Source organism: Caloenas nicobarica, chromosome Z (assembly GCF_036013445.1).
Source record: "Caloenas nicobarica isolate bCalNic1 chromosome Z, bCalNic1.hap1, whole genome shotgun sequence".
Classification (NCBI taxonomy): Eukaryota; Metazoa; Chordata; class Aves; order Columbiformes; family Columbidae; genus Caloenas; species Caloenas nicobarica.
The window spans coordinates 43,880,880-43,952,288 of record NC_088284.1 but is presented as its reverse complement, the minus strand read 5'-3'; the positions used below and the strand labels follow the sequence as shown (position 1 = coordinate 43,952,288).

Below are 71,409 nucleotides of genomic sequence, written 5' to 3'. Positions count from 1 at the left end.
CGTTAAGTTTTCTGTTTGATTATGCTTCCCTGCTCTCTGTAAAACACACATTTTCTTTGTCATGTGTGAAATGGTTGCAAATTTTTTTTACAGTCTTAAAGTTGAGTGGGTGTTTAGGGTTATCTGCAAAAGTGTGATTTGGTGCAGCAGGATTAGTGATGAGCCACATTCTCCATTTCATTATCATGCCTGGATCTGCAAAAACACAAAAGAGTGCCTTTTAATTGTGGAGAAGGATTTAATGCTATTCCTGTTTGACTCACTGCACTTTTTCTTGAAGACATGTGGCAGTTCATTTAATAGCATAATAACAAAGAATAGTAGTGGTTGTTTTGGAATTGAATCCACACTGATTTTGAAATACAGATTTTTATCTTTTGGATTATGTACTCTGAAATACCTTCTTTTTCCTGTGAATTAGGAGAACCATTTATTGGCTGTAATAAGTAGTTAGAATTCACTTAAAGTGTGTCAGTGATACCAGAGATGGCATGTGCTGGATAAGCTGCAAATAGAAGTGTCTGCGTGAATTTAGCTGTCCGACAATGTTCCTCTTTTGGCTTGTGCTTCTGACAAGCGTGAATTTCTCTTTGCTCATTACATCTTTGCCTTGTAGTTTTTCTAGCAGTAAAGTTTGAAAGTGGTAGCTGATAGCATCAAACTCTTTAGAATACTTATGTGTGAGTTAGGTAGGCACACTGTTAGAAGCAATTTCTTATAAATGAGAAATAAGAGTGGTAGTTGGCTGGTTGTGTACTTTAAAGTATTCAGTAATATTTGAGCGCATATGAACCTTCCCTTCAACAGCAGACACAAAACTGCCTTCTCAGTTACTATCTGCCAAGTGTTATAGCTTCTACAAGAGGGATATCTAGACCCCCCAGTATCAAGTATTAGCTTGCTTGCATTTTAAGTCGAGGAAGTTAATGACAGATCTGATGAGCTTGATATTTAGATGATGAGGATTGTCAGCTGCTTTTATAGTCAACATTGTCCCTGTCCTCATGATTTTATGTGTAGTAATAATACAGGGTATTTCAAAAAGATGGACCCAATTTCAAAGCAGTATACACATATTATTGGGTCCATCTTTTTGAAACATGCTGTACTGGCAACAGGTGAGTAGTTAGAAAATTGATTCAGTGCCTCTTTCACTGAGAATGTCGTAGGCATTCTTTTTGACAGGCAATGTACATGCTCTTTTGTTTAAACGGTGCATTTTTAATCGTCATGTGGACAGAAGCATTTCTTAAATATACTACATTTGTTTGGGGCACAAAGAATCTGATTTGCTGCCCTGGCCCATACTCAAGTGGTGAGGGATCTGTGTTGTCCTGAACTGTACAAGTGAACCTATTGAGAGCAGTATGATAAAGACTGCAGTTTTGTGTGGAGTTGAGCCAGTCAATACTCTGCAGCTTCCAGAAGGGAGAATCACACTTCTCCCTTCTCCATCCCATCTGCCAGCCATGCAGTCCTGTTTCTCACTCCTTCCACATAGCAGCACAGGTGTAGATCATACCTTGTCTTGCATTGCTTCGACTTGTAATAAAGGGCAGAAGATTTCTGCAGTGATGGAAGGAGAATGAAGAGCTTTCTGTCATCTTAGCATCTTACTATGTTTGAGCAAAGAGTAAATACCAGAGCTGGGAGGACTGCTTTGCTGTTGAAGAGCTGTTTATTTTGGCTCATCATGCCTCTTGAAACCAAACTCTAATGCTGCGGCTCCAAACCAGTGACACAGTCCCTTGCAGTTGTTGAGAGGTGGGCCTTGCTGTGTCTGCTTCTCTGATCTGCCAGCTTGTCAGAACCCTCAGTAGGTGACCCTTATTTTACCTTAGCAGAAGATTATCCTCTTCTGCTATGTTTTTGATTAAGTTAGCTGACATGTTCTAAGTATATAAAGGTAAGATGCAGGAGAAAGAACGACAGACAAAGGGGAATGGGATGGCGGTGATGAGCTATTAGTCAGCTGAACTCCGTTTTATGGAACTGCAGCCTGTGGTCTTGCTTCTTAGCTAATCGTGGATATATATTGGACCTAAGTCTTCAAGTGAGAGTAATTTCTACATTCTTCAGTTTTTTTATTTATTTGAGACATCAAAGCCCTGAAAACGAAGCTGCTTAAAAATACCTCCAGTTGAGAAGCCAGACAAAACAGGCCCAGAATTGTCAATTTTGAAAAAGTAGGTTTTGAAATTTATATTATTAATTTTAGTGCTGGTTGTTTATGTTATTCTGGGGCTGTAGTAAGGAGATTGTGTTGTAAACAATGTTAAAAATGTAGTTTTTTCTTGTTTCTAGTCTGAAGAATTTGCAGAACAGCCAGAAGATCCACTACCACCCCCTCCTCCACCGCCACCGCCGCCACCACCACCACCACCAGCAGCTCCAGTACTACCACCATCTCCATCAACTCCTTCTTTTCATTTGTCTCAAATAGATACCAGATTTGTAGATCCAAGTATTGGATTATTGATGCCTCCTCTCCAGACCCCTAGCAATCTTGCTGTATTTTGTGATCACAACTATACTGTAGAGGATACAGTTCATCAGCGAAAAAGAATTCAACAACTGGAAGAACAAGTTGAAAAACTACGGAAGAAGCTCAAGACAGCGCAGCAGCGATGCCGACGTCAGGAAAGACAAATTGAAAAACTGAGGGAGATCGTTCAGTTTCAGAAAGAAAAGGACATATTGGCAGGAAAAGGCTATGTGATTCTGCCCAATGACTATTTCGAAGTTGTAGAAGTACCTGCCTAGAAGTCATGAACATCCATTTTCACTTTGCTAGGCCAAGAAATTTAGTTTAAAAAACTAAATGCTCTCTAGTTCTGTGTGTAAGACTCTCCAGAATTCTAAACCAGTAAATATGCACTCATACAAATGAGATCACATATTTTCTTCATTGTAATTTCAGTTTGATACACTTCTACTATATTGAAAATGCAAGCATCTCGGAATTAGAATATGCATTTAGTTTATAAAATCTGAATTGCTTTACAGAAGGAAAGGATGCAAGGTTGAATACATTTTAAATCTGTTTGTTTGGAGTTTTTGTTTGGGTTTTTTTTTGTTTGTTTTGGGGTTTTGTTTTTGTTGTTGTTTTGCAAAGACTGTCTTATGCTTACAGGGGATGGGGAATTGAATCTGGCTGAGAGTGAAGTTGAGGTTGTTGTAGACTTAGTGTGAAGCTTTGTCAAGGCACTTAATATTGCCTTTGGTGATCCCTAGGAAGTAGTTTTCACTGATTTCAGAAAGAGCAGAATTAGGCCAGCTGAGTACACCTGAAGTACTGCAGAAAGAGAGAAAGATAAGGTAAACATTTCAGCCTGTGAAAACTTCCAACCATAGTTTGCTGTGCCTTCAAAGCACTGAAAAAAGTCTAATTCCTGGATCTCTTTGAAGTATCTAAACAAACCTGTTCTTTTGGAGTAACCTTTTACCACGTGTGTGTTGTGAGGGAGAGGAGGAGAATTCATCAGCATAGTTGGTGAGAGCTTTTGTTTTGAGGGCAATTAAAAATTCTCCTGAAGTGCTAGTACTGCACTGAACATATATGTTATTGGACTGTTGGTAGAATCAAGAAAGCAGTGTACTGTTTAGGGTGGCTGCTTTTCAAAAGTACCCTGATAATATACAGTCTCCAATATGCTGGAATGTGATATTCTCATAAACACTGTAATGGGTAGAATATTGTCCTTATCTTTGAAATTGTTGGTCTTAACGCACATCTCAACCATGTGTAGGTTCAGGACCTGAAGTTTTTTTACTTTTCCAGAGTATCAGGCATTTGCAGTATACTGTGATTTTTTTTTTATTTTTATTTTTTTTTTCAATCTGCTCCCTAAAAGGCATCTGCCAAAGGGCAGTTACAGAATTAAACTTTGGGAGTTGTTTGGTGCTAGACTGGTTTTTAATATCTCAAATGCTACTGCCTCTCCTTCACCCTTATTAAGACTCTCTCTAAAAATTAATTTAGAATGGCAAAATAGTGTAGCATTTTGCACTTACTTTCAGATAATTCAAAATCAGAGAAAATAGCATCATGCAAATCCTACTGTAGCCTTCACAGCTGAAATTCCTGGATATATTAGACGTGAGGAAAATTACTTTTCTCAGTCCATGTCAAACTTGTGTGTAGCGTGGATTCTAGCTCTGATACTAATCCAGCCCTGTTGGTGATGGCTTTAAAAGCTTCTCTTAATATCCTGTTAGCATGACATTTTGGAGTGCTTCGAACCCGTCTTGGTACTTCTGACCTCACTCATGCCATGAATCTATTTTCCCTACCATTTCGTATACTTAAGGTGAACAAAAATGTTGATGCATCCTTTTGTGTACATTTAGTATACCTGGTTAAAAATAAAAAGCAAATGGTGTGAGATTTTTAACTGCTCTCTCTCTTTTCACAGGACTTTGCCAAAACCAGCTTGACATTTTGTATCTTTTTCTAAAGTAGTTCCCTGGTTTAGATGCTGGATTTTTCTGGCGGTGTTCCTGATTGTTGTTGCTGTTACACTTTGTACTTAAAATGAATTTGCAAAAGCTCGAATTCAAAAAGTGACAAGGAAAAGACATTTAAACAACAGTTCTTATGCTGCTGGCATGTGTGGCCAGATAGCAGATTGTTTCTGTTTTCTCTGCTAAACACCCTCTCTTCTTACTCTCCAGGAATTTAAAGTGTGACTTCAGAGGCATGGTGGGTTGCTGCAATAGCATGCTCCTGTTGCTGGGGTGCTCCTGCATCCCCATCTTTGCCCCACTATTTGGCTGTGTACTCCCATTACCACCCTTCTTATCTGCAGCAGTTCTGGTGCTGGTTGCACCATTCTGTGAGGCAATTCAGCTCACTAAACCAGCAGATTTGGGTCATAGCAGAGAGGCAGAGGAAGACCAACAGTATTAGATCTGAGATGAAAAACAGGCAGGGCCAGGAGCTGGGGTTGGGGAGAAATAAGTCATAGAATCATAGAATGTCTAGAGTTGGAAGAGACCCACAAGGATCATCGAGTCCAACTCCTGTCCCTGCATATGACAACCCCACAGTTTGCACCGTGTGTCCAAGGGTGTTGTGTGGTCTCTTCTTGAATATTGACAGACTCGGAGCTATGACTACCTCCCTGGGGAGTCCTCTCCTCTGGCTGCAATGAGGTGTTGCATTACATCAGCTGCTTCTGAAAATATAAAGGTAACTTCATACTCTGAAGGTTCAGCACTGTTTCCTTCCACCCTGGCCAGCGATTCCTGTCTCCTCCAACCTTATACTCTGGCTGCTGTGCTTGTCAGGCCCTCCCTTGGGGTATATTAGCTTCTTAAAAATCCAGAAAAGCATCCCAGCAAAAGTGAGTCAGCCAGATATCTTTAGGGCACACTGAAAGATGGCTGGTGTGTAGAGTTCTTGTGTGTTTAAGCTTCTCATGTCGGTGAAGTTGGTTTAATGACTGACTCAAGTAAATGTTCTTTCCATTGAGAGGGGGGATTATTGCTCGTCTTGGGGGTTTCTGTAATACCAGGTAGAAAAGGGGACTGCTCCCCAATTGCTGATGCTTCCTTTCCTATCATTAAACATTTTTTCTAAGAGATGCAGTCCATTCTGGCAATGGGCTTGAATTTCTCCTGCAGCAACTCTTTAAAAAACTCCTTGCTATGTCTAGGGCTAGGTGTGGACTCTGGTAGGCCCATGAAGGCTGTCAATGTTGCAGAGGTCTGAAGTGGGGGAAAAAAGGCTGGCATGAAACAACTGGTTGTCTTTCAGCAGTTGACTTTTCCTGCACTGTGCCCTGCCCTACACTATACTGCAGTCTCTGGTTGATAGCAATATAGAAAGAGAAGATGAAGGCGGTCTTGCTACCGACCTGGCTAGGAAAGGAGTTCTAGATTTTCATGTAAAATTAATAAGCCAAATAAGTTCCCCAAGCATTTGTTCAAGTTCCTTCTTTTTGTAAAGTGGGATGGGTTACATTCACACAAGCAGCTGTAAAAAAAGAGCTGCATCACTTACTGTTTGTAATGGCTACAACTGGTACCTGGACATAGTGGCGATTTCATAAGCACCTCTGAAAAAAGTGTTTGGGAATTAAGAATGCAGAAGTGGAAATGCAGAATGGCATGTGTTTGTCTATGCATGAAGTAGCCGAGATTTGTTTAAATGCATGTAACTGCACTTCACTGAACCCTATTTTATAAAGCAAACAATTCAAAGAAGTTAGAAAGTAGCCAAACTGGCAAAAATGTTCCATCCTTAAAATCTGGACAGAGAGATTTGTTTTGAACTGGGCTGGTGCTTCAACAGGCAGAAAATAGAGCCAATTCTCAAAAGAGAAGTGTTGGCTTACTTCCCCCTGTTGCCCCAGTTTCCCTTTCACTGTGGTAGAGTACCCGGCCTGTGTGTAGTGTTTAGTTTTTTTGTCCATACACCTCTGCAAAGTATTAGATTTCCCATCTTGCTCAGATTTCATTTTCCTTCAGCTCTATATAGGGTTTAGGGTACAGGTGACCTGCGTGAATTTTGAAGGAGTTCTCTCACATCTGAAGAAAATGCAAAGCAAATCCCAGTTTGAAAGTAGGAAGAAGGAAAGCAAAGAAGTTGCTTGGGTAAAACTAAAGCCACGACAGTTTCTAAGTCCATTTCAAAAGACTTCTACTACATGCTTCTCTGGAACTAGGCAGTTATTCCTAGTTGCCCTGAGATCTGTTTTAGGTTTTAGTCTATAGGCTTATCTGTTTCCTGTTGGCTTACACCTTTACCAGATGGGTTTGGCAGGGTGGAAAGGGATGTTTTGAGCTGTTGTCTAATTTTAACAACTGAAACGCAACCTGCTGAAGTACATTGATGCTTACAGTCTGTCATGACTGCAAATTCAGGTCTGTAACTCCTGCTGGCTTAAGCATAGCAGGTTATTTGCCATACTTTACCCATGATAATGCTTTATTAATCAATGAGAGAGCAAAACAGGACACATGATTCAAAAATATGATGATGACAGTAATTGCTATTACAGATTTTTCTTTCTGCATGTTCAATGCTTTCAATGGAAATGTTATCTTCTTATAGAGACCTCTTGATGGAACTGCAGCATTTTATTGTGCTAATTGGGCAGAAGGCCTTATGGTCTTATGTAGACTGAAAGAGTTTAAAAGAGTGCAGAAAAAATGTGTTGAAAAGTTGTGGTTTAACCCACTATGAATAACTTGAAACAGTTTCCAAAGGAAAGTCAGCCTAAATACTCTTAAGTCAAAGAAAGCATAAATCAGTTACTCAGAAGGAAATTTTCAAGAACTTCTCTTGAGAGGAATTTACCTCTAAAGCTCCATGACCTTTATAGAAAGTGGTTATCTTCTCATCCTTCTCAAAGTTTTGATTGTGCCTTCTCAATCCAAGGATCAGCCTTGGCAGAGCCTGTCTCCAACTATAGTAAGACAGTGTCATTCGTTATTGCAAACTGATGACCTTCTGAATGTTGCATCAGAGAACTCAAAAGACACACGAATGAAGGACAACTAAATATGCCTTCTGCAGCATTCTTACTACACAAATGCCAGATATGACTGAATACACCCTCATGCTGCCTACATTGTGCCTACAAGTGTGCATAAATATACACACTGACTCCACAGTGTGAATGCTATTGATTATGGCCTTTACACAGAGAAGTCAAAAAATAAAGTCACACACAGAAGGAGCAGGGCAGTACAAATATTTCCAGCACCCACAAAACAGAACCTGACAGAGGCAAACTACACAGCCTGTGTGCTAGAAGCATAAAACTAAGGAAACTTGATCTTAGTCAGACACTTCCCAAAAGTTACATCAGTCCCAAGCATTATGTAAAGTGTTTAAGCTGCCAGTGGCACTGTATCTCTCCTGCTCCCTCTTTGCAGCTGCTCAGCCTGAACTGTGACCTGTAGGGATCAGAGAACAGAGTGCTACTGTGCAGCATCTATTGTAAGTTCTGTTTCTCAAGAGCTTGAACTCCTGAGGTAAAGCCTCTCTTCTCCACTGCTGGGCAGTGTTGCAGGCTCCCCTTCATCACCTGATGCCATTCAGACATGCATACCACACTGCCTGAATGAATGGAGTCTCGCATGCTGGCGAGAGTGGGGAAGATGGGGAAGGGTGGCACCAATTAAATGTCTCCACAGTCCTGCTACTGCTAGTTCATTTAGCACTGAGTATCAAGCCTTTTATTCCCTGTCATGCAAAATGATCTAGTGATCCTATTGTATCTGGTTCCTCCCATTGTACAGGGAAAAGAGACTGTAAGGCCTAGAACCTCTCAAAAAGTGATTGTCTTTGCTTCTTAATTGGTTCTAGTGGTATATTAAAAGGTCTTTTAGTTAGGGAGGAGCGTGGAAAATACCATGAGGCTAGTCAGGCGTGGTTTTTTGTTTTGTTCGTGTTGTATTTTTTGTTTGTGTGTGGTGTTGGTTTGTTTGTTTTAAACTCAGGGAGGGCTTTTGTAAATCAAGCAGTCTTTTAATTTCCTTTCAGATTTCACTGGATGTGACTATTAAAGGTTCAGAGTCTGTGGCTGTATTAATCATCTACAGATGAACCAATCTTCAGTATTTGAGTCTGTGAAAGATGTGTTTTTCTACTGGGAGATCTTCAGTCGAGTGACCTGAGACCATCTGACCATCCAGAAAAAGGAGGAAGTCTTGCCTTCAGTAATGGTTTCTTCTTTCATCTTGGGGTCATTTACCAGCCCCCAGCCAGAGTCCAGTACTCCCTAGCCAGTTAGCTTCTCACAGATGTACCTAGGACTTTGATTTAGCAGGCTGATACAGCGATTTACTGAGATTGCAACACAAGCACAGTATAACAATTGCCATATTCAGGGGAATCACAATACAAACATGCCATGCAAGTTCCCATTACTGGTCTCTAAATGCTTACCATCGTGACACTGTGTCCCCCCAGTTGCGGGGAAGGAATATGTGGGTTAAACCCAGCTCAAGCCCATTTTTCTTTTCCAAGCTGATTTTATGAGTTGTTCATTTTTTATACTCTATGTTGGGCTGAGTCACATACAGACTCTCCTCTTACACTGGTCTGGCTAGCTCAGGAAAAGATTACTTTTGACTAATTATTTCGGGGAAAGCTGTTTGTGCTATCTGATGACTGAGCAACAGAGCTGTATACCTAAAACAAAGGTTACCATCTGGTCCCCCTTGTGTTGAGATAATTTTAGCTTTTTTATGACAATTTGTTGCTATTCCTTACATTCTTCCCTGAGCTCATCATTCTTGCTCATCTCTTCTGGGCCTTCTTCCATTGCAGAGGTCAGTCACACCCCAACACTGTCTCTTTTCACGAGTGTCCTCATGCATGTCTTTTGCAGGAAGAAGTGAACTTTTTTGGCCACAGGTGCTTTACAGTCTGGATCCGTGGCTCAGAAAGGATAGAATTTTCAGGACTAGTACTTTTTTGTGTTCAGAGGAAGGGATCTTGATCTGGGCTTAAGAAATCCCAAGACTTTCACCTGCACTGTGAGGTTTAGGATAACCACAGAAACCTCATCCCCACTTTCACAGCTCCATCCAGAGTTCTCTATTTTTTTGTGGGTTTCTTTTTCTTCTTTTCGCTTATATTGATAGGATAAGAGTCCTCATTTATCAGTTCACTGATGGTGACGCTGTTGGGTCCAGAGGAATGACAACTGCATGCAAAGAAACTCTAAATGGAGAGAGGTTGTCCCCAGGCTGGCTGTGAGACACCAAGGTGGAGTCTTCTGATCTTGCTAGAGCCTATGCCGCATGAGCTCAGGCCACAGAGGCTGGCCTTACTGATAAATTTTTCCATTTCTAATATTTTAAGCTTGAACTACACTTTCAGGCTCAGGTGTCCTGAGCTGATATGATGTCTTATCAAGTGATTTTGTGGTGCCGGTTTCTGAAGGACTCCAGGAGTAACTGCCAGATGAATAAATATTTGTGGTGTTATGTCCAAGAACTCAAAAAGAATCTATTTATCGATAACCTCAAATTCTGTAGTCTATATGTACATTCAGTTCTTATCTTCATTTCTCTCTTTCTGAGTCCAGACAGGAAAATCTTTTTATTAGCTTAATTTTCTTTGACTGACAGGGGACTGAAATTGCTCAGTTCATTTATATGTCCAGCATGGTGAGGAACTGGGCAAGTTCTGCACTGCAGGTACTACAGCATGGAAATCTCCTGGTCATGCATAATAGGAAACGTGTCTGTCCTCTCAGGTAAATGTGCACGTGGCTATTTCAGCTTGAGGAACTCTAGTTATTTTGAAGTAAACTATTAAAAATACACACACACATAAACCATAGTTGTAGTATCAGTGGAGTTATCTTTCTTTGATACTGCCGTCAGCTGACAAAATTGGATTTCCTGATGCTAACTTTTCATATAACTAAAAACATATATATATACAATATCTTTTACACTCAAATGTTCAAGCAAGCTTAAGATGACATAATTAACCTAATAGTATCACTCTGCTGATAACCTTTCTTCCATCAATGTTGACATTTACCTCTTGGCCTCTCTACTAAGGTTGTTATGATTTACATTTTTTGCTCCATGATATACCAGCTTAGTAGCTGTCAAGTAATTGACATGTTGTCATGGTTTAACCCCAAATGGCAACTAATCACCAGACAGCCACTCACTCATTCCCCTCCCATCCCCTCCCTCCCCAGCCCCCATGGGACGGAGGAGAGAATCAGAAGAGTAAAAGTGAGAAAACTCATGGGTTGAGATAAAGACAGTTTAAGAAATAAAGCAAAAGCCGCACACACAAACAAAGCAAAATAAAGAATTCATTCAGTGCTTCCCACTACTTCCCCAGGCAGGTGTTCAGCCATCTCCAGGAAGGCAGTGTTCCATCACGTTTAACAGTTACTTGGGAAGACAAATGCCGTCACTATGAACATTCCCCCACTTCCTTCTTCTTCACTCAGTATTATATACTGTGCATGATGTCCTATGGTATGAAATATCCCTTTGGTCAGTCGGGGTCAGTTGTCTCAGCTGTGTCCCCTCCCAACTTTTTGTGCAACCCCCAGCCTACTTACTGGTGGGGTGGTGTGAGAAGCAGAAAGGGCCTTGACTCTGTGTAAGCACTGCTCAGCAATAACTAAAAGTGTGTTATCAACACTTGCCAGCACAAATCCAAAACATAGCCCCATACTAGCTACTATGAAGAAAATTATCTTTATCCCAGCTGAAACCAACTCTTAGGGAACGGACTGCCTTAGCTTATTGAATTATGTGATATACTGCTTCTTCTAGAACTTGTTTAGAAACTGGTTATATAGAATTCACTTAGCATGAGTAAATTTGCTTAGCATAACTTCTGCAAGCCATGAACCTTTGAACTTTCTGCTTCATTAAGTAAAAAAGGCCAGAGAGTCTTCAAGCTAGAAGATAAGGGGAGCGGCATCCTTGGAGATAAGGAACAGAATGGCATCTAACAGAAGAATGTTTTGACTGTTACCAAGAAATTATTTTCTCCAGCTGCGGGTGCAAAATAGCAACTTAACTTTAATTGACAGCCCACGTGATGAACTGAAGAGCTTCAATGAAGAATGGGGGGACTTCACACTCCAATTTTGCAATTGGCCTGGAGTGATGTGCCTGATAGACTGGAAACCTACACTATCCTACACCAAATAAAAACCTAGCACCCTTCAACACCTTTTATTTCTTCAGTCATAGAAGCTTACACATGCAGTAGATGATATTGGCTTTTCTTATTTTTTCACAATACAATCACCACAAATTCTTGTGAGCATGCTGTCTACTGAAGCCATAAACTCTGTGATGAGATATGACTGTAGAAGTAAGGTTTTACTCTCCACTAGAAATCTTTTCTAATCCTGAATGTTGTCTCATTTTCTCTGACTTTTTCTTGTGTGCCTTGCCTTGCTCATCTACAGCATTACTCTTCTCTTTTACCAGAGATTCATTTGATCTTTTCTATTAATACTTTCAAAATATAAACTTTTGTACTTCTCACCTCATTTGCCTTTTCTGATCTTTTATTTGCAGGAATGAGACATTGACCTGCTCAGTTACAGAGCTTGTCAGCAATTGAGCACTGAGGTATTTGGAATGTAGGGCAGTTACCTTTTATTATGGACTTGTAACTTTCTACTGTTTCATACTACTAAATGTGCCAAAGAGATAAAAATTCAAAACTCTGTTGGAAACTGAAGATTGCTTGGGGTTAAGGGCTGTGTTTGGCCTCAGGAAAGAGGAGGCTTGCTTATTATTTCAATGGGTTTTACTCTCTGTGCTTTCAAGCTGAGTTTTTATTTTCATTCTACTTGTCTCTTTATTCCTATGTGTGAGACAACATATAAGAGATATAAAAGTGAGCTCAGCAGTTCTCAGGGGAACCGAGAGCTTTCTGAGCAATGTCCTCACCACTGGCATAACTTTCTTTCTACAAAAATCAGCAGATTGTGCTGAAATGCTGAAAGCCTATCTCTGAACATTTTTAGCAAGGCCTTGCTGAGTCCCATGAGGCTGGGATTTCTTGTTTGTATTGCTGAAAATGGTATAGTTTTATTGTTGGAAAGTCCACTATGGGTTTTTCTCATGGTGCTGCGTCATTTTCTCAGACAAGACTAAGCAGCATCATTCTTTGTCAACAAAGTCATGAAGCCATATATGGTGTCAGCTGCAAAGTGTTTGCTCATGTCACAATGGGAGATGGGTTCCATGGCAGTGTGACCATCTGCTGTGCTGCTATGAGATCACGGTAAGGTAAAATACAGCTGCAATGATAAAAGGTTATTTACCTGAGTGAATAAGGTGTCTGATAGCGTTCCTAGCCAAATTGTCATCTTCAGTACCTGTAGAGGAATTAAACTCTGAAGTGCTCTTGAAAGTGCTCTGAAGTGCTCTGAAGATCAGAGTGAGGATGTTGATGAGGCCTTCTACAGGCAACTGAGCGTGGCCTCACAGTCACAGGCTCTGGTTGTTATGGGGGATTTTAACTACCCTGATGTTTGCTGGAAGGACTACTCAGCCAGCCAGCCTCAGTCTAGGAGGTTCCTCCAGTGCATTGACGATAACTTTCTGATGCAAATGGTGAAGGAGCCAACTAGGAGAGGTGCGCTGCTGGATCTCGTCCTCGCTAACAAGGAGGGTCTGGTTGAAGCAGTAAAGGTGGGGGGCTGCCTTGGTTGCAGTGACCATGAAATGGTGGAGTTCAGGATCTCATGTGACAGGAACAGAATACCAAGCAGAATTGCAACCCTGGACTTCAGCAGGGCCAACTTTGGCCTTTTCAAACAATTGCTGGAGGAAATCCCGTGGGCAAGGCTGCTTGAAGGTAAAGGGGCCCAAGATAGTTGGTTAACATTCAGGGACTGCTTCTACCAAGCTCAAGATCAGTGCATCCCGATGCGCAGGAAGTCAAGGAAGGGAGCCAGGAGACCTGCGTGGTTAAACAGGGAACTGCTGGGCAAACTCAAGTGGAAGAGGAGGGTTTACAAATCATGGAAGGAGGGGCTGGCCACTTGGGAAGAATATAATGCTGTTGTCAGAGGATGTAGGGAGGCAACTAGGAAAGCTAAGGCCTCCTTAGAGTCAAACCTGGCGAGAGGGGTCAAGGACAACAGGAAGAGGTTCTTCAAATACGTGGCAGAGAAAACTAACACCAGAGGCAATGTAGGCCCACTGATGAATGGGGTGGGTGCCCTGGTGACAGAAGATACAGAGAAGGCAGAATTACTGAATGCCTTCTTTGTCTCTGTCTACTCTGCCGAAGGCTGTCCTGAGGAGCCCCGTACCCCTGAGGCCCCAGAGGAAGGCAGGGCAATGGAGGAGTTTGCCTCAGTTGATGAGGACTGGGTTAGGGACCAGTTAAGCAATCTGGACATCCATAAATCCATGGGTCCAGATGGGATGCACCCGCGAGTGCTGAGGGAGCTGGCTGAAGTCATTGCTGGACCACTCTCCATCATCTTTGCCAAGTCTTGGGAAACGGGAGAGGTGCCTGAGGACTGGAGGAAAGCAAATGTCACTCCGGTCTTCAAAAAGGGCAAGAAGGAGGACCCGGGCAACTATAGACCGGTCAGCCTCACCTCCATCCCTGGGAAAGTGATGGAACACCTTATCCTTGGTGCCATCTTAAGACATATCAAGGATAAGAGGGTCATCAGGGACAGTCAACATGGCTTCACCAAGGGGAAGTCGTGTTTGACCAACCTCATAGCCTTTTATGAAGACGTAACAAGGTGGATTGATGATGGCAGAGCAGTGGATGTGGTCTACCTTGACTTCAGCAAAGCATTTGACACCGTCTCCCACAGCATCTTCACGGCAAAACTGAGGAAGTGTGGACTGGATGATTGGGTAGTGAGGTGGACTGCAAACTGGCTGAAGGAGAGAAGCCAGAGAGTCGTGGTCAATGGGGCAGAGTCTGGTTGGAGGCCTGTATCTAGTGGAGTGCCTCAAGGGTCAGTTCTGGGACCAATACTATTCAATATATTCATCAATGACTTGGATGAGGGAATTGAGTGTACTATCAGCAAGTTTGCTGATGACACCAAGCTGGGAGGAGTGGCTGCCACGCCAGAGGGCTGTGCTGCCATCCAGCGAGATCTGGACAGGCTAGAGAGTTGGGCGGGGAAAAATTTAATGAAATATAACAAGGGAAAATGTAGAGTCTTGCATCTGGGCAGGAACAACCCCAGGTTCCAGTATAGGTTGGGGAATGACCTATTAGAGAGCAGTGTAGGGGAAAGGGACCTGGGGGTCCTGGTGGACAGCAGGATGAGCATGAGCCAGCACTGTGCCCTTGTGGCCAAGAAGGCCAATGGCATCCTGGGGTGTATTAGAAGGGGGGTGGTTAGTAGGTCGAGAGAGGTTCTCCTTCCCCTCTACTCTGCCCTAGTGAGACCTCATCTGGAATATTGTGTCCAGTTCTGGGCCCCTCAGTTCAAGAAGGACAGGGAACTGCTGGAGAGAGTCCAGCGCAGGGCCACAAAGATGATGAAGGGAGTGGAGCATCTCCCTTATGAGGAAAGGCTGAGGGAGCTGGGTCTCTTTAGCTTGGAGAAGAGGAGACTGAGGGGTGACCTCATCAATGTTTATAAATATATAAAGGGTGGGTGTCACGAGGATGGAGCCAGGCTCTTCTCGGTGACAACCAACAGTAAGACAAGGGGTAATGGGTTCGAGCTGGAACACAAGAGGTTCCACTTAAATTTGAGAAGAAACTTCTTCTCAGTGAGGGTGATGGAGCACTGGAACAGGCTGCCCAGGGAGGTTGTGGATTCTCCTTCTCTAGAGACATTCAAAACCCGCCTGGACGCCTTCCTGTGTAACCTCACCTAGGTGTTCCTGCCCTGGCAGGGGGATTGGACTAGATGATCTTTCGAGGTCCCTTCCAATCCCTAACAATCCCTAACATTCTGTGCTCCTGCCGCCTTTTTTTTAAAACTCCTTTTGGTTTTTCTGATTATCTGATGCATCTGGAAGTTGACGTATCATATTCTCTGGGCTTGCTGAGAGCCTCAAAACATTGTAAACCTTATGAAGCCAGTCTGTCGGCTGTCTGAAATATCATTTGCAGCAGGCTTATTGCATAGGCAGTGAATGTGAGGAGTTGCCCCAGGACAGTGATAACATGGAGAACGCTGACAGCAGCCCAGTTTGTTTCATTATGGCCTGAGGCAGTTAAAGGGTCTTTTGGGTCTTTGTGAAGTTAAGTGGGGGTAGTGTTTCTTCTGCAGCCTCTACAAGAGGCATGGCAAGTTGTCTCCTGGCACTGTGCCTCATCATCCAACAACCTGCGGGGGTCTGGCCCTGCACTTATCAGTCTTTGGAGAGCTGGACCTCTTCCCAGCCCCAGTCCCCCTGCACCACAGGAGTAATTTCCAGAGCACTTTGGCTGTGGTCCCACATGTGCCTCCTCCTGTGAAAAACTCTTGGACTGTGCTCCTAGTTCAGGAGTTATTCCAACACAGGCTTTGTTTGCTATTAGATGAAGCTACTCAAATTGCCAGTCATGAGTGGTGTTTCCCAGGGCTCAGTATTGGGGCCAGTTCTGTTTAATATCTTTATCAACAATCTGGATGAGGGGCTCGAGTGCATCCTCAGTAAGTTTGCAGGCGACATCAAGCTGCATGGAAGTGTTGTACTATCCATTCATAAGCCAGTGAAAACTGAAGTCCACAATATGCCACAGACATTCAAAATGATGGTCCTACATATTCTCTCTCTTTGGTTCCTACCTGGGAACATTTCTATCTAATCTTAAGAAAGCTGTAGGAGGAATAAATATTATTCTTTACAGATTATTTGACATTAAGCCAAACCATACAGACGCAGCATAACAAGCAGGCATCTTCATCTAGAAGGCTCACATCCTAGATCAAACCATCAGGAGATAGTCTTCAGGAAAGCAGTGGACTGACTTGCGCCCTGCTGTGACATGGCTAGAGAAGGAGAGAAGTGACTTAGAGAAAGGTACTAAATGAAGAACCTCTTGCAGACTCCCCCAACACTGTTTTCCCATGGAGAAGTTTGCTTTATGGTCCTGGTTAAGATGACCACTGTGAAGAGGTGAGGCCTTGTCTGCTGGCTGGCTGCTGTCAGAGCAGTTTCTGCTTTTTAGCCAGGGATGATCCAAAGTAAAATGCACTCACTTCACAGGAGCTGCCCCATTCAACTGTATGTCCTGACTGCTATGTTAAAATTCTCACTCTGAAAAATTCTTGGCTGTAATGTAGCTGGATGGGGGGGCTTTGCTCTTGGTGTGCCACAGCCTCCAGAATAGGAGTCCGGGCTAGGTCCAGACCTTCTTCTTCAAGGGCAAGAGTTGCAGTCATTTGATATCATGCAAAAGATGAGTGCATCTCAAATGCCAGGGGTCTTGCTCACACAATGACTGAACAGCCTGGATCATGGGTGACTGAAGATGCTTGTCATTGCTGGTGGCTCTTAACTCAAGTAAACCCAGCCACCATTTAGAGGTGGAGCATTTTTAAGTGGAACAGGCTTGGTTTCCCTTTGCAGAACTTCAGCATCTTCTCACTTGGTGGACACCTAGAAAGTCAGGCACATAATATCTCAGCAAAGCACTGCTCAAATGAGATGGCTGTATCACACTCACATTTTTGCATTTCTGGCTCTGGTTTTGAGAGGGAGGTTATGTAAGGGGCGACAAAGCATGCTACTGATGAATGGTTGACAGAGGAGTTTCTGAAGACCCCTTAAGGTGAAGGCAAATGGTCAAAACAAGTCTGAATCAACATGAGAGTGGCAACCTCAGCACCCAAGCAAGGATTTAACACTTTTTTTTTTTCCTCTTGTCTTCTTCCAACTTACTTCTGAAAGCTAAAGATGAAGGCACAGACATCTGTCCTGTAGCTGAGTAGCCCATGTTGAGGAGCTGTATTTCTCAGCTCCTGAGTTTTGTCAGGCTGAATGCATCTGAGACAATTGGTATTGCTGCTCCTGCATTTTCTGTAAAATTAATAGCTTTCAAAAAAATGGTAGAACTCATGACATACAAAAGTTTAAGTATGAGGGTTGTGTTCAAGAAGCACAATCTGATAAGGTTATTGTGTACTTGTAGATTTGAGTATATAATATATAACACTTTTCCACAGAAATGCTACTCCTAATACACATGCTGAAAAAACACATAATGCAGAACTTGTAAACTGTGGAAATAATTGTCTTTCTCTAATCCAAGCAGGTAGCAAGAGGCATAGAGCAGCAGAGAAAAATGCACAACAGCAATTACACTTGATTTTATTGAAATACTACGAGAAAAGCCACAAGCACCGGAACAACTTCCAGTGGTGTAAGGAAGAAAGAGACAAAAGAATATGGACCTCCGGGCATTCCTAGCAAATGTGTTACATTTTCATCTTCTGGACAATAGGGAATTGTTATCTCTGTCAAGGTGCATTTGTAAAGCTAAAAAGAAAACTTCTGAATCACATGTGGATGATGTGAACCCACAAAGCAACCATCTCTGCTAACTCAGGAAAATATTTTGAAGAGAAAATGCCCTCAAACGCAGGCAGGAACAGAACTTGTAGACCTCGTCCAACTTCCAACAAAGCATTTGATTTTGCTGTGGTATCTCCAATGGAGTCCCCCAGCCTCCCACGCAAGATACAGCAGCTCCAAAAAGAAAGTCTGTCAGCTACCACCATTCAGGCTGTGTGGCGGGGCTATTGCATCCGAAGAGAAGTGGACAAAATGAACAAAGCTGCTGCTAGGATTCAGGCAGCTTATCGAGGCCATAGGGTGCGGCAGGAATTGCCCTTGGGGTTTTATGATTGTCTTAGATATAAAAAGGCTGTGCTAAATCAGAAGGAGAAAGCAGAAAAAAGGACAATGCCTCTCCGTCTTGTCATGGAGCGCTGTGTGTTTTGGGATAAGGGCTCTCAGACACCAAATGTTCCCACTGGAAATGAGAAGCTGAGAGGCCATTGCAGAGATAGGTATGAACCAGGCACTTCTGTTGTTCCCAGAGCAGCTGTCTTCAAAACAGAATTTTCTCTCACACCCTGCAAAATCTTGACCCTTACTAATAATTTGCTTACCCCTGAAGTCTTCCAAGCCTTCACATCTGAACAGCAAGTCCATGATGCTGCAGATAAAATTTGGGCTGCAAGGAGTGTTTACCAAAGCAGAGACAGACTTGATAAAATGAAAAGGCAAGCTGAGAAAGCAGCAGAGCTGAGCCAGATCTTTGTTTACAGGTATCAACTCAAACTAAACAGTTGTGAAAATTATCATATTTCAGAACTAGCTAGTGCCACCAAAATGCAGGGATTGACCACAGACCTCCAAGACACAGTGCCACAACCTAAACGAGACCTCATTGTGAAGTTAGAACTGAAAAAGGAAAACAAAGAGCCTAATGCAGAGGGTAATGCAACATCTGTTAGAAATATTAATGTGCATACAGTGGTCAGGAACCTGTGCACCTCAAAAAGGTCCATGTCCCTACTTGTCTCCAGTCCCAATGGAGCAGTGGAAGGTTTTTACAGGGATATGGGCAGTGGGCAGTTGCATGGACTCTATACTGTCAGAAAGCACAGGAACTCAAAGCTATCTCAAGTCTGCATTCATGTAAATGTGGTGGAAATGGGAAGGAGAGCAGGCAGGAATTCATCATGGTAGGAAGGCACTAAGGAAACCCAGGACTGGAACGACCTTTGTTCTGCAAAAATTTGTCCCTGTACTTGCAGAGCCTGATCATCACTGAAACAACTGTCTGAGTGCAGCTTGAACGTGAGTTCAGTTCTGGCAGCTTTTGTCAAGGGTTCCTGTCAGCCCTCTCCCAGCTTGGTGTGCTAAGTGGCTGCTTGTTCCCTAGCTGACACAAAGACTGCTCTTCCCTTACCTGTGGTGTGAAAGAGGTTAAACGTCTTGAGGAAAGATGCAATTGCTGCCACAAACAGGTCCAGGCACAAGTGTAAAATTCTTACATGTTATCTAGCCCCAATTAACATAATGCAGAGTTCCAGCTACAAATGTATCATTCAAAGCATGAATTTTCAAAACTACAGAGGTTATGCCGGACTCCCAAATAAAGCTCACACAGCCTGTAATCTGCAGTCATTGTAGCCCAAACGAGTCGGACGGACCAATAACATACACGGACCTTCACACAGCAGGTCCCTGGGCACTTCCGCGGTGCTGCCTGCATTGCCCGGGTGCTGCCAGAGGGCGGTGCTGAAACAGCACGGGAGAGCGGGGAGGAGCAGTCACAGTACAGACTGAAAAGGAAAAAGGCAAGAAGGTGAAAGGACATTCTCTCGGAAGTAAAAAAAAAAGGAGGAGGAAAGTGGTGGCTCTGCTGGGACATTGCGGGAGAGATAAAGGACAGTGGGATGCCGTGCAGCTGCCCGTGGGGAAAGGGTGCATGGAGGAGGAGGAATGGATGAAGGGCAAACAGAAGGGAGAGAGGGACTGAGTGTGGTTATGCTTGTTGGGGACTGAGCAAGCCAAGAGGAGTGACAGCAGGAAGGTGCCTGGGGGGTACAGGGAGCTGGAGGAGAGAGGAGAGGCTTCAGGGTTACGGGCAGGTGGAAGTGCCTGGTGCTGCAAAAGTTGCTGGCGAGCTGTGCTAAAAATATCACTGGCCCAGAGAAGAAGCATGTTTCAGGAAGCTGCTTTTGGGGGGAGTTGTCTGCTGACAGCAAGGATCGAGAGCAGAGAGGATCAAAGGGGAAGCATCAGGGCAAAGATGAGGCTCCAAGAGTGCTGCCTTTCTGCAGCGATGAGAACGGTTCATACAGATGCAGACAGAGACGCACAGGCACAGAGTTCTTATTAGCAACGAGAGCAGAGCCAGGCAGAGCTGAGCCAGGCTGAGCTTGCTTTTATTAACAGTTCTCAATTTATAGGTTTACAGATATGGGCCTGCACATTTTTTCAAAAAATGTTATCCCAAACACACCACACTCATGTTGTGACTGTTTTCAGTCACATTCCCATGCATATCTTGTGGCAGCATTCCGACCCACTCATTCGCATGCCCAGGCCCAACATTCACACATCATGCATATGGGGGTGGTTTTCTGACTCAAGATATCATTCTCACTGGCCTGGGCTATCACTCCTTACACTCACAAAAACATACTTCTGTATAACCTGTCCAAGGCCCTTTAGCTGGAACTGCACATCCTGCCGTTCCCACATCTCCCCCTTTTTTGTTTTTGAACATCTGCTTCACAGTGAACGCAGCAGGGACCCTGGCTTTATTCTTCTTTGCATTCCGTATCATTCTCCAGATGATTTGGAGGACTACAACAAAAAATTTTACACAAGCGCATCCAATTCCCACAAAAACCCATATATGCAGATTGAGGCCTGAAAACCATGTTTTGGGGTCTAATCACTCTACACTATCAGAAAATGTAATCCATTATGTCTTGCAGTGTTACTTCTTGTAAATCATGCAGTTGTTTTTGCAGGGCACTGGCTAAATCCAGAACCAGGCCTTGCACATTACCTGAGAATGCTCTCTATAAATGTTGTTTCACTTGAGTCCACTCATGCACACTACAATTCCATCACAATGGTGTTACACATAAATTCTTTTGAGTATATTCCCAATCACAACACAGTTTTATTCTGGTAGCCAAAGTGTTCTGTCCATCTCATATCCACAACAAGGCTGCTCCACATTTATTGCAGAGGTGTGAATAGCTGTCAAGTTTTATTCTTCCTCTTAGATGACTGCTCTCCAGTCTCAGCAGAAACTGTCTTTACAGAAAGAAGTTTGACTCCTTCTTTATCTGTGTCACAGAGGCACTCAAAAGTCAGTTTTAGGTGGGCAACAAGTTCCAAAACAGACTTAATTCTAGCTGGAAAAGTGTAGCCAGTAAACTGACTAGAAACAGTGTTTATACAATTATTTAGCACTCCAACAACAGAAGATACAGGTTTGGATATCAGTTGAGGAGATTATTGGGGTACAACAACATAAGAATAATGAGGATCCACAACATGCATGAAGTTCACAAGAAAAAAAGCTAGAGGCCTCTCACTTCAGGGTACTCACAATAAATAATCACTCGCCTAGATTAGGTGAGGGCTCATTCAAGGATATATCTAGTAAATAACCACTCACCCAAATCAGGAGGTGAGGCACTCTTAGTCCAAGGAAGTCTCCTTAGATGGTGTTCCTGTCTAAGGAAAGGGCTCCAGTTCATAGGCCTGCAGCTCTGGGAAGACCACTCAAAGGGTTTCTTTGGCAGGAACCCTGTTTTATAGTCTGGTCAGATGTGGCTGTGGGCATTACAACATAGTCCAGAAGCTTTGCAGCTACTCTGAGCACCTCCTTTGTTGAGGACCCTGTCAATTGACTGAGGGTCCCACCCCTCCTGCCCCACCAGCTGGTAGAGGTGAAGTCACTCTGCCAGAGGTAGGGGAGGATGTGATGACAGCACCTTGGTACCACCCTAGGTGTGTACCTGGGGACAGGTAATAAAGAGCCATCAACGGCCCCATTGAAGGCTCCAGATCTCAGGGGGGTGTGCAACTGCTACACAATCCACCCTGTGACCACAGAGTCATCTGACAGGCTACTTTGGGGTGGTGGTGGTGCAGTCACCTCTTGCCTCCAAAGTCAAAAGGAGGCATTCTGTTGGTGAGTTTGAATGCCCACTGTGGATCATCATACCTTATGTGTCATTTTCCTGTTATACATTATCATTACAAATCAACCTACCATAGAATAGAATAATGCAAATTACAACAATTACAGCTATTACCAAATATTGGAGAAGGCTGGTTAGTCATCCTGATAAGGAAAACAAATGCATTGGAAGTTTTTTCACCAGTTAGTCCCCAGTCCAAATAAGGTAAATCTGTACCCTTCTGATATGCTAGTGCCTCTAATTTACAGAGGCTCAGTAAAAACTCAGAACATCTTCTGTGGTTATTTTAGATACCTTGCACGTTAAGACCCAGAATGGAAACAAAATCCAAATTGCTCTGAACCACCCATTCCGTCCTCCATCACTGATAAAACAAGTGAAACTTCTCTGACAAACAATTGTTAATTGGTTTCTTAGAAATACATACAGGAGGGGTCTCAACAAAATACTGTTTCGTTTTATTAAATTTAATCCAATCCTTGTTTTCCAGCAATTGACCTTCTGGTGGTGTCCATGCACCACTTACCCAGTGTGTGTCATTGTTACTGCACTGTTGCAGGAGATGATAGCCGAATAGGCTAAGGAAGTGTTAATTGGAGGGAGGGGCCTGCTGCTGCCATCATAGTCTTGTGTTTTGTTGTAACTTCTTTAGCTGCCCCCAGGTAACATCACCGGCCTCTTCCTTTGGTCTCTTCTGTTTCTTTGTTGTCCTCAGCTGCAAGGACAGACATTGCATCTCTGGCATTGGATTCTGTGCCGTTTTTCCAACTCATAGTAAGGTTTAACATATTTCGCAGGAAGCCACTTGCGTCCTGTTGGAATAAGAACACACACATATCCCCCTCCCCAGGTGGTTAACTCTACACACCCTTGCTGTTGACTGTTATGCAGAGGATCCTGATACGAAACCTTTATCCTCTGAGACAGTGAATCTGGAGCACAGAAGTGTTTTTCCACTGCCGTGATAGAGGAGGGAGGCATAGCATGATTCAAAAAGTTTAAAGTATATATTGCATTGTCTAATTGTTCCTGAGGCATCGTATTCCTCCTTTTTTGTTTTAAAAACATTTGTTTCAGTATGGAACGCGCTCATTCAATAACAGCCTGTCCAGTGGGAGAATGTGGAATACCTGTGACATGGGAAACACCCTATTGCTGTAAAAAATATTGCGTGGATCTAGCAGTGCATCCAGGACCATTGTCAGTTTTAATCTGTTGTGGCACACCCAGCAGAGCAAAACAGTGGGTCCAGTGGCGCTGAACATCTCTGCTTTTCTCACTCGTATAAGCATATGTACAAAGCATACCTGAAAAAGTATCTATAGAAACATGTATATATTTCAAACGGCCAAAAGATGAGACATACGTAACATCAGACTGCCAAATGGCATTAGCTGAGAGCCCACAAGGGTTAACTCCAAGGGAGGGTGAGCTTGTAATCAGACCTTGACATTCTGGGCAAGAGCGCACTATGTCTCTCACTTGTTCGAGAGTGAGACCAAACATCTTTTTTAAAGCAGCAGCATTCTGATAGAAGAAAGTATGTGAAGCCCTGGCAGACTGGAAGCAGACTGTAGCTACAGTGTAACAGTCCACAATTGCATTGCCTTCTGTTATGGGACCTGGTAAAGTTGTATGAGAGCGTATATGAGTAAAAAACAGTGGGTGTTTGCGAAGCTGTAATGCAGTTTGCCTTGATGCAAACATTTCAAAGAGCTGCTGTTGCGAGATTTCTTTAAGAAAGGTGGAGGGGATGTTCTGTAGGACCTTGGCTACGTACTCAGAATCACAAATCAAATTTAGAGGTTCCTACTTAAAAGCTCTAAGTAATGTAAAGCTGCACCAAGTTCTACTAGTTGGGTTAAACCTTCAATAGTTTTTACGGAATGATGCCAATTGTTATCTTCACACCAGACCACTACAGCTTTATGAGACTTCCCTGAAACGTAAACAAAAACTGTGCGAGCATGTGGGATCAGACCAAATACAAGTATAGTCTGTGGCCTGATGTCAAAGACATGCAGATTCTGCAGCAATTTACATTTAGGCATGCCTAAAGCTATGCTGTTAGGAAAATTGGCTAGTGCAATTTACAAGGACACAGATTGCGAATAAAAAAAATCAAAATCAGGTTTCACAAATGATGCACATGTGACAGATGGGTCATGGCCTGTTAAGACATGAATCTGCTCTCTGCGTTTTTTGATCAGAATAACAATCAGTTCTAGAAGCTAAGTAATAGTTTTATGGAAAGCACTGGGCAAAAAAAATCAATTCCAAGTATATCACTCAGTTAGCTTTCTCATCATATTGTCCTACAATAGCCACAGGTTGTTTTTGTGTTGTAACTATAAACAGACAAATCTGCAAGTCCAATTGAATGCAGTCAGCCTGTAAGGTTGTCATAAATTTGTTAATCGAAGTCTCTAGCTCCATTTTGGCTTTCATGTTTATTGGATATTGATTTTCCTTACCAAATTGAAGTCCTGTTTCAGCTCTATCAGTGCAGTGTTGGCTTTGCTGATACTTTGGCTGCCAATACTAGCAAAAATACTGCATCCAAAATTTTCTTGGAGACTTCTTGCTTGCAGCAAGTAGGTATGCACCTTCCAAGCACCTTCTTGTGGGACATGCAACTAAACAGAATTCTCAGAAAACGTTATTCGAGCTTACAATTTGCTTAACAAATCTTGACCCAAGAGAGGTATAGGGCTTTCTGGAACTACAAGAATTCATCTGTTAAAACTTTGTTCCAAATTTGACATTCCATTGGTTTCAAAAAACAGCCTGTCTTTCTTTCTGTCCCATGACCTCAAAAACTAGCACGGTGAATTTACTAAGAAGTGTCTTACAACCCGGTACCACAGAATAAGTCTATTAAAAGATTTTTTGTTTAATTTCCCAGCTTCATTAGAACTACAGATCCGCTGGGATGCCTTTAATTTCACCCTCAGATTCCTTCATTCAGTATTACAGTTCTCTAGCAGCAACATTGCTGTGGTGGGAATAAAGCCCCCCTTTTGCTGCTTTAGCAGCAGACAGACGGATTTTTCTTTTTCTTTTTCTTTCTCTTCTTGTTGCAGTTTAGATACAGGCAAGGCCATGCAGGTGGCGTAATTGCTGGTACCAAGTGGGAGCTGCCAGGCTCTGGCAGACTCCTTGGTTACAATGAGCTGAGTCTCGCAGCTTGACACAGGTCTGAAATTTATGTTCAAGCTGTACAGCACAGGCCTGGTATATTTAGCTTTTTTATTTTTCCATTTCATTCCAGCCATAATACACTCTATATGCAATTCTATTTAGCTGAGCAATACTTACATTCCTCAGCCCCATTTACCTTTTGCAAATTCTTACAGATGACAATAAACAGCATATTAACCATCAATCCATTATTTTCATTTTCCTAGATCCAAAGCAGTTCACATTCTAGCAACTTTTAAATACAACCTCTTCCAAGTTCACATCCATCATAGCATTTAGTTTTCTTTCCCATACCTCCAATTAGCACATAAATTCAATGCGAATTTTAACAACTGAAATTCTTTCCTGGTCTCAAAATTATTAGATAACAATAAGAGCAAATTAACTTACAGTACTGTACTTCATCCCATTTTTTCCAAAGTTCTGCAGAACATTAATTGCAATACAGCACTATAAACCGGAATCCCACGTTCAAGCCACAATTGAGTACAATATCATTTCAAATTTTCTTTTATCGGAGGATTCCCCCACAAAGTTACTCTAATGTGTAAGGATGCATCCTAAGGGGGAGCAAGGTCGTATTTTAGTAGCGGAACCAGTCCTCATTTTGTAATTATTTCCCCAAACAAAATTCTTTTGGTACCAAATATAAATATGCAAACTAAAATACTGAGCTCAGATATGCAAACCAAACACCAAGTTCAAATATGCTAATGGATCACAATTACACTTAATCAAGACAATATCTTGATTTTAGCATTGCACCTTTGCGTCACTTACTGCTCAGCCAGGTAGAGGTACCACTGGGTCTCCCTGACAAAACAGGTCAGTGCGCACTGGAGCCCAATCGGCAGCTGCCCCCCCGCTGCCCTAGCAAGCTGGACTGGGCAAGGCTTTTATTAGTGTGTCATCTGGTGTGCTACAACTGTTATCCCAAAACCAGGATTCTTTACTTGGTGTGCATACAAAAGAGCCAAATTTAGTACACCGAGATGAGACACAGCCTATCACAGAGTTGCGCAAATCTGGATGCTGGAATAAATCTAGCATACTAGAAAGAAAAGCAACAGCTATTACACACACAATCTTATAATCGCATTCATGTAAGAAAGAGCTAAATTACTCATCTTCTGTATTATCACAAAATGGACATTTTGAGTCAATGGATTCTCATGATTTAGCAGTCTGTGAACTTACTCTACCATATAACAGGCAAAGTCTTATTAAAACTGTAATATGCTTAAACAGATACCTACAAAGAAAACGGGTTAATAAGGAAAGCATCTTGCAGACTTCTGCAACTTTTCTATGACTTGTGTGTTATCAGTTATTTATCTCTCAGCTTGCTGGTGTTCAAACCATTTCACCTGTAAAACTGTCTGAAATGATTTAATGATCTGTTGTAGAGATTTATTTTGTCCTGCTCTTCTCACTTTAAAAACAACATTAATTGCAACAAAGTGTTGTACTTCAAGGTTCTATTCTCGGGCCACTTTTCCCAATCATTTAACTTACACAGCAGCCACCATTGATTACAGTATTTCACAAGATCTTCCTTCCTCATATTTCCAAGTGCTTTCCTATGTTCTAAAACACCTCCCAATACTGATTTCTTAGGAACACAACTGAAAACAGTCGTTCCCGACCCCATCTTGTAAGTAAAAACCACGAGAAGAGGGAGGGAAGAGGGGGAAGCATGGAGTGTCTTGCAAAGCAAGTGGGAGAAAAAGGGAGAAGGCTTACAGTGCACTTACACAAACAATACCACAAAGAAACTGTAACAACAACTACTAAAACAAGTCACATTCCTGACAAGCTGCTTGATTTTCAGAAAGGCAATACACAAGCACGTAATATGTACTGTAAAACTCACAGATATAGCTTAGTATAGGGGAACCAGCTTGTTCTATTACTAATGCAATCCCGCAGATCTCTCATTCAACGAGGAGTGCTTGTCCCTGTTATACGCAGGGATTAGTGTGGCCACAAAAATTTACTCACCCGTCAGATTGCATGGTCGCCGCCACACACACAGCTCAATGAAGAGCCTCATAGGGGTCACACGCTCACATGGGGCACCATTTACAGCGATGAGAATGATTCATACAGATGCAGACAGAGACGCACAGGCACAGAATTCTTATTAGCAATGAGAGCAGAGCCAGGCAGAGCTGAGCCAGGCTGAGCTTGCTTTTATTAACTGTTCTCAATTTATAGGTTTACAGATATGGGCCTGCACATTTTTTCAAAAAATGTTATCCCAAACACACCACACTCATGTTGTGACTGCTTTCAAGCACATTCCCATGCATATCTTGTGGGTGGTGTTCCAACTCACTCATTCGCATGCCCAGGCCCAACATTCACACATCATGCATATGGGGGTGCTTTTCTGACTCAAGATATCATTCTCACCGGCCTGGGCTATCACTACTTGCACTCATAAAAACATATTTCTGTACAACCTGTCCAAGGCCCTTTAGCTGGAACTGCACATCCTGCCGTTCCCACACCTTTCCCCACCCCACTTTTCCTCCAGAAACTGTCCCTCACCCCATCGGGGCTGGTGTTTGCCTGCTGCCTCCCTGTGTGGTATTAGTCAGCACAAAGGTGATTCAGTCCTTCCTTGGGACCTCTGGGGATCCCGGCTCCATCCCAAATACTGGCACCCCAGGTGTGCCTCCCTCAGTTCCTGGCATACCAGCCTCAGAGACCAGGGAGGTTGAAGTGAGGTGAGTTGGGGAGGGAGAAGGTGCATTCACCTGAAAGTAGCCTCCTACCCCATAGATGATGCAACAGCCCCTCCTTTGCAGCCTCTCTTTTCACCTCCCTGCAGCTAACAACCCTGACAGTGCTGCAAACCCCTCTTCATCTCTTGGTTCTTGATACTGGGCCTCTCAATTCTGATTCACAGCATTTCCCACCCACGTCCTTCCACCTCACCACCCTTGTACCCTCAGTCCAAGTTCATGGCCACCAACTGGCACTGCCACCTCTCCCTGGAAAATGCGTTTTCCACACTTGGCTGTGTGATGCCTTTGGGTAACATGATTTGTCACTCTCCATCATAACCTCAAATTTTCAGTTGCTCCTAATATTAACCATGTGTGCTCAAACCAATGGATTTGTGCCTCTAGGTGGATTTCTCCCTCCCTTTTTTTTTTTTTTCCTTTTTTTCCCAAGGGAGTTTTAACTGCCCAGAGACTGAGGCCCAGTTCCAGTGTTGCTTGTGCTCAGGCAGCTTTCTGTGCTTTGCAGCCTGGAATTGCAGCCTCACATCAGTTACAAATCCCCATGAAACCTGTGGAAAAGAAAAGGCAGGCTCTCAAAAGACAAGATTCAAGTTTTATGCAGGAATTCATTTGCTATGTCAGGGTGGATGATTCCCATGTTTCATTGGCCGGCTGGTAAAATGGAGTACTCATGCGTACCTCCCTTCCCAAAATGCTGAAGAGCATGTCTGAATAAAGCCTTGTAAACAGAAAGCATCATCAGCAAGCAAACAGAATTTATTTCTCCAATACATTCAGGTAATGCTGGAACCCAGAGACCGGGCAAGCTAGATGTTATAGTTTAGCCCCAGCCCACCCCAGCCAGCAAATAAAGCCACCTGCTGTACGCTTACTTCTCCCCTACCCCAGGTGGGATGGGGAGGAAAATCAAGAAAGAAAAGGCAAAACTTGTGGTTTGGAATATGAACAGTTCAAGGAAAAAACAAACAAACAAACAATAGCAATAATAATGAAAGAATACACAAAGTGATGGATATACAGCACAATTTTACCATGCAGCAATCCTGATGCTGCAGCTCACTTCCTCTGAAGCAGCAAGTCGATCTGGACCACCTAAAACCTTAAGATCACAAGTTTCTCTCCAGTCTGTGATACAACATTGTCTAACAAAGCAGTGCCTGCATGCAATCTCAGGCAGTAATTACGATCAGAGGTGTCAATGGGCAAAGGCTGGGGCTTGCAGTCATGAGGCTGTGGTTCAGCAAAGATGATGGATGATGGGTGAGGGTGCTGAGCCCTGTACAGGACCAGAAACAGGCTGGAAGGCACAGGTGTCCTGGTTTCGTAAAAACGAAATTTTTATTTTAGTGAATTTCCCTATCGGCTAAAGCCTTCTAAATAACTGCAGTTTTCCTGAAAGCTAGGTACTTGTTTTGGTAGACATAGCAATGGAATGCAAGGTCATTGATAATGATGCATCTCGCGAGATGTGCAAGCAGGAGGTGAACTGAAAATTGACCAACTAAATATTCCATCCCATTCACGTCATACTTCATATAAAAGTGGGAGATCATGAGGATCTTGTGCTTTTTCCTTATGGCCGACATTGGGAGGGGACCTTGCGAGTTGTCCTTGCAAACCGAGGCCTAGTGACAGACTGAATCCTGTTCCGGTTGGCTGCAGAGTCCAGTCCAGGACTTCGGCTGCCAGGCCTACATCTGCCAGAGCAGTTGCTGGGGCTTTTTTAAGATTGGTTTTGTATATTTTGTATTATTTTCTCTATTTTTATTGGTAGCATTAGTAAAACATTTTTAATTTTTCCAACTCTCTTCTCTCTGTCCTTCTTTCCCTCCCAATCACCTGTCTTTAGTGGGAAGTGGGGAGAGGGAGGGGCTGAAGGGGGAAGGCGGGGAGAGGAGGTTAACAATACATCTGCCACGGTCTTATTGTCACCCTGCAATCAAACCACGACAACAGGTTAGTCTGCATAGAACATTTTTAGAGGGTAGCACTGTTGCATAAAAATTTACATCTTGTGTTTAGTCCACATTCACCTTTATGGCATGTTGTGCCACTGTCTGCACCACTCCAGCCAAATGTCTGCTGTTCTCTTGATGTCAGCATAAAACCCAGACTCTTAATTGTGTGCCTCCATAAGGCATGTGCTGATGCCTGGTCTGGATCTAATGGGTAAACTGAGCTGTCTGGTAGTGATAGCAGCTGGTGATAACAAGACACTTCATTCCAGACCATCTCTTTGATAGGGCTCTTGGTTTTGAGCTGCTTTCTGCAGCTGGGATGAGGAAAGGTGCAGAGGAAACCACCTGTTCCTCCAGCCCTGTCAGGTGAACCCTGGCAGAGCTGAGGAGCTGATGAGGGCCCTTGCAGATCTCCTGTGTGTGGTACAGTAGCATAAAAGGCAAATCCATGGAGCTGCTGCCAGTGGCCTAACGGAGAGCTACAGATGAGGCAGGCTGCAAGTCCATAGCAGCACAAATAAGGTGGTAGGACACTATAAGAATGTTATTTGTAGCAACAACCTGACTTTGAACATATTTTTCATTACAGGAAGCTGAACAATCTGATAAGGTTACAGCTGTCAGTTATAGATCTTCTTTGAGGACCTTTGATAAGGCAAATCTGAATCACATATCTTATGACTGTACCAAAATCTAGGCCACTGCAAGAATTGGGCCCAGCTGTTGCCGAAAGAAAAGGCTTCCTATAAAAGTCAGCAAGCACTTACAATCCTCTAGGATACAAATGTATATCAATGGATGAAGACAAACTCTGAGGATATGCAAATAGCCATGAATGGTTTTGTTTGCAACAAATGTGTGGGATTACTGGGCCAGTACAGAGGTAGAAAGAATAGCCAGAAAGAATAAATCAAAGCAGGAAGAGTTTCAGGTCTTGGTGCAAACTAAAATAATTTTGCACCATTCTTCACTGAACTTTAAAAGTTTGGGGAAAACCTCCTCTTTGGATAGAGATGGCAAAGTGACTTTCATTTGGGAAGAAAATTAAGAAGACCCTGAGATCTCATGGCAGAGGAGTGTCAGCGGGACAAGAAAAAATGAGCCCACGTCCCTTTTGATATCAACAAGCAAACAAGCCCGGTCAGCATGGGTTTATGAAAGGCAGGTCCTGCTTGACCAGCCTGATGTCTTTCTATGACAGTTTGACCCCTTTAGTGGATGAGGGAAATGCTGTGAATGTTGTGTACCTAGACCTCAGCAAAGCCTTTGACACTCTTTCCCACAGCATTCTCCTGGAGAAACTGGCAGCATATGGCTTGTGTGGGTGTACTCTTCACTGAGTAAAGAACTGGCTGGATGGCTGGGCCCAAAGTGTTGTGGCAAATGGAGTCAAATCTGTTGGGCCATGAGCGGTGTTCCCCAGGGTTCAGTATTGGGGCCAGTTCTGTTTAATATCTTTATCAATGATCTGGATGAAGGGATTGAGTGCACGCTCAGCCACTTTGCAGATTACACCCAGCTGGGTGGGAGTGTTGATCTGTTGGCGGGTGAGCAGGCTCTATAGATAGATCTGGACAGGCTGGATCAATGGGCTGATGCAAATTGTATGAGATTCAACAGGTCAAATGCCAGGTCCTGCACATGGATCACAACAACCCCAGGCAGTGCTACAGGCTCAGGGAAGAGTGGCTGGAAAGCTGCCTGGCAGAAAAGGACCCAGGGGTGTTGGTCAACAGCCAGCTGAATATGAGCCAGCAGTGTGCCCAGGTGATCAAGAAGGCCAAAAGAATCCTGACTTGTATCAGAAATAGTGTGGCCAGCAGGACTGGCGAAGTACTTGGCACTGGTGAGGCTGCACCTTGAACCCTGTGTTCAGTTTTGGGCCCCTCTCTAAAAGAAACCCATTGAGGTGCTGGAGAGAGTTCAGAGAAGGGCAACAAAGCTGGTGAAGGGTTTAGAGAAGAAGTCTTATGAGGATCAGCTGAGGGAACTGGGGCTGTTTAACCTGGAAAAAAGGAGGCTGGGGGGAGACCTTATTGATCCTTGCAACTAACTACCTGTAAGGAGGTTGTAGCAGAGAGAGTATTGGTCTCTTCTCCCAAGCAGCAAGTGATAGGATGAAAGGAAATGGCCTCAGGTTGTGCTAGGGGAGGTTTAGATGGGATATTAGGAAAAAGTTGTTCACAGAAAGGATTGTGAAGCATTGGAACAGTCTGCCCAGGGAAGTGGTGGAGTCACCATCCCTGGAGGTGTTTAGAAGATGTACAGATGAGGTTCTTAGGGACATGGTCTAGTGCCAGAGTTAGGTTAATGGTTGGACTCAGTGATCTTGTGGGTCTCTTCCAATCAAAATAATTCTATGACTCCATTTCTGGCAGCTTCTGAAAGGAGCCCTGCCCAAGGTGTCACTGTGGAGGAGTTATATCTACAGAGGAACTGTCTAAATAACCAAAGGCCCCATTGCTTTTGTTGTTAAACACAAGGCCCTGGGGCAACATGCTCTGTTAAGCTGTGCCAATAGTTAGTACTGTGCAAGCATTTCTGTGCTGTTGTCTGTGATGTTTTGAGTACGAATGATGAGATACAAATTTAGAAATCAGCCCTTTTTTCCCCGCTTACATCTTACTGTTTCATTCCTCCCAAAATCTACCGTATAGTGCTAAAACATCAAGTGTAGTGTGAAAACTCATTGAAATTGCCTAGATCTGTAGGGAGGCTGTCTCTTTTATTACAGCAGCAAATACAGCTGGAGCAAACAGATAACCTTTCAGGCATTTGATCTGTCTTTGGGTCTGATCTGCAGCCTGTTTTTTCCCTCCAGCTGTAAGTGTCAGCATAATAAAATACATTTCTCCTCCTTAAAAACCTTGCCTTACCTCTAATCATAGGCTGCAGTGGCTACAGCCACTCAAATACTGCCACAAACAAATCAGTCAGAGTTTAGGACCCAGAGCCGTGTTTCAGGCTTACGGGATGTGACAGCTGACTGAAAATCAATGGAGGGTGATTTGTGGAGCGTCATAATGAGTCAGGATAAGGCTCAAAAGCTGCTGGCTTGCCTTGCAGAATCAACTGCCTGCCTTGATTTTTAACTAGATTGTTTTCAGTCCCCTCCTAGGATAAGAATGATTTGCTTATGAAAACAAAAGATCAGATTTAAAGGAAAAGCCGCAGTGGTGCCCATGCTTTGCCTAGTGCTTTTTGCACTGTGTCTGAGCCACTCAGGTAAGTGTGATTTCTTCTTTTTCCAAGCTGAGCTGCAGATGTTCAAGAGTTTATTTCTGCTGGCCAGTTCACTGCTGCTTGCTTGGACGGGGTGGATGCTGGCTTCCCTTTGTCCTCTTAACACTGTCTGACTAGCAAAAGAGAGCTGGATCAGCTGCTGCCTTTGTATTGCAATCACGGCTAGTTTGGCAATAAGGTTTTAATAACTGGGGTGGGGGGTGGTCGCTGGATAGAAGTTAACTAAAAATCTAAGCTTTAGTCTCACTGCTAAAGGGAGTTACAGGAGAATCACCAGCACCAAGAGGAAAATTGAAATGCCTCAGGTGAGGTGATGAAAGGCTAAGTGTCCTGTATGTATTTCTCGGCATGTTTTGCATGTCTGTTTAGCAGACTCCCTGTTCCAGCAGTTCTGTGCTTGTGGAGAACTAGTCCTGGCACAGACCGCAGAGAGAAACAGGAATCTGGGAGAGAGGGGAGATGTCAAACAGTGCTCAGTTAATTGTATCCGCGGTAGCATGTCAGAGGGCTGCCCAGCTTTTGCCTTCTCTGTTGGCCATCTGGTAAATTCAGGGATACACCTGTCCTATGGCTGCTTCTCTGTTTTTTCAAAGGCAGTAGTACTTTGTTCAGTGTTTTCTCCACGTCTTTGTCTAACTTAATCCTCAGATGGGGCTTTATCAATGGAGCTGTTAAGCTATTTTTTCCACTTCCTTCTCATTAAAAACTTCTGCTTTTAAACTGTTCTGCAAGTACTGAAGCTGTCTTATAAGGGCATTGATCTTGTTCTTTTTGGTTTTCTTCTTTTTGGCACTTCTCAAGCCTTTTCCACTCTTTTCTGTGGCTTCCACAGCAACTGGGAATCAACACATCTAGCCCCAAATCCAGTTTTACCAAGTCTCTGGTATACTCTCTTAGATCATTAGGGCCCTTGGACTTCCTGTGAGGTACAGGCTGTGAAACGGCACTGTTTTCCTATGAGAGTTCGTACACAGCTACAGATGCTGTGCCCATGATGTGTGTGGTTGTGTGGCTGCATATGTGTGTCCAGGGATTTATACTCAAATAAATCCAGAGCAATGCATTCCAGCATTAAGACAAAGTTGGTTTGACCCTGCATGGTTTTGGGTTGTGGATTTTTTCTATTCAATGGCTTTCCCATTAAATTTCCTGTGTTTAACATATTTTCCATAATGGGTGCATGCCCAAACATGCACCCCTATGAACCTCCTAAAGGGAAAGCAAAAGGGTTGGGAGCTGGCATCTCTGCAGAGACTCTTATATGTTAGGGGATTGGACCACTGAGGTTGTGGTAGTGAGTGGGGAGAAATATGTTATTTCTCTTCTTTTATTTGTGGATGCAGTGGCTATCTGGTATGTTTGGGCAGGCAATCTGGTTTCCTAGGACAGACTCTGTCCCCCATTTGCTGTGCTGAAGCTAGGGTTAGCCTTGGCATGACAATAAACCCTGGAGCAAGCAGAAAGGGCATTTGTGATTTCTCAAACTGTTATAGCAGACCTTGCTTTTCACAAAGCAGCAAGAGACAGAGTGGCCACAGAGGCTCCTATAAACTGTATTGACAGCTGCATGAGCCCATTGCTGGCTGTGGTGCAAAGCAGGTAGAAAGGAGTATGAAAGTTCCCTCTAATCAGCTGGCCTCCACGTCCTCATGGTTTGGTAACCTCACCACAACTACATGTCCAACAAGAGAGGAGAAGCACAGCCTGTGCTAGAACATCTGACAGTAAAGTGATAGTTGTTGCCCTGTGAGTGGCAATCATTAGGCTTCAGAGTTTACAGCTTCTCAAAGAGGAATGGGCATTTGCTGTGGCTGGAAGTGGAGGATGACAGTTGCTGGAATATAATGGAAAATTGGTGAGGAGGATCGTAAACATGCTTAAGTGACTTGAGGCTGAGACAGAGAAAACACATATATCATACTAATTGTCATTTAGTCTTGTGTGCTTGACAAGTAGAATCTCTATGTTTAGATAACATAGGCTGGTGATAGACTCAGGGGCACCCTATGCTTGGCATTCCTGTCCTGCTGTGGGAAAGATCAAATGACAGTGAAAAAATACACCTGTGTGAATCCCTGATATACAGGTGAACGTAGCAGGTTTGGTAACTCTCTAGCAAGGACTGAGCTCTGTGGTGCCTGCGTTCCCACTGGCGTGCCTCTGCCCAGGTGTTGCTTCAGGGATCCCCTGGTTCATAAGGTAACAAAAATAAACTTTTTACATTTCATCCATGGTTTTGTGGTTGTTCCTGCATCCTGCCTTTGCTGGCTCACATGACAGTGCTACTTGCACCTTGTGCTACCCTGAGAGAATCCAGACTGGATAAGGGAACGACTTTGTCCAGTGGGAAGCTCTGATGTAGGAGCAGGTTTTTCGTTCTGGTGATCTGTGCCTCCTCCTATGAGGTCTCCCCCTGCCCATGGCCTCACACAGACCCCGTGGAGGGAGGCCTGTCTCCCTCAGGAGATGGGCAGCAGCTGCCAGGGGTGGAGGACATGGACAGGGACGGTGGTCTGCAGACCCCTCCTGCACCGAATGGCTGGCAATCCAGGTACGGGTGTCCTGCTCACACTGGGCTGGCAGAGCAGGGGCGGTAAGGGGACGAGGTGGGCCCCGGGCACAACCCTGTGATGTAGTCTTTGACTGCAATATTTGCTGTGACCCCCATGGCACAGGGCCCATCAGCATGAGCTCCTTTTCCTCCATGGTGCCTTTAAAAACTGGTGAAATCCTTCTCATTCTCGGGTGCTGTGTGTGTGCACAAGGTCATGTCAGGACCTCAGCATCATGGAGAGTGGGTCTGGCATTTGGGAAATGATGGAGAGTGTGAACTGCCTTTCCTCTTTCACGGTAGCAGAGGGAAGAGGGACCATGGTGGCAGGGACCAGAGGAGTCCCAAGCCTTGCAAGTTCACATCATGATGGCTCCATGCTTGATTGCGTGCAGACCTGGCCCTGACTGCATCATCCAGCTTCTCCTGCTGCCAGGCTCCTTTTGCTTTTTGCTCTGCTGATGCTGTTGCCCACTCAACCCATGTCTGGGAGGCAAGAGAATTCAGCTTTCTCAAAGATCCCCTGCTATCCCCAGAAGAAGGATTCATTTCTAAGTGCTGCATGAGGCTCCCTCAGAGCTGTCTCACAGGCTTTGTAGCTTCCAGCAAGGAAACCCCACCACTCCGATCTCTGTGCAGGCCAGCTTTCATCTCAGAAAGGCCATAAAAGCTCACCAAGTGCAAGTGAAATCCCTAGGCTCTGAAATGCCCACAGGGTATTGCTGCTGTTGCTTCTAGCTGCAAGATAGCCAGCAAGCCAGGGAATTCCCCACAGTGACCAGATTTCTCCTGCAGTCCCAGCTCTCTGTACTATGCCACAGGTATCTGGAAAAACAGAAGTCTTTCTTAGGCTGGCATTTATCAGGCTGGATATTCACTACTCAAGAGGGAAAGAGACCACCTGATGCTCTGAGTCCGCAGGTCTTCTAAAGAAAAATAAAGAGTGGGCAAGTATGTTGACTCAAGACAAGAAGGCCACAGAAAACAGAAATCTAGTACAAAGTAATCACTGCTCTGGCCTGATGATTTTTTTCACAAGTGATTTGGGTTTGGGCTGTCTTGTCTTCCCCTCCTCTTGCCATGGCTCTGATGAGAGTCTGTGCATCTGAATTCCTACAGATTTTTCTGATAAGAGTGCCCAGAGGTGAATTTGTCTCACATAATCACTCTGCCTCACTTCTGCAGGCTGTGCCACTCTCTGTGTCTGTTTTCTGGTATGTCCCCACTGTCTGTTGCTCTCTTCCAGATGTGGCTGCTTTCAGTTCAATCGCTGAAAGTGAGGACGTGCTCCTCAAGCACTTATTTCAAGGCTATCAGAAATGGGTCCGCCCAGTGCAAAACTCCAATGACACCATCAAAGTCCTTTTTGGATTAAAGATATCACAGCTTGTGGATGTGGTAAGTGTTGTGTTTGGCTTGGTAAAATATCCCTTCTTTTATAGACAGTCACGCCTCCACCTGGCAGGGCTGGTGATGCTGTTAGCTTTTGCCTCCTGACACATGAAATGCAAAACAGTTATCAGGCAACAAAGCACTGAGTGTGGTGTGGTGTGACCTCCTGCCTCACGCCCAGCATGGGCCATATAACTCATCTGTTTTGCAGCAAACCTGAAGGTCCTTTTCCCCCTGCTGTTCTCAGGGAATAAGGCCTCATTGCGTCAGGTGTTAATCCATCAGTCCATACCGGACAGTCCTTGGTGCCTACATCTGTAATTTAATGACAAGGCAGCTACAGGACAGGGATGAGGAAGGGTAGAGATGGTTGGATATCGTTCACTTTAAGCAAGCCTGTATCCAGGCCAGAGGCAGCTCGTATCTTGACCCAGCTGGCCACTCAGATAAGATACTAGAAGCAAACCAGATAATGCCATGTTTTTGCCCACATGAAAAGTCGCTTTTCCCTTTCCCCTCTGTCACTGCAATGCACAGTGGGATTTGCACAAGACCCAGAGATACCCATGCAACAGTGTGCTTTTGCATCCTCCAGCCCCTGGCAGCATCACCTTGTGCTGTGGAAGTCAGACTTTAGTTTTGTGCTTTATTTACATATTCAGGACAATGTTTCAGCTTGTATCTTCCCAAACTCACTCCAGGCTGAGCTGTGTGGGGAGATGAGACACCCAGTGAGCCCACAACCTTGTGTATCCTGACCCCTCTTGCTGACTTAGACCTGCTATTATTAATACCTCCCTGCTCTTTGCCATCTGATTCCTATGGGCTGCTGTGAAATGCCACACCTCAGTTTTCCAGCCTCGAAAGCTCCCAGTGAGAGCAGAGGCAGCACGTAGAAAGTCAGTTCACTTCCCCCAGCAGTCACTGAAGAGCCCAGGCCCATGGGGAAATAGGACCAAAGGGATCGCCTCTGCTTGGCACAGCGTTGGACTCAGCTGGCACAGGGTCTATTTCTGCTGGGTGTTTTGGTATTGCAATCCTCTGTATCTTGTGTCGTCCTAGGATGAGAAGAATCAGCTGATGACAACCAACGTGTGGCTGAAGCAGGTAAATTAGACCAAATGAGACCTCCCCTTCAGTGCGGGGCTGCTGAGCCAAGTGGCCACCACAGCCTGCAGCCCATCGCACCATCCGTCCCCTTTTGTGATGCCAGGAGGTCAGAAAAAAAGCAGCACCATCTTACCTTGCCTCAAGTTTTTACTTTACTCCTCTCACTTCAGCAAATGCATAAAGGGGCAGAAAGGCAGGCAGGTGGGCCTTTAGGAAACAGAATACCCTCTTCTCCTGGCCTGCAAGCCAGCTGTGCCCTCAAATCACCTGTATTTCAGGGAAGCAACATCTCCTGACACTGCAGTGGGTGTCCCTGAGATGCTGTGTGTGCCCTAAGGGACTATCATGTCTCAGACTTAGAGGTCATGCAAGTACTGTCTCTCTTGCCCAAGATAAGAGCGGTGTCTCAGATAGATTTCATCTTCAGCATAAGTAAAGAGAAAAAAAAGGTGAGCATATTACTCCACAAAAAAATTAAAATCTGTGGCAAATTAATTACATCTCTCTAACATAATTGCTTCTAGAAGTGACAATAATTTATACAAATGGGGGAAAGGTGCAAGTTGAACTGTTAGGTTTCCTTTCTTCTTCACTTCTGAAGAACACCACATTTGGTTTAGATTACACTACATCAGTTTATTGACCCTGTGACAATTATTTTCAGTCTCTCAGCCATGTGAGTATCTATAAATATATCAGCTGGCCCTAGGCAGAGGACATAAAACCCAAGCCATACTTGAAATTATTACCATGGGAAGTAGCTCCGAGGAGTCACTGGGCTGGTGGAGGAGAAACGTGGCTCAGTATTTGTTCTCAGTCTGATACCTGTAGTGCTGCAGTGAGTGTGAGCTTCTGGGTAGAGCAGAAACCCTAAAGACTGTATGAACATTATATGTAAAGCTGGTCTCTCCCTTGAAGATGAAGAAGCTCAGACCTGCCCTCACTGCAGGGAAGACATGAATTTCCCCTTTTGCTGGGGAAATTTGCCACTGATTTGAATCCAACTGCTGAGATATTGCCCTGAAAGAGCTCCGGTGTTATATTTTTTCCACCTTCAGCTGCAATTGCAGAGTCCCTTGTGTGCACAGGGCCAGATCTTGGCTTCCTTATTCTGTCTGAGTAGCCACTTGGGCAGACAGCAGAGCCTTCCTGCAAAGGTAACCCCTTGACCCCTGTCTGTCCTCTCCTTATTCCCACATTCTCTCCTTGGAGGCTGCAGCATCCACCTCGCCTGCAGGTCCTGCAGTCTGCAGGTGTGAAATCAACTCACTTTACCCTCCTCATTCTCTCTGTTCCTGCAAGTGTCCCCAGGAAGATTTTACAGGTCTTACAGCCTTTGACAGAGTATTCCCGTGTCTGACTGTCTCCTTCTTCTTAGGGAAGTCTTGGCTGCTTGCTCCATTAAGGACAGCGAAGTTTCCTATGCCCCCTGGCAGCCTTCATCCCACTGGCTGGGTCACAACTTCACCCAGGTGACAGTGACTGCAGAAAAGACAGATCTGACTCATCCTAGCAGGCTAAATCCAATCCTGGGCTGCCCAAGGACATTAGGCCTGAGATGCTAATGCAGACAGACATCTATCAATCCTCTTTCCATTGCTGCATGAACCTATGTGGGGACATTTTGGGTTAGCCCATCGATGCTGAGCATCCTGTTTGTGTTGCAGCATTGACCTCCGCAGAGTCATAGCCTGAAGCCTGTGTCACCACTCCTGCTGTGGGAAATGAGGTTCTGCTGCAGGTTACTCCAAACATGCTGTAGGAGGTAGGAACATGCCACCATCCACTTATCACATCTTGGGTGTGAGGGAAGATGAGGGGGAAACCACTTTATCTGAATCTTCTGCCTCATGCTGTGGCTAAAAGAAGGACCTACCCAAGAGTCTGTACTGTAGACATGCTGATTTTGCTGGAGGTGCAGGCTCTGATTTTCACACATGCAAATGCCCCAGGAGGTCAGGCTGAGCACCAAATACCTGTAGCCTGACCCACGTGTCCTGCTTGGGGCATCATGCATTCTAGTTGGCTTAGTGTGAACTGGTCCCACATGCAGTCCAGTGCTTGGGGGATTATTAGAGTGCATAAGCACAACACCTAGGAAAAGGTCCATAAAACTAAACATAATTAAAATAATTTTTAATTTTGGGTAGGGAAAAGTGAAAAACACTAAACCAAACCAGAACTTTCTAATGACACAGACCATATCCTTCTTCAGGAGGTAGGGAGGTCAGGGAAGTCTGATCCTCACCCTGGGTGTCTGAGGTTCGGTCATTGTTTCTCTGCAAGAGTCTGGCTTCTCTTAGGTGAGCACAGCTTAAACCCAGTGGGGTTTTTTTGGTTGGTTGGTTGGTTGGTTTGGTTTGGTTGGTTTGTTTCTTTTTGTGGTTTTTTTTGGTTTGGTTTGGGTTTTTTGGTGTGGTTTTTTTGTTGTTGTTTGCTTTGTTTTGTTTTGTTTGTTTGCTTGTTTTTTGTTCGGGTTGGTTGGGGTTTTTTTTACCTCAGATATTCAGATACTGAAGATAATGGGATTTGATGATTTGCATGCAGGCAGACACAACGTGCAAAGTAGCTTTTAATAGCTGATGAGAAAGTATCTGGGTTTGGGCAAGCTAGCAAGTCTGCTAGCAAGAGTTGAGAATCTGGCTTCAGTGTTTTTTGGTCCACTTGCTGTGGGTTAAGCACTTGAGTGACAGCCCAGAGATGGGAACTTGGCAGAACTAGAGGAAGAGGAGAGCAATTGGAGGGTCTGGAGCAGCTTGGAAGGGAGAAGAGAGGAAAGAGCCCTTCCCATTTGCTGCTACCGTTCATGTCAGCATAGCCCGTAGGGAGATTCCTGTTTTAAACTGCTCATCTTCAAAGTCTGCACACAATATATTTTCTGTTCTAGTAAGAAGACACACAAATGTTTGCCTTGCAGACACGAAAGAGCACTTTAGCTAGGAGAGATATTAATGCAGGGCAGGGTGGAGGGAGGAATATTGCAGATGCGGCAAATAACCTAGGCCAAGGGGCTGGTCTAACTCAACTCCAGAGTGATGATTATATTTCTAGGTGGTTCACAGGGTATTTGATTCTGCTGTGTTAGTGCAGGCTATGAGCTGACTATGTTGGCTGCTGCTGTCAGCCCTGACTATCCTCTTGTATAACACATATGTTTCCAGCCTAAGCCCCCTTTCACCTATTACAGGAGATGTCCAGGACATATGTGAGTCTGTGCCCACCTAACAGCTCAGGCTGGTAGAAACAAACCATTCACAGAGAAAAGTTCACACTAAAAGTGGTGTGCTCTGCCCCTGCTGCTGAGGCTAAGAGCAGCAATAACTCCTCTTTTTCCACACCTGAACAGCTCTCATCCCTCCTTTAGCAGCAGGAGCCAGGAGTGGAGGGCTGGGCCTGACAGCTGATGCCAGCCATTTCTGCAGTTCAGGGAGTGGGTTCTTATCTCTTCTGGTGCAGGTAGTGGGGCCATTAATCCTGCCATGGTACCACCCTGGGCAACTGTTTTCTCTGCTTGTGCCTTGGGACAGATTTTAGGAGGGGTCTACCAGCCATCTGCCCATGACCTTGGGCCTCATCCCTTCTCTTCACCTGTAGGAGAAAGGTGCTTGTTCTTACTGTCTGTGTTTATGTCTCTACTGCAGTTCTGGCTTGCTGTCGCACTGTAAAGGACTGCAATGACAAATGTCTGTAGGTATAGCTATGAAAAGCACATGCAATCGAAGAAATAAGAAGGGAGCACCATGGTAGGAGAAGAAGCGGAGAATATAACTTTTTTGTTTGCCCTTAAGTCACGGAGGAAATTGTCCAAGGAACACTGAGGCCCCCACATCCCTGAGGAGCTCTTAGTGCAGCAGTTTAATGGAAAGTGATTCATCTTCTGCTTCTTGGTATTGACCACAGTCTACAGCTCTTGCTTCCTCTCACTGCTACTCTTGTGGGCAAATAAAAAATCCCATCAATAATGGACGGGCATCAGACAGTTGCTTTTCCACTGCATCTCTGTGGAAATATCCAGGTTGCTAGAGCCACTTTGCCACAATCTCCCTATCTGAAAAACAAAAAGAGGAGATAAAAAATATTCTGCAGTCCCACATGATGAAAATGGACAGGACTCCCCCTACTTTTGCTTTTTTCAGGATTATAACCAAATGCTTTACAATAGTGTCATACTGTTCTTCCTGCAATAGTGTGCAGGTCTTTCTGATGAAAGAAAAATATGTTGATTTGCAAGGACAGTGTACAGATATTAGGTGCTGTATTCTGCTCACTGAAAAAAGCCAGGTCTCCACTGAACAGAAATTAAAGGCCACCTCTCTGTCACTTGGGTAGTAGTAGTGAGGCGCGGAAATGACCTTACAACCTTTGAGATTGTAAAGAAGGTATGTATTTACAGCGCTGGACAGACGGGGGAATAATTCCACCTAAGACGTGTGCAAATTTCTAGTAGCTGTGAGCTTGGTTAAGTGCTGTGAAGTGTTACATATTCATGAAAGTTCTAGGAATGCCTATACATATTCATAACCTGTCTCCGAGAAGGCAATTCTTATTACAATGAATTCCAGGAAATCATTTCCATAGTCTCCACCTCCGGCCCCTCTTGGTTGAGCCTGTGCAGTGATCATGGGCCGGGGCCTTCTTCGCTGTACACCTTTACCTTTGGCCTGGTTTGCTGAGTTGGCTGGGACTCAAACTGATGAGTTGGTTAGAACTGGTGTATCTCCTGTACTGTGCCCAAGTTTCTGTTATCTAGTTCACCCGAGGAAGCACCCAAGGTTTTTTATCTTTGCAAGGCCTGTGAAGTCATCAGCAAACTGCTATTTCTCATACAATAAGTTACACAAAGCTAAGCAAGGCTAGGCAATTGTGATGTGGGTTAAGGGTTAGCTCTCTAAGTGTTAGGTCTCTAAGTGTTAGCTCCTTAGTTCTTTAAGTGTTAGTTAGTTAATTCCCTTTATCAGTAGCCATGCCAGCTGGCTATTCTATGGGGTCAGTGCCAGCCAAAACCACTGTAGGCTGGTTCTCAGAGGGAAGAACAGACGCCATACCCAAGGGAAAGCAGCTCCTTCCTTCTGGACTACTCTCAGGTGGGCTGGGCAGGGTGGTGTAAAATGAGAGTCAAGTGTTCCCCAGGAGTGCCTGCCTTGAGGTTGCCTGCGAAAGGATAGATCACTGGGGCACTCCTGTAGCTGGAGGGGCAGTGCTCATGGGGGTTAACATCTCCCAGCCATGACTGTCTGGAATCATCTCTGCAGCTGAGCAGTCCTACACCAAGCTCTGCCCATTGTGCTATGCAACGCAGTCCCTCTGAGGTAGGTGGTGGGAGAAGGAATGAGACTGTTGTGTATGAGCGGTCAGAGGACTCTGCTGGCTTGTTACAGGAATGGATTGACCACAAGCTCTCCTGGAATCCAGATGAATATGGTGGGATCACTGCCATCCGTGTCCCCTCTGAATCCTTGTGGCTTCCTGACATTGTTTTGTTTGAAAAGTGAGTAGCATGTCTCCTTGCTCCAGGCTTAGGCCAGTTCTTGGGTAAGGCATGTCAGCCACCATGAAGCTTGCGTTTGCTGTCAGAAGGCTGCTTCTTTAGGCAATATGAATGTTGACTTCCCTTATGCTCCAGGTGATGTGTAGAAAGCAGACCTGTGAGGGGGTAGGGCTGGGGCAAACATAGTCATGAACTTGGTACCATTTCTTCCTGTCCAACTCCCAGTGCTGATGGACGTTTTGAAGGATCCCTGATGACCAAAGTCATAGTGAAGTACAACGGAGTGGTGACCTGGATGCCACCAGCCAGTTATAAGAGCTCCTGCACAATGGATGTGACGTTCTTCCCTTTTGACAGGCAGAACTGCTCCATGAAATTTGGGTCGTGGACATATGACGGCAGTATGGTGGACTTGATTTTAGTGGATGAAAATGTAGACAGAAAAGACTTCTTTGATAATGGGGAGTGGGAGATCTTAAACGCCAAAGGTATGAAAGGCAATAGGAAGGATGGGCTGTACTCTTACCCATTTGTCACTTACTCATTTGTGTTGAGACGCCTTCCACTCTTTTACACTCTTTTCTTAATAATCCCTTGCCTGGGATTGTCTTTTCTAACTGTCCTGGTGTTTTACCTGCCTTCAGATGAAGGAGAAAAGCTTTCATTGTCAACATCAGTTCTAGTCTCCCTCACTGTCTTCCTTTTAGTGATTGAGGAAATAATCCCTTCTTCTTCCAAAGTCATCCCTCTCATCGGTGAGTATCTGCTGTTCATCATGATTTTTGTGACCCTTTCTATTATCGTGACTGTGTTTGTTATCAACGTCCACCACCGCTCCTCAGCAACTTACCACCCCATGGCTCCCTGGGTTAAAAGACTCTTCCTCCAGAAGTTGCCTCGGCTGCTTTGCATGAAGGGCCATATAGATCGTTACTCCTTCTCAGAGACTGAAGAAAAGAAAACCACCTTGAAATCAAAGGTCCTGGGGAAGCAGAAACGCAAGCAAGCAAAAGAAGGAGAGAAAATTGTTATTGCCTTCCTGGAAAAGGCAGCCGACTCCATTCGATACATTTCCAGGCATGTTAAAAAGGAGCATTTCATGAGACAGGTAGGTGAAAGAAGGGCAAAGAGGGATCACAGGTTCCTCAACAGTAATGACTTCCAAACTCTTAACTTTTCTGCATGCCTTTGCTTTGCTTCTTCCTCCTGCTCTCATCTGAGACATGTCCTAGGAGCTTCCCCTGCTTGATAAATAATATGGTTTCTGAGAAAACGCATTGTTTCAAGGAGAATTATATTGTGCTGTGAGAGTCCATGCTTTTCACAGGTGCAAGAGGCCACAGCAACCTCCCCTGGAGAAATTCCTGATTCGGGATTATTTGAATAACTTTGTCCTGCTTAAGTTGGGAATAGACATGATTCTGGAAAACCTCTGAACTGTCACATGCTCTGAAAGTCTGTCTTTCACAACACTTACAGTGAGGTTCTATGGCAGTTGCTAGGTCTCAGTCCTGGTCTCCCAGCAATTATACACAGTGTAGCTGCCCTGCCTTGGGTGGAGGTTTTCTAGATTTTCACTAACATTTGGATTAGTCCCTAACTACCATCTGTCTCCTCATCCCATCAATCCACGTGGCTATTAAAATGGCAAATTACAGTGTGCATAAACAATGCATCTAATGTGAGGGCAGGATAGCAGAACAATGCACCTATCAGCATATGGAAAAAGAAAAACTTCTATCAGCACCCTCCTAGCAGAAGCCAGGGCTTTGTTCGAACTGTGCTGAGAGAACTTCAGCAGAAAAATGAACAGATCAAACACACAGTAGGTGAGCATGTAAAGTCCATGACTTACGCCTTGCGTTCAAAGCTGAAATATTTTTTAATATAAAAAGTCCCTTTGATTGCTTTTATAAATAGATTTTCGTGTGCGCAGGGTTGTGTCAGTACTTGTAATGCAAAATGCCCCTCCCGAATGCGCAATATCTGAGCCGACAGAGCGCTTAAGCAAACACAAGCCAATGGGACCACTGGTTTTGGAAGCCAATTCCTGGCACTTCAAGGGAAATGTAGTTCTGTGAAAAGAAACCCAGTTTGTTATAAGGCCATCTTCAAGCTTGAGTCTGTAAACTTTCATGTATGTACTTACATAAAAACTTTTGCACAGCCCGAAACTAGTCTGATTACCATTGCATAAAACTACAGAATTGTTTTGAGTGACTCATAGCTATGGGTGCTGAAATGTGATCCTTGTCAGTTTTAGGATACAGCACACTACGAACTTCTAATTGTAAACAGATTTTCTGATCTGAAATATATGTAGCAGTATCAATAAAGTACTGGACTCTTTACTTTTTCTGTTTGTTTTCCCTTTCTCCTTCCCAGGTCGTCCAAGACTGGAAATTTGTAGCTCAAGTCCTGGATCGGATCTTCCTGTGGTTATTTCTGGTGGTGTCTGTGACGGGTTCAGTTCTCATCTTTACCCCTGCGTTACAGATGTGGCTGAACAGGACTTTGTAGAAAATGCTCCCACAGTAGCACACAAGTAGTACAATGCCAAGGAGTGGTGGTGTCTTTGAGCTTGGTCTCTGTTGTACAGGATGGGAAGCAACAGCAAGAACGAGAGAGGGCATTGACTTTCTATCTTTCTATCTTCACACAACTCTACCACTTAGAGATTTGGTGGAGATCAGAGAGGTGCTTGGTGAACAGCTGAGACCTAAAGTGAATTGGGCTGCACAATTGGCTTATAAGTATTTTGCTAGTAGCTTGGTTATATGCAATAAAAGTCAATATTATTAGTTAAAATTGGAAATAGCACTTCTGGTGCAATGACTATACTTAGAAGGTAGATCTGTTGGTTAAAATGCTACTTTACAAATGAAATTATAGTAAGAACACAAATCAGTACTCGGTTTATCTACATTTCCAGGTAATCATGAAGTCTCTACAGATCACTTTGTGCATGTGTCAGAACAAACAATTGCACAGCACGTGTATCAGAAAAAGTACAAATACCTTTCAGGTGGGGTGTTCAAAACCTTGACTGTGTGGCCTCACCTGACTGCAGGATCAGCTCAACAGTGGCAGAATTTACCAGTTTGCCCACCTACTACTAGCCTTGATGGCATGCACACTTTGTCTCTCCTCTTGGCCATCAGGAAGCCACAAGGTGTTACCCACTTTTCAGTATTATTGCAACTTGCCTGTTGCTCTATAATAAACCAAAAGGCTGGACAAGCAAGGATTTTCCCCATGCTCTGCATTTAGAAACTATGATTCCTGCACCTGCTTGTTCACAAGATAAGTGGAAGGTCACCTGAAGCATATCACATGGAGAAAGGTGACTATGCTACCCGATAAGGCAACAGTGATCTTCCTAAACAGTTCAGTTGGAGGGAAACTGCAGACATCGCTTTTGGGAAAAAAAAACTTGTGGTTGGTGCAGAAGTGGAGTTTCTCCTGAGAGCTGTGGGGTGGGCTGGCTACCAGGGAAGATATATCTTCTGGTGTTGGCCTGTTCATGTTTCCCAGGCAATTCAGAATTTCATTCATTTGATTCCTTTAAATGCGATCCTTCCGCATGATTAGAAACAGCTCATAAAAGTGTAGATGCGACCTGACAGAAAACGCATAAGTGAAACTCTCATCACTTTTGCTGGGCCAGCGTTTTACCAATATGGAGCGCTTTAGAAAATCCCATTCAGAACTTGTAGATGTTTTCAAGGTTAGCAGGGGATTTGGAGATCCAATTTTTGACAATCTGAATGTTAATCTGGTGTTAAAACTTTAGCTAACCTTGAAACTTTCTCCCTAGGGATGAAGGTTAGAAGGTGTTAAAAAGACACAGAGGTATTCTGATGCTCAGATTATGCGTGCACACCAGACCTATGTTAGTATCATCCCATCTTGTTGTGTCACTGCAGAAAGTTCTGTTCACTTGTGCAATCATTATTAATAAAGATGTATTTAGTAAATTATCCCTGAGGTGAGAGTGCTCATATACTGGGCTTTGCTGTTGTTTTGTTGTTAACAAAGTTTAGTTTGTAACCCATTTAAAAAGCCTTGTCTCAAATCTATTTGAACAGAGGGATTGTCACATTCTTGGAAAGTCCTTATCTTTTTGGCTTTATGTGTGAGTTTGAAAAGGGAGCATTTAGATCTGGTTATTATATTGTAGGAACCTAGAATGGCCCAATTCAGTATAGCATTTACAGATAAATGTCTTAACATAAGTCACTGGTATAAAACTCTTCCACATTGACCCTACTACCAACTGGTCCTCTTTTCTTGCATTATGCCAGTTTGTTCCCTTGGCCAGTACTGTGAAATGCCCATATGAAAACAGCCAGGAAGCCTTTCTTTCCAGCATTTACAGAATCTTGAAATCAATTAGTGGTAGGTTTTCCCTCTGAGTACTACTGCCAGGGGCTGCCTGTTAGCTATGACAGATGACAAAATCTTCTCCTGGGCAAGTGCTTCAGGTGTTTAGCTGGCAGATGGTCCTGTCCTCACCTTACAACGTTCTGGTTGCCAACCTGCAGGCAATGCATGGCTTTTCTCACATGGCAGTGTCTGATGCCAAGCTGCTTTTTCTGGCTTTTGCTGGTAAAGGTCAGCAGGGTTCAGGTCCTCAGATTGGTAGATGAATGAACATTGCACAGGCATGGCCTTGACTTCTGGTCTTCCTAGCATTGCATCTGGGACTGCTACATCTGTGGACTCATTACTCATTATTTCCTTGCGCTGTTTCTGAGCTTCCCTAAATCCCTTTGCTGCTGGCCCACAAATGCATTCAACACGTCCCACAGCCTGGCCTGTCACTAAAAAACACAACTAGGGAGACATTTGGGCAGATAGTCCTCCAGTCTCTGCTCCATGTGCTCTGCATGTGGATGACAACATTGCAAATTGCAAATCTTAACAAAAAAGGAACCCTCTGCCTTACTACTGCCTCAACGTGTGCTGCCTTGATTTCTGGGCACTGGCTTGACAGGGCCTTGGCACTGCTTGGTAGGACAATGTGCATAATCCATTCACCAAGAGATAAATATGACAAATTACTCTGGGCCTTTTAGTGGGGGAAAGTGGAAAGATGGTCTGCCTTGTGAAGATAATGTAATGAGTTTGTTGAGCTATTGAATTGCTTCTGTGCTTTTAAAATTAATTCACAGATGTCATCACTCTTAAGAAAAGGAGGTTTCTTGCTGCTACACTGGGACTTATATAATAGTAAGGGGTACTGTTGATGTGGTTTTGGAGTGGATGGGGTGAAAACAGACACACCACTCTGTGTGCCCTGCAATCAACATGGGTGCTTTTCATGTGGATGTGCACAGTGTGTGACACAACTCAGCACCTGGGACGGCATCAACTCTAGCTGAAACTTTTATTGGTATTGCAGTTAGAAGGTCCCCCAGAAGAGTTGAGGAAGCAAAACTGTCACTTTTGTGTGGGTTCTTCAATGTCTGCTCAGCAGTGGGCCCCTACTGAAGACTTCTCTCCAAGGTGAGATCCTTATTGTGTCCTCCACTATCTCTAATCAGCAGCTACTTTCACAAAGCTGACAGGAGTATGCAAGGCTCCAAGTTTTGAGTGTGCCCAACACAGCCGAAAATGGCAAAAGAATCCAAAAGTTACTGCATGGGGGGAAGGAAGGGTAAACAGTACACTCAGAAAGAGACAGAACATGACTTTGTAAATCTTACTTTCTTAGGATACCAGGCTGATCAGCTAAGCTGTCCAAACCCTGTGTTTGTGGCCTAAAGGCAAGAGAGATATGTAGTACTGTAAATGACAAAGACAAGGAGCTGGAGCTGGGGCATGGAGGCCTTCTAACTGGAGATGAGGAGCTGTATAATTGTGAATGGTTTGACAAAAAGCCAGGGATTTTGCTAAAGTCAGCTTACTGGCTCTGAGGTAGTAGCTGTCATGCCTAAAAAGCAAATGCAGTACACCTTCAGCCACAATATTTTCATTTTTTATATGGTCCCAGACTGCGACAATGAATAACTGGCAGTCAGATGTCTTTGCTATAGAAATGAAATTTTTGGGCTCAGAATGCAGCTCTCATCTTCAAATTCCCTTTCCTTCCCCTCCCATTCTTTCTGATTGAAGAGCCAGCATACCAAATGTAATTTAGTAGCATCCCTAAACACATTGTACAGTACAGAGTTTCTTAAAAAACACACATTCTTCAAGAAAGTATATTCCGGCAGTGATATTTAATTGACAGGCTGACAAAGAAAACCATGCATGTTCACACATCATGTCTGTCACTACATAATTATGCAATATTCAGGGGGAATATAGAAAATGCAGTTTTCTTCTAGAAAATAATGACTTTACAGATTTCAGCTACAGGATTAATACAGTTACATTCTTTTCATTCCACTTTTATCTGTGACATATACATTTATTCAGTCCTATTCTCTTTATTATGGAGCATCAAAAAAGAGTAAAATGCCAGTCAGAGACTTCAGAAACAGGGAGTCCTACTTTCCAAGGACTCCTGACGTTCAAAGCAGAGACTGAGACATGGCAGACACTGAAATACTGTACTGACACTGTACAATTAAATTTAGAGCCTGCTATAAGAGAGAAGGGCTTTTTACTCTTGAAGCCATTGGCTTTAGTTGGAATGGTGCCTTTTAGAGAAGAATCCTTCCACACAAACCAACAAGAATGGAAATGGACAAGGTACCTGAGGCTAAACTGGCCATATAGTATAGAAACCGCATCAGGTGCACACCCACAAAATGCCTCAGGATGAAGCACACTAGGATTTGGAACTTGGTTACAGAGCGGCAGCCTCAGCTGCAAAGGAAGTATCCCCCCAGTTACAGGTTTGCACACACAGCACTGACCCATGAAGAGCCAGAAAATGGAAAATTGCTACATAGCTGTTTGGAACAAGGTGCATTAGGATTCATGATAGCTAGCCTTCTCTTGCTGGGATGTGTGCAGTCCAAGTTGGTCTTGAGGTTTGAAAACACCAGAAAACTCAGATCAATCCAATAAAGGAAATCCAATAAAGTCAATCCAATTTTGTGTGTCATGAGTAACTACTCAGGGACAAACCCTCCTCTTTTGGGCTTATGTCTGGGCCTGAGCAAGCAAGAGTTTTCAGAGCAGAATCTGTGGTCTGGTACCACTCTCAACCTGATGAGTGAAACGTGGCTTAGAAATCCTACTGGAGCTCATCAAGGACTTGGTATTCAGTATCAGGAAGTAAAAGGGACCTTGGTCGCATGCAAAGTTCAGTGGAAGATGAACTAGTTTTTAAAGGTCTTAGAAGCATGTAGAATTCAAATGTGGATGCTTTATATGGCAACCACAGATAGCTCAGGTCTTTTCTGGTTTTCCATAGTGCATCCAGGTTATTCCTCTTTGGTGACTCCAGGATGCTTCAAATGATGTCAGGCTACATGAAGTGCAAAACATTAAGTCGATTTGTCTTCAATTAGAATTATGTGCTAAAGACCTGTCTGACTTCAAACATAAATACAAACATGTATTTTGTTGGTCTGGGAACCTCATTTGTGTACATATACTGCAGAAGATGGGGACCTGCTATTTTAGATTATATTGAAAATGTCACAGGGTCAAGGGATTGGTTTGATTGTACTTTTATTTTGATTTTGGCTGCCTGACACAAAATAAAGAGCACTGGTCCAGTCAGTAGGACTGTGATACCTCATCTAAGCGCCACACCAAAGACTAGCTGTTGGAAAGAAATAGAGAGGAAAAGTAAAATAACTGAGGACCTGAGGAAGAGCTATGATCAGGAGAGAAAAATGAAGCCAGGTAGAGCCCTCTTTGGGCAATGCACTCAGAAGTGCCTGAACTGTCCTAATAGCCCCCTGTACTGAAACCAAGGAAAAAGCTCAATAACTTCAACCTGCTCCTGTGATCCTCAGTGTGATTATTACCCTTGATCTCACTGAGGGAAAGACAGATAGGCACTCTAAAAATCCCAGGTGTTCTGCCATAGAAAGACCACATGCTCATCTCTCATTTTCAGTCCTCTTCTCATTCTGTTTTGGGTTGTTGGCTTTCTCAGAGGACCCTTCCCTCTCTTCGTCCTTTCCTCTGTGGCTGGGTGCTGAGGAGGTGATAAGCAGAGGAGTTATGTAAAAGGAGAGAAATACAGGAGACTGTTTGGAATTGAAAATGAAACAAGAACAGAAGTGAATAAAAAGCAGTGGGTCAAGTTATGTATGTGCTATTAGTGGCTGGATAAAGAGCCCCGCAGTCCCAAACACACAAAGGATTATAAACACCCAGAGAAATACTCTGTCTATCACCATAGCTACATATTTCCAATCATCTTCCACCTGCAAGAGAAAAGAAAAAATGAAAAGCATAAACTTCATATAATGTAACATGCAATTGCAAGCTGACATTATGCAGTAGAAATGTCTCTTGTAAGGAAGAATGTACATGCAGTCATGAATAGTGTTGCTTGTGCTTATAGTTGCTGCAGTTTTCAAGTGTCTTTAAAGGGTGCTGATCTTCTAGTAGTATTTACCACTTTTGGCTGAGAACATTCAACACCATCCTAGTCTGCTGAATTTTTTCAAATATTCAAGTCTATTGGCAAGCTATAGCTGTGATGCTGACATTAACAAATAGGACCTGATCATGTGGTGGGTGTAGTAGAATCACCATAGCTGCACATCACTAGACTCTGTCAAGGGACTTATCCTCACAGTCCACACAAGAGACAGTTTGCTATTCTGGCCTGATTTGCCACTCTGTCATTCCAGCCAAGCTCCATTGACTTCAGCAAACTGACCAGCTGGACACATGGACTATAGCAAAGCAAGGGCTCTGACTGAGCAAACCACAGTCGCATGTGCTGAGTAGGCCAGAGTGGATTTCGGATGTCTGAGAGGTATACCTTTGGACCACTTTCAAGGAAGCCAATGTCGTTTAAACTGTACCTACATACAAGGACCACTGCATCAGAACATCATTCACTCATATAAAACTAGTGACTGGTTAAGAGCTCTCTGCTGAGGGATCTACCACTTGTTTTCCCAATTTCTTGAAGTTTTCATCTAAGAGGCTGCTGCTGTATGTCTTGTGAAAGAAAACACAGCAAGAATTCCAGCTGCTGTAAATGTTGCTATATTTTTTAAAGGGCTTTTATTGTACAGGTCTAGTGCATGGTATCACCCATATGGCCTTGTATGTCTGGCTGAAGCAGAAGCAGCTTCCAGAATCATTTCCTCAGTGCTTGCCTGAGAACGGCCTCCTTTTTCTCCCCAAAGAGAGGATTTTGCTCAAACGAAAAATCATGCTTCCTGTTCCTAGTATGTTTTGAAACATAAAATACAGAGCTGCTGATGCACATATCAGACTAAGAATACAATCTAATGTGGCAGGAGAGATTTGCAAAATGCAAATCGGGAAAAATGTGGAAGACTAATCATGGCAGCATTTCAGTCAAACTGCTTCAGCAAAGCCTCTTTTTGGAGTGCATCAGAGAAATCAGCTGAATACAGTACACGGATATGTTTTAAGCAGCTGGTATGGCAGCAAGAGCAGGGCTAAAATACAGGGGTTGAGCAAAATATTAAGGACAAGCAAGGCTCAGCTCAACCCCCATCTTCCTCCATGCTGAGAGATTTCTGTCTTTTGCTTTGGGCTAGCATGTATTACCCACTCATGTTATGAATTCACTGACCAGGCCTTAACTGTAGCCCTTTATTCAGAAAGTTATGGACTTCGTTTTCAGATGAAACTTCTTCTGCAGGACATACAAAAGGGAAAAAAAGTAATTTTGGAGTTGCACGTAAATTTCATGAATTTGCGCTGATTTCAACAAAATATTCTGTTGGAAAGAATACCTCTCAACATTCCCCTCACGAAGTATTCGTATTTTTTAATACAAATACAGCAGTATTTATTTTTGAAATGGATTTTGCCATCATAGAGCATCTAAAAAACTTCAAAATCAAAAGCAAACATTTCATGACAGATCAAAGATAAGTTTCATTAGACTCTAAACACTTTTTAAAAACAACTTGAAGTGTCAGAGCGTTCTTATTCCTTGTGAGGCCTCAGTGTGGGGAGATGTCAGGTAATCTTTCTTGGAGCTTCTTTTAGTTGCTTGTGTTTACACCTGAGGACATGGCCTGAGAATTCTCTAAGCATGAACCATTTTCTATGACAATAATCCCAGTTAGGATGAAAAAATTATAACCTCACGCAAGAAAATCCATTCATTCAAATGCCAAGTCTCATTTTTACCCACATCCCCCTCCTTTTTAAAAATCTGTCTTTCTACATCTGTTGCCTGTTTTTATTCAGGCGTCTTCCCCCAAAACTCAACTTTTATTTCAACATATGTTTGTCATGGCCGAAAATACTGTATTGCTGAAGCCAAAATTCGTCAAATCACTATAAAAAAAATGAGCATACACCAGACTGAAACAAAGTAAAGAAAGCAGCATTCTGAAAGGAATATCTTTACCAGATTTTTCACTGACAATAGTTCTCCAGATCAACTACTGTGCCGCCAGATAAGCCTCTTTCCTTAAAAAGCAGTTCCCAAATTTGCTTGTTTCATTACTACCACAGAAAAATACCTTGCTTGGCAAATAGCACGCTTAGTATTGAGATGTTACTGCTTACCAGGGCTGTGCAGTTGGTGAGCAGTACAAGAGGGTTGCTTCTGAGTATTTACAGTAGGGTTGTTACAGACCTTGAAAGGTCACATCTAGCCTATGCCCTGCCCCATGGCAGGATCAACTCTGCCTGAACCACTGCCGAGCAAAGTTCATTCCTCATGGCTGCAACAGGCTGATGCTCCTTTTCTTTTGAAGAGTGAGCCTCATGTCTAATCTAAAACCATCCTACTGCTTAAATTATCCACTGAGGATAGAGGAAGAGTAGATGAGATCACTTTTCTTGTTTCATCTCCAGTGCATGATTTATCCGTAGGAAAATCTGACCCATCCACAGGTCTCAAAATTTTCTCCTGTAGACTCAACAACTCCAATTCCTCTGGTCTGCCCTCCTGGGTGGTTACCTCCCTTACCTCTTTGTTTTCATTTTGAGACCTCATGTTTTCCGCGATGAACTGAACACTGCTAATGACATCCTTCACTTCTGGGGAGTACTCCATGTGCTCTGCCATCCACTTCAGGGACTGATGGCTCAATTGTCTTCTTTTGGTGGTAGTGAGTTCAGTTGCCTTATCACAGTGATGGCATTGCTGCTCCTTGTGTAGTTTGGTATCATTGTGTTTGTTGTGCTTTGACTTGCCTAATATATTGGCTGATCCTTTCTTGCTTTTTCTGGAGATGTTTTTTTTCTGCTGTTGTACTGGCCTTTGCATCAACAGGACTTTTGGGAGCAGGCTAAGAAAGACGGTTTTTACCCATTTGGGCATTGTGTGTGTGGTTGGAGTTCTGTAATGTATATTCAAGACAAACACTGTGATGACAATTGACAGAGTCACAAATATCATAGTGAAGAGTAAATATTCACCTACAAGGGGAATTACTAAAGAGGTGGATGGGATTGTTTCTGTGATGACCAGTAAAAATACAGTCAAAGAGAGCAGCACGGAGATGCAAAGAGTCACTTTCTCACCACAGTCAGATGGCAGGTAAAAAACTAACACAGTCAGGAATGAGATGAAGAGACAGGGAATGATCAGATTTATGGTGTAAAACATTGGTAATCTTCGAATATAAAAGGAATATGTTATGTCTGTGTAGATCTCTTCACAGCAATTATATTTGATGTCATGTTTGTAACCAGAAGCATCAACTATTTCCCATTCACTATTTTCCCAAAAGTCATTCATATCTACTTTGGATCCAATGATCAGAAGATCAATTTTGGCTTTGTCATAGGTCCATGAGCCAAATTTCAGTGAACAGTTCTGATGATCGAAGGGGAAAAAGGTAATATCCATAGGACAGGAGCTTTTAAAAATAGCTGGTGGAGTCCAGGTGATCATTCCATCATAGCGAAGGAGGGCTTTGGTTTTGCCTTCAACTTGAAAATCTCCCACAGCACTAGAAAGACAAATGAGGGAAAGAAAAGAAAATTACTATGAAAGTAAAATGTCTTTCATGGACACTGCAGAAGGATACTTTTGAGAGAGAGGGTAAAATGGAAACTTGTTCATCATACTTGTTATACAAGACGATATCTGGTTTCCAAATTTTATCTGCTGGTACCCGCACAAATTCAATGCTATCATATTCTCTGGGATCCCATCGCAACTTGTAGTCATTCCAAATCTGAAGGAAGAATGGAAAATTATTTTAAAACCTTGCATTATCGGCAAATATCTGCTTCTCAGATCTTCCTGTAAAATGACAGACTACGATAAAGACTGAAAGTGCAGCACACATAGAGGGGGACAATGGTCCGAAAGACAACAAGGCCATGACCTGGAGAAACACTGGACATATATGAATATTGCTTACATGGATTTACCACTCCCTCCTCTGTGAGGGGATGCAATGCCAATTGGTATCCATTGCTGACATGCTGAGATCTCTCCTTTGTCTTGCTACATCAGTATAGACCCTTCCCTGTGCAAGGTCACATCCCCACTGCAGAGAGTAAATACAGGCGTTGCTGCTGCTGTCATGAGGGTGCACCTTGCAGGTTAAAGGAGGCCAGTGTCAAAGGAGACCAGCATCTTAATGAGAACGGAGGTACATATGCACACTAACAGGTAGTTGCTACCAGGGGACACTATTGGTTCCACAGGGGTAGCAAATTACCAAGTCAGAGGCACCAAGGGATGACCAGCAGATCTCTTGTGTTGCTATCTGGTACCTTATCATGGGGCCATGCTCCTTGCTCACACAGCCTACCCTGAAGATCCTCCTCATAAGTACAGTATATTTTACAGAAAGCTTTGTGTGCACCACAATCAGTGCCTGAAGGAAATTGTGTTTTGGTGGAAGCTGGCTCGTTTTTCTCAGCAGTTTAGGTCCTCTAAAGATCTTTGTCTATGTGTAAGTGCTAAAACCATCAGGAAAAATCGAGGCATGTTTCTTTTGCTAATAAGTGTTGTGGTTGGAATCTTCAATATGGACATGACCTAAGACTGCACAGCTGCATATTTAAGCACTCTTTTATGGGTATGTCCAGACAGAGTTACCAGATAAATAAACGATCATTGGATCATTGGAGAATATACCACACAGAAAATATGAGAGGTGTAACTTCTTGGAAATAAGAATAAATAAATGACTTTTTCAAATGTGGCCATGGTTAATGAAGCTTCTCCTTATTCATATCGTTAAAATCCTTGATATAAACCCATCACTGATTCTATAGATGTAGCTTACAGGGTAACACACATTTCACCATATCAATGCAAATGTTTGAGAAAGGCAATGCAGTGACTTACATGTCTTAGCCACAAATTTGTTTCCATAATCTGATTGACTTCATCCTAGAAAGAGACACAGGCATGCACATCTTTACTCAATAAATTAGTTACAGTATCCTGAGATAGTGACAAAGTTATTTTTATAAAAATGGAAACTAGAATTCCACATTAACTGATACCACGTCTTTTCTGGCTATTTTCAGGGAGCTTATATATTGTGCACAGACATGTGCAGCTCTACTGAAAAATTTTTAAAGCTCAACTGAAAAAATATGCCCCACAAATATCAGACATACAAAGAGCTGTATTGTTTTTCCAGGGGCTTGTGTACCTGGAGAACACAAAACATACGATTGCTCTGACCAGTACCAGAGGAATAAGTTTCTGCCAGTGGCTATGTGTTTTGCTGGATTCAGTGTTTTAAAAGCTCTGTTTACACAGTACAGTATTGGTCAAGATTCAAGGAAAACAGCATCTGTAGCGCTGTGTTCTCACATTTCTATGCAAACCTCTAGAGCAGACACACTCAACCAGTACTTAATTAGGACATTGTTTTACTGAGACCTGCTTTTTACAGTCAATTATTGCAATTGCCAATCAGTGATGAATCAGGAAGGTGCTGCAAGAGACACCATAATAAAAGAGGGGATCCTGTTCTAATAAATAAGCCTTCAGCCCAGAAGTATTCAGAAAGACTCATATTACATATATTTAAGAATGTGGGCTGACATTCACAATTAAAATATCTGCAAGAATATTTCTTTGGGTAGTTCTTAGTTTTTAAGCGCGTGTGCTCAAAAAGTTAACACTGTTCTGAAGATTAAGCACAAAGATAATTTTGTAAGCCCTGTAAGGTTCCTGTCCATGGGTTAAACTATCTAAGTTCTTGTAAAAATCATGACCCTTTATTGAGAAAATCCAGCTTATTTACTTATGATAGTCCTTTTTTTCTCCAAAGACAGCACTGGGAGCCAGGGGCTGCAATGTGAAACAGAACTGCTGAAACCTGCCAAGCCACCTATTTCATGGAAACAAAATACTTTGATAAAGGAACTCCAAAGGATGACAACTGCCTTCACCATGAGGACTTACAATGCCTTTATTTATACTCTCAGACAACTTAGCTCCTTGGCTGCTGCTGAGCATTGCTCCTTACTGTTTGCCTGTCACTTCATTATGGACTCAACTATGTGCATCAGAATCAAAACTCTGCATCTGTTCTGTGGATAATTTGCTTCACAGAGCAGACTTCAGTGAGGGTTAAGGTCATGTTTTGCTTTTTCCACAGTCCCCTGCCCAGCAGGTCTGCCACCTCAGACACACACATCCTTGTATACAGTGCACCCCAGAACACACACCCACACACAACATTCATCCCCAGCTCCATGCTTTAAATCGCCACTTTGCAGGCTGTACATCTCTTATGTTATTTTGAAACAAACAGACCGAAATAGCATGCAAAAATAGAGAAGATTTTTGTCTCTCAGGACCACTGGGAAATGACACCATCCCCACCGGAGAACTAGGCCCAATGCTACACATCATGAACACCCAAGGCATCTCTGGAGCAGGCTGGCCCTGTGGACAGTAAACATCCAGTACTGCTGCTTTGCGTGCCAGAGGCTGCTGCCTGGAGCAGAGGGATTTGACACTACAGAATAAGCAAAGGAAACTGTGTAGCTCAAACTGCTTGTTTGGGCAACCAGTGTGACTCAGCTGACAGAAAGAACCGCAAAAGTCTCAGCATGTACATGCATGCACACATGACAATGTCAGCTATGAGAGTTGTAGGTGTAACTGTTACATCTGCTGCTTTAGCAATTTTCATATGTTTGCAATCATCCCCAAATCTCAGCATTGTTCTGTAATGAGCCTTACCACATTTGTAAGCTGGGTAATGGCCACTTCAAAATACACCGTGACAGGATCAGACACATTTTCCACTGGCCTGATGAACTGGTTGTACTGAGAGAAGAGTTTGTGAAACAACCGTTCCTCTGATTTGCAGGCTGTGGTATCTGTGTTGGTAAAGATAAAGAACAGCTACATCAGAGGTAAGGAAGTGGAAAGGAAGGTGCTGGCTCACATAGTAGTCCATGCTGTATTTCTGGATTCTGGTGCTTGTGACCATGTGTCAAGACACAGGAGCACAGAGAGAAGAGGGCTGCCAGAACGATGTCAGCTGAAAGCTGCTCACTGCTCCCCGTCTCCTCAAAGTGTAAGGCAATGGCTTGAATGGAAATGTCTCCTAAGCTGCATCCAGCCCACCCTGATACCAGACCAAAGTAGAATAAGGTGGTGTGAAGCAGAAAAATTAGAAATACAGTGGATTCAATCTTTGGTAGTTTTTGTGGTAAAACTGAGAGTTTATCAAAAGCATAGCTACTTACTCAGAACTTAAAAATTTGAGGCTGCAACTACTGGATCAAAATCTATGTCAGAGACTCCAATTAGGTGATCGTAATGATGTCTCCTAGTCTTAAAAACTATGACCACATTTTATCCTCATGTGTGCTATTTCAGCTCTTTAGATAGCACAAAATTCGCTCTGAAGGAAGTTCATTTATTAAGTTCTATGAGAAAAAAAAGTGGAATATTATCATTTCTTATAGAATAGCATGCATCTTTGTAATATAGAGCGGTTCTTCGGGAACAAGCAGATCATAGCTGTAACCCTCAGCCTATGCAGTACAGACGGGATTGCTTTGCAAGTGTAAGGTATATGACAGGCACAGAGCCATCTCACCGCAGAGTCAAGAAGAGTGCTCTTAATCTGCTGTATATAGCCAAAACATGAAATAGTTATTTTCACAGTGCTAAAGGCTACAGACTTTGATTTCAAGAGGAAAGATTAAATCATGTGGACTCTGGTGACATCAGCTCAGAACAATACTTTTATTGAATAACTTTGCTACTTCAATATACTACTATATTTCAATATACTACTATAATTCAGCACTGAAATTCAAAATACTTCATAAGGCAAAGATTTAGAAATCGCACCTCATATTGAGCACAGCTGTGTCATCAAAGCTATATGATGATACCAAAGATACTACTGATACAACCGAGGAAAAATTAGTTTTTCAGATACATGGTTATAAGCTTTTGCGTTAGTCCCAGACTGCAATAGAACACAACAGGAAAGCCATCATGATAAGCCTTTATGACTACAAATATTAAACAAAAAAGGTTCTGTGTCAGGCAACATGGTCTCTGGCACAGCATAGGACATAAATTTGTAATTTATATTTCCTTCAGTGAACACAATGGCCTGTGGTTGCACAGATGTCCTACAGGGAGATGCTTAGTCTCGTCTTACTGCACTGTTTTCATGCCCCTGTTTTTGAAAGAAATGACATTTCTGCCTCTAAGGTGATAAGAAGCATGTTCACATTCAGGAGATTATCACAACTAAAAGCTGAAATGTTGGTTACTGGTGACTTACAGGTACAGAAAGAAAATTCTAGTAAAACTTCTATGACTTAATGTTTTGTTTCATCCTTTTAGCGTCATCCAGAGAAGATACATGAATGTCTATAAAGTTTGGATGTTTGTGTACCATGTATTGTGCCATTCAAAAAGGAAACTGCAATTTCCTTTACAGATTTCTTCATCATCATCCATCTCACTGTGACTACAAGTACCCCACTGTGGGACCACGAGTTTCTTAGTAAAGTTTTATGACAAAAGCTGGTGAGTCTAAAATCATGTTTCATTTGAAATTTTCCTCCTGACTTCTTAACATGCTTTGAAATAGAGTAACAGAAATGGACAAGGATTTAGGCCTTTCATTTTTATTCTTCAGTTACAGATTCTCATCTCATTGGTGTTGCTTTAAGACAATGCCTTATAGCTTGCTAACACAAGAACTGTAATTCATATATGTCTTGGCCATCAGTGGAAGTGAGACCTTAAAAAAATGGAGTGTCTTAAAAGCAGAAATCCTGCTGAACCTCAGTGAGACTTGTGCATGGAAATCACTCCATTATATTTAGCCATAGATCACAAACAACAGTGAATAAAAATATATCAAGTTCTCACTTTCGAATGTGTCAGTACCTAAAATGCACATATTTAGCCTGCATTATTTAAGCAATTGCAAAATTTGAGCACCAAACAAAATTACTAGAACTCCTATTTCATTTTCATTATTTGCTAGAAACAGTTCGTCAACTAGTTATCAATTCAAAATGAAGAGGTTTATGTGTGAAAACTTGTATTGCTTTAGCTCTCAAAATACTGTTGTAATGTTACAGATTTAAGGTTAGAAATAGCTGGTAGAAGCTTTACATTGAATTCATTCCAGGAAAACAGAAGCAGAGACAGTGACTAGAAAATATTTTAGAGATTAGTATCAAAGAGAGCCTACCTTTAATCAAAGATGTGAACACGAATACCCACACACAGAAAGCAGGGTTACACCAACATAGCCACCTCTTAGGATGCATTGCTAGTAGCAGAATAGAGCTTCCTTTTGAGAAGATAGGTTTAGGGAAAGAAACAGAAGGCAAGAAGACATACAAGCCCCCCCCCGATGGTAAGTAGGCAGTACAAAGACGGATTTCAGTTTTGCTTTGGCAGCAAACTGCAGTCTGCTGAGCAGAGCAAAGCCTTGCAGAGTTGCTTCCACTATCACCAGAGGGGAGAGCTTATGCTGTGCAGAGTGAAGGGAGTCAGGCAGCATCCTATCAGATGACTTTTTGCATTTCCAGTCACCTGCACCCCTGCCGCTGGGGGAATGTATAAGAGGGCAGGAGACAGGGAAAGCAAGACACAGGGCACCAGCGTGGAGCCAGGGAGGGGAGGAGGAATTCACTCAGCCCTCCACCCACTGGTTAAAGAACACGAATCCAAAAGCAGCTGCTTTTTGCCTAGTGCTCACCTGAGTATGTCCGTCAGAATATACAGAGACAAAACAACTTCAGTTTCTGGGCTGAGGACTAATCCTGCAGCAGAAGAAATGGATGCTATATTGTTCTAACACCTCTACCAGAAACCATTAGAACCTTGAAATAAGTATCGCATCATGTGATAGAATTACTTGAAAGTATTCTGAGTGAAAAAATCTAAGTCAAGTAGATTTATTATTGCCGTCCGACAGGACCAACTAAGAATCCTCTTTCCTGAGAAACAAGTCAGCTCACAGCATCAATTTTTTAACATTTTGTGTGTGTGCGTGCAGTGATTCCTGTGCCAGTATCCTCCTAGGGTGGAAACGGAGCGGTAGAATAAAGGAAAAACATTAGCTGCTGTTAGAAAAGTACCTAACAGGTCAGGTTCACTGTGATGAAGTGTTACTCTTAATGACAGAAGTTAAAAAACTGGAGGTCCTGATACTCTAGAGATGAATGCATGTTCACTCCTGAAGCATTCGGTATGCATGTCCTTGCAACAGGAATGCCTGAAAAGAATCTGTAGGCAAATGGTGTGAGAAACTGAGGGCCCTGTTTAACTGCAGGAAGGTGGAGGGCACCACAGGTTACTTGGTGCCATCCAGCCTCCCAGAAAGCAGCTCAGACAGGAAATCTCCTTCATGTATGCTCAATTCATCCTGAACAAGTCTGTGTGACTGTTACATTGTTGCGTAAGTGCAGAGAGAAGAGACAAGCCATAAACAGAAAAAAAATGCTCTCCATACTGCAGAACACAAAGGCAATGCTGGAGCTCAGGATGAGAAAGCACTTTTTCTTCTACACAAGTTGTTAAAATGTGGGTAGAAGGGAAGAGGTCTGTCTGGAAGAGACTTAGGAATGAGTTTCCTGCACAGACAAGATACCTGAAGTGGACAAAGTTGCCCATGGCAAGTTCCGAGGGATGAAAAAGCAGTCTTGGAGGATTACTAACAGAAGCCTTACTCCAGACCTCACTGGAGTTGCGGAGCCTTGAGCAGAGAGATGAGAAAACAAAAAAATCAAACCACAATGGTGTTTGGGGGCTGGGAGTCAGCTTGCACTCTCGAAAGCAGCAGAAAACTAAATATGGTTTTAAGTAGAGACCACTACAGCTCTGATCCATCTCCAAGCTGAAGTTAGATATAAATTCTCCTTACAAATGATTTTAAGATGAAAATATAGGTTGCAGCATAATGATTTTTCCTGTAAATGTCCATTTTGACATTTTCCAAAGCAAAAAAAGTAAAAACCACAAAAACATTTTGCTTTGTGTCCAGTTTTTGCAAGTTGCAATGTTTGTTAGAATGATGTTAACAGTCCAGCTTTGTAACCTTGCAGTTCCCTCACCTTATCCAATGAAGCTCATACTTCCTCCTTGAACTCATGAAGCCCACAGTGCACTGTGGCTAATAGAATTATGCAGCCATATACCATCACAGGATACCTGTGGCTGGCTGTAGTCATGGTATATGAACTGCTGTGAAAGTTCAGCGCTTGTAGAAAGATGACATATGGTAAGAAAGTCAGACGCAATTTGAAAGCAAACTGACTCTAAAATAAAATGTTTTGAGACTTCCAAACTTTTTGTTCTTCCAAAAAACTGACGGGCCAGGGAATCAAGTATGAAAAGTTAACAAACCTGCAAACATGTATCTGGGTTAAACTGGAAGGTCTTCAGAAGTGAGAGTAATGAGTGCATTTTCCTGTCTGGAAAGGAGAGCAATAGCAGGCCAGCTGGCAAGGTGATTCTTAGTGCCACACTTGAAGTAAAGAGCTGCTTTGTTTTGGGGACGGAGGGACTGGGGAGGCAGGGTGAGTTAGGAGGCAATACAAATTATTCAGTGAGCAGATGGCAGGAGCGATTGTGCCACACCTGCCCTGCTGGTAGGACCCTGCTGGAGTGGATGTTGCCCTTGGGAAAGGCTGAAGAGGAAGGCACAGTTCAAACTGGGCCATGACAACTGGCTGCTGAGGCATCCAGATGGAGAGGCCAGAGGGACCAGCTGAAGTACTGCCTCAGTGAAAAGGAAGCCAGCTAGAAGCAAAGCAAAAAGTCTGTGAATCGTTGCTGCTAGGGAAGGTACCTAATTGAATCTAACATGAACTGGCCAAGGAAGGTATCAACATGCCAGGCTCAAACAGCAAGCACATAGCAACAGGCTTTCGCTCTTCCTTGGCCCTCTATGTGTGGAAGAAGAGGCTGATTTAGTCCCTCCACATGTGCTTTTACTATCGAAAAACATCCTGACTCAGAGCAAAATCTATGGCCTCCCTTCTTTAGGTGAGGTGGCTCAGGCAAAAGAAGACAAGCAGCTTGCAGGGATACACAAAATCCGCCCACTATAAAGGTTTCTAGCACATAAATGCACTTCACCACTGGAGCTTGACATTGTAATAGCTGCATGGTGTTGACTGTGTAAAATGCATCAGGGCCAATTTAGAGGATTGCCTGTGTGCCCTGTAACTCTGGCTGGAGGCACATGCTCCAGTGCTATTTGCAATGCTAATAACAGATCTTGACTTTTGGAGTCAAGCCTCGGTTTGAATGGCTGATTTTTCCCTCTAGAGCTAAGTAGTTCACTGCTGGAGAGCCACATCTGAATTGTTTGTAGGCATTGACAATGCCATGGGTTCATCTGCAGTGAGGCTGTGACAAACACCTTTACAATGGTGAGCCACTCATACCCTGACCACCCGTTAAATAGCCACTGAACCCAGTGTGGGACTTCACTTCCCAGCCCTCTTGACTGCTAACTACTACTAGGCAAGTGAATTTGCACCCAGGGACACATGTTCCCCTTTCCATCGCTGGTCTAGAAGCACTGTGGAGGAAAAGAGCCGCTTCTCACTGTTTGCTTGCTCAGGGCTACCTGTACATTTCCCTGTTATGGCTGTGCTGAAATAGCTGTGAAGATGACTCAGATCTCAGCAGCGTTGTATGTTATTTCTATCCCACTACCAAACCACTTTTGCAAGCAGCCAGCCATTAAGGAAACAATCAACTCAGCTACAGCTCACTCCTATCTGGATATTCACACACAGTACATGCCTGGGTGTGGGACACCTACTGCTAATAAAAATGATGCCAGAGGAAGGAAACTGTAATGGGACAGTGAAAGTGTCAGTCAAATCCCACTGTCTTACTGACAGTTTGTAGTCCACCTTCGGTAGCTTATGCATTAGCTAAGTTAAGGTAAAAAAGGAACTTGGGAAAGCTCACAGATGGAGAGGAGATTTCTGAGAGTGTGAGTTGCTTTAATTGAGTAGGCAAGTGAAGCACATGCTCTAAAAGCTGGGATGTGAAGCTGCATTGCAGGTTCTGAGGGGTGAAGGAATAGCTTAGCTTGCACGGGTTGTTGGGAATAGTGTTTTTTCCATGCCTGTGCTGCCTGGACAACTGACCTTCTTGTGAACACTGACATTTTACCTTAAAATGCTCTGTTCTGATTCATGGCAGTTGGAAACTGTCACCTTTCAGATCTTTCAAGCTAAACTGCCACCCCTTGTCAGGCATAACTCTAGCTGATAGTAGAAACAAAGCAGGCTTTTTAACAATTCAAGGCACTGTAGACTGTCAGAAAGGGCCAAAAGTCAATTTAGGCAGGCAACAAGCTCCAAACAGACTTTATTCTAGCCAGAACAGTTTAGCCAAGAAACAAAAAAGAAACAGGGTTTATCCAAATTATTTAGCACTCTGACAACATTATAAAACACAGGTTCAGATACCAGTTGAGGAAATTATTGTTATATGACCTTACGTAAGAATAATTATGATCCACAGTGTGCATGCATTCACTTACAAAAAACAGAATGAGAGGACTTTCACTCAAGGGTACCCAGCAGAAATTAGTTGCTTGCCTGGGGTGGGCAAGGACTCAATCAAGGATATATCCAGAAGGAAAATCACTCACTGAAGAGGAGGCGAGGGCACTCAGTCCCAGGAAGTCTCCTTAGATGGGGTCCCAGTCTAAGTGGAGGGCTCTGTTCACAGACCCGCTGCTTTGAGAAGACCACTCAAAGGGGGTCTTCGGTGGAGACCCAGTTTTATAGCCTGGTCAGATCTGGCTGTGGTCATTACAAGTATGGTTGAGAAGCTTCTCAGCTTCTCTGCACACCTGCTTGGTTGAGGACCCTGTCTATTGACTCATGGTCCCACCTTTCCTGCTCCCCCAGCCTGGGGGAGTGCTGAACGTGAGGAGTCACAGTGCCCCGGGGTGGGGAGGATATGACTGTGGGCACCTTGGCACCAACCTAGGTGTGTATGTGAGGACAGGCACAGTGGGGCGCAAAAGGTGCTGAAAAGCCATCAACTGCCCTACTGAAGGCTCTGGATCTCATTGAGGGCGTGGGGACAGATGTGCAACTGTCACACAGACGTGCAACTGTCACACAGACCTCAGGCAGGAAGGCAGAGGCCATATCTGGGACTACTCTCCAAGAGAACTGCTCTATCTCAGTGAGCACTGGGCTCTCCTCTCTTCTCCCCTCCTTCCTTCCCATCTTCCTGCCTCTTTTCCTCTTGTGGATAAAGCACCAGAGGATCAATAGATGATGAGAACACAGAGGAGAGAGAAGAGTGGTAAATTTCACACCCCTTCTCTTATTCCTTTTTGTTCCTATTATTTGTTTTTATTATTTTTCCTCCCTTTTTGCCTGCTACAACCTCTGTCTTTCTAGTCCTCCCTCGTTTTCCTCTTTATCCCAATATCTGAGATACCTTTGTCTCTCTGTGCTCCTTCTCTGCCTCAGTTAATGGTTTGTTCCCTGAAGCTTGCTCCACTTGCCATACCTTAGTGCTCCAACACTGAAATGCACACCACAAAGCACAAACATGTATCAACTTCCACAGGTACCAAAGCGGCATCTCCTGTGTTCACAATGAGACATGCACAAACAGTCTCACTCTCAGACAAGTCTGAAAATATTATGTTGTCCCTTCTCCTCTACATGCATACATGTGCAGAACCATGCGCTTCCACCTGTATGAAATCTGGCATATCTTCTCCATAAATGTTTGATGTGGAAATCCAACAGGCAATACCAGCCACCAAACCCTAAGTTGTTTAGACACCCAGTATTACACCCTACAGCTGCACAGAAACAATATCAACAGCAGTATTTCTCCATTTCATTTTTTATCATTCTTCTGTGGAGTGAGTGCCATAGTGAAGTGACAAAAACACAGCCTCTTCCCAGGGAACTGAAGAACTAAGTGTTATATTGCTGTTTGCTCTGACCTTTCGCATGCTGTACCTGCCTTGTCTGTGCCAATTACAGTCTCACCAGGGCAGGTTTCTGTTAACCCGTGTTAGTTCTAGGTGCGGTTGCGATCCTCTGTTTTGTTTTACTTCTGGATATCAATAAAATAAAGCAGGTTATTAGGAATCCAGTTTTCACTGCCTCATTGGCAGACATTCAACTACCACAAAAGCACTTTCAAGTCATTACCTTTTATTTAAGTGTTAGTATGGTCCTGTTTGTCAAGTCTCACACCATGAGCAGTGCATTCACATAGCTTGTTCATTTGCACTCTCTGCAGCAAAGCCCAGATCTCACCCATGTATAAGTCATGGGCTTTGGTCTCTCTCCTGCTCTGGGACCTCATGTGCCAAGAATGTCTGCTCTCTGCTCCATCAGCCACTGAGCAGTGGCTTCTTATGTGCAGCAGACACAAAGCCTGAGTGAGGATAGAACTTCAACAGCTACTGTGTGAAAATGTGCACAGTAATGTGCTCATGCTTTAGGATTGCTTATATTAAGGCATTTTTTTGTTAGTCAGATTTCAAATGATGCGTGGGAAGAGACTGGAACTGGTTAGGGCATTTCCACATATCGAACATAGAATTTCTTCAGTTCAGTGGCTTCCTCTGTGATACAGTCCTTTCTTCCTTTTTCTTTTGTTTTAAAGAGATTGAACCACAATGCCTCTGTTGGACTCCCCCACTGCCCCAGCTATAAAGTCTGGTAAGTCAGGCAGTTATTACATCCTGAGTAGTCAAGTACATTAACGGGGATGCCTATTCCCACGATGCTGCCTGCTAAGGAGCTACAGTACAACACAAAGGTCCACCTTCTATAAGCTAAATCATCACTGATGGCAGCATCCTCGAAGCACTTTCTACTGTACATTTGGGGTCACATAGCATCGCTTTTTTCGGCTTCCGTGACCTCTAGCTTGGAACAACTCTCGTAACATGATGGAGACTTACCTAGGCTGATGAAATCTGATCCATTTCAAGGAACTAAACTCCAAACCAATAATCTCTGTTTGGCTTTTCTAGCTTTCTTACTCAAGGAAAAAGTCCTGGGAGTATGTTTTCAACAGGTAAAATACATGATTCCACAGTTCACTAGTGTAAATATGTTTCTTTGGTGCAAACATACTTTTACATTGTTGTGATAAATAAACGTACAAACCACACAAGCTTGAGTAGGATCTTTTGGAAGCCACCTAATTCTGCACTGATATCTGCAGTGCCTCCAGGGATGGTACTATAGCCAACATCCTATTTTGAAGAAATATAGCATTTCATAAGTAGGGAAAAGAACAAGTCAAGCAGAAGTGTAAATGGAAATGCTTAAAGGGATGCTATGGCATAATATCCTGAAACAATGGATTGTTGGATTCAGTGAGTGAAGGGGACTCTCCTAATGTCCTCTTCCTGTACTGAGGATAATGGGTATAGCAGCAATATTGTTAGGGAAAATATGATAGCAATGAGTATGATGACTGGAAAGGGCAGGCATCTTGGAAAAAAAGGTACAGGATCTGACTGAGCAAGAGAGTAACAGGAATATGACTGCAGTAAAGAGTCCCTGTCTGAAGGTCTGAAATTTCCTAGCCTAAAAGGGGTGACGGAAAAGAAGAATATTAGAGGATTTAGCACAAGAGGGAAATGGGGAGGAGTATGATGGTCTTAGAAAAGAATTATTGCGGAAAAATGTGGCTTTGTTTGTGTATAGGCATCAAGCCAGATTTCATTGTCATCCACATTTCTTTCTTAGAAGAATGAACTGAAATTTAGGTTGCTAAAAATGACAATGCAGATGCCCAATTTTAGACCTTATGAGTTCATTAAATAATAGACCATTGCAAGGAGCAGCTAACTCAAGCCACAAGGAAGCACACCAAACAGTGCTCTTGCTGATCTGACCATGAATACACTCATATGCTGGCTAAATACCTTTTCTGAGGCCATATTCTAGTGGACTGAGATTTCAAACTTAACAAGTGTTTTTGCGAATTCAAGGGTGTGTTCCAAAGGAAATAATAAAATCCATGGGGTACTTCATGGCTGGAAACTGAACAACAACAACAACAAACCAACCAACAAAACAAAACAAAAAATCCTTAAACTGTTTAATTAATGTGAAAACATACTAATACATGAAAAAAGTGATCATAGTTATCACAAGGGAAATGCGGTGGTCATTGAGCTGGAGGACTAATGAAGCCTTATTTCTTGGGCATGTATCTTTTGTCCCTAAACTTTCCATATCTCAACAGCTCTAAACATTCCTCCTGCTCCCTTTTAGACCCCTAAGGGGTGCAAAGCAGCATGTGTAGAAGGTAGGCAGGAGCTATGTGTATGCTGACTGGTGGACTAACATATGTGTGCTCACTATGCTATGCAGCTACTTCCAAATGAGATATACATATAGTACGTCTGTTGCTCCTTCAGATGGCGCAAAGTAGAAATCTCATCTGGATTCTTCCCTTTGTGGAGTTTTTGATTAACGTCAAATTTATGGAAACTTAATTATCTTTAAAATTAATTATAAATTGGCCTTTAGAGGGGTCAGCGAGTAGACATAAAAACTGCGAAAACCTAAATATAATTTGAATAGGAGGCTTAGCTGAAATAAACAGCATTTCTTTATTCCTGCTTTAACCTTTAGCAACACATACAGAAAACAAAACCCTCAGACAAGAAATAAGGACAATACAGTCCCTCTCTCAATTTTTATCTCAAAATATGGAGTAGAAAGAAAATCAAATACTTCAACAAGTGAAGAGAGGGATGCAGGATAAATCTTCTCAACATAGGTGTACCTCCTGGAAGCTTCTTGCCTACCTCATGTCCAAGTGCAGCAGAGACAACAAATGCTTGGCTACATGGTGATAAACATGGTATCCATGCATGTCTCATTAAATGATGGATTCTATCTGAGACAAAAACCTCAGAAATGCACCACATCTAGGCAAGGTTGCTTGACATTCCTCTGTCACTAATTTTCTGTTGGAAGATAGAAACCGAAGAGAAGCTAAGTGAGGGAAAAGCTTTCTCAGGTTGGACATCTAAGTAAATCCTTGTACCTTGCTGGTGTTGGAGGAAAACCTTAACAATGCAGTGGGTACTGTTGAAATCTAGCTCCCAGCTGGCACCCCAGCCAATACAAAAAAAACCCAGAAACCAAAACCCAAACATTTGAGAGAACATGTAAATGCACGAGGTGAAAAATCCATGTCAGCAGAAATTCTGACATTCACTTCTCAGATCTCCTCTATAATGAAACTAAACCAACACCGCTTTAAAAACACCTATGGTACCCCTGCTTGAAATCTGAAACACTTTCCCGGGTGATGAAAATCTTGAAGGACACAGCTTCTCCACTGATCATAAAGAGGGCATAAACTGTTTGAAAGTTGTCAAGACTTTAGTCCTTACTTCTTATTCTGGAACAGTGGAGTGATTTACAAATGTTTCTCTTAAAAAGTCTTCATGCCTAGTCCCCCCAACATCTCCCAAGGCATTACAACATTTTTGTGGATGCTGCAAGGGTGTCTGCATATGCTAAAGGAGACACTTGAAGACAGAAAAGAATATCCTTCTGGAAGCAAGATAGGTGCTGCAGTATTTTGTAAGGCCTCAGTATATTTAAGATATATCTTTGAAAGTTCGTGTGAGAATTTGCCATATTCAGCACAAATGAATGGAAAACAGCTGAGCAAACATATAAAAAAAATTATGAACTCCACTCTCCCACCTTTGTTAAAATGAGCCAGGGAGCTGGGAAGTTTAAGTAATCCTGTTTGTTTCAGAATCTGTGAGATCCTCTCATCCTTAGTGTCCTCTTGCTTTGGAAGAAACTATCTTGTTTGGGATTCTCTGTGCTCAGTTTTGTGAGTAGTTTTTACCCCTTCTGATTAATAAGTATTAATGTTATTTTTTTAACCTGGCTTATTCCCTTTTTGCTCCTAAAGACCATATCCTCACTCTGGAATAACAGCAGTAGTAATAAAAATGTTTGTGTCTGAAAGAACCCAGTATTTCTCTTTGTACCTATTTTCCCAGCTCACCACTAAAGGTTTCTGGAGTTT

The 71,409-nt window shown here is 43.3% G+C and overlaps 3 protein-coding genes across 3 annotated transcripts in view; 2 read left to right on the top strand and 1 right to left on the bottom strand.

The window, feature by feature from the left end:
* The window catches only part of THAP1 (THAP domain containing 1), a 6,328-nt gene extending 1,950 nt beyond the window's left edge, over positions 1 to 4,378 (top strand). Inside the window, exon 3 of the mRNA XM_065656689.1 lies at positions 2,305 to 4,378. Within this exon, the coding sequence (XP_065512761.1) occupies positions 2,305 to 2,763 (459 nt within the window). The 3' untranslated portion in view covers positions 2,764 to 4,378. The remainder of the gene's footprint in view (positions 1 to 2,304) is intronic.
* A 28,840-nt stretch (positions 4,379 to 33,218) lies between these two features.
* On the top strand, positions 33,219 to 46,340 carry CHRNB3 (cholinergic receptor nicotinic beta 3 subunit). Its single transcript, XM_065655814.1, has 6 exons — positions 33,219 to 33,261; positions 37,077 to 37,228; positions 38,285 to 38,329; positions 43,711 to 43,820; positions 44,046 to 44,928; positions 46,206 to 46,340. Exons 1-6 carry the CDS (start codon positions 33,219 to 33,221, stop codon positions 46,338 to 46,340), a joined length of 1,368 nt encoding a protein of 455 aa, XP_065511886.1.
* A 5,693-nt stretch (positions 46,341 to 52,033) lies between these two features.
* On the bottom strand, positions 52,034 to 61,643 carry CHRNA6 (cholinergic receptor nicotinic alpha 6 subunit). Its single transcript, XM_065655803.1, has 6 exons — positions 61,565 to 61,643; positions 59,071 to 59,210; positions 57,211 to 57,255; positions 55,974 to 56,083; positions 54,868 to 55,855; positions 52,034 to 52,156 (listed from the first exon to the last, which is right to left on the bottom strand). The coding sequence occupies exons 1-6, from the start codon at positions 61,641 to 61,643 to the stop codon at positions 52,034 to 52,036; spliced, it is 1,485 nt and encodes a 494-aa protein (XP_065511875.1).
* Positions 61,644 to 71,409: the final 9,766 nt, after the last annotated feature.

What these genes read in the sequence shown, in the direction of transcription:
- CHRNB3 (XM_065655814.1), top strand. Translation starts at nt 33,219, where the DNA reads ATGCTTTGCCTAGTGCTTTTTGCACTGTGTCTGAGCCACTCAG. An exon ending in ACTGTGTCTGAGCCACTCAG is followed by an intron (nt 33,262 to 37,076) that starts GTAAGTGTGATT and finishes GCTCTCTTCCAG; the next exon opens with ATGTGGCTGCTTTCAGTTCA. An exon ending in AGGAGCATTTCATGAGACAG is followed by an intron (nt 44,929 to 46,205) that starts GTAGGTGAAAGA and finishes TCTCCTTCCCAG; the next exon opens with GTCGTCCAAGACTGGAAATT.
- CHRNA6 (XM_065655803.1), bottom strand. Translation starts at nt 61,643, where the DNA reads ATGCATCCTAAGAGGTGGCTATGTTGGTGTAACCCTGCTTTCTGTGTG. An exon ending in GATATCGTCTTGTATAACAA is followed by an intron (nt 55,856 to 55,973) that starts GTATGATGAACA and finishes TTGTCTTTCTAG; the next exon opens with TGCTGTGGGAGATTTTCAAG. An exon ending in CTCAAAATGAAAACAAAGAG is followed by an intron (nt 52,157 to 54,867) that starts GTAAGGGAGGTA and finishes TTTCTCTTGCAG; the next exon opens with GTGGAAGATGATTGGAAATA.